The sequence below is a fragment of the Lathyrus oleraceus genome, chromosome 6, assembly GCF_024323335.1.
Source record: "Lathyrus oleraceus cultivar Zhongwan6 chromosome 6, CAAS_Psat_ZW6_1.0, whole genome shotgun sequence".
Lineage (NCBI taxonomy): Eukaryota > Viridiplantae > Streptophyta > Magnoliopsida > Fabales > Fabaceae > Lathyrus > Lathyrus oleraceus.
Genome location: NC_066584.1, coordinates 392,165,592 through 392,237,680, shown reverse-complemented (window position 1 = coordinate 392,237,680; position 72,089 = coordinate 392,165,592). Strand labels below are relative to the sequence as shown.

Genomic DNA, 72,089 nt, shown 5'->3' with positions numbered 1-72,089 from the left:
GGAAATACCTATAAAGACCTTGGTTAGGTATAACTCTTAAATGCTTGCTCACAGCTTAAAATACTTTTCACACCTCACACTTTTCAAAACATCTTTTAGAAAATCACCACTTGGTATACATTCGCACCAGAATCATCGCCGAGTTATATTTTTCTAAACATCTTTCAAAATCAAATAAGATAAACACTTTGTATACATTCGTACAAGAATCATTACAAAGTTAAACTCTCATTTCAAAATATTTTCTAAACACACCACATTTCTCAAACACTTTCTCAAACAAGGAAAACATAAGTGAGTTAAGCAATTCAGAGCCCATGGATAACCATGGATACAAAGGGTGCTAACACCTTCCCTTTGTATAATGTACCTCCCGAACTCAAAATCTAATCAAGGTCTTTCCTGTTCTTTTCCGCCTTTCCTTATTGGATAAAAGAAAATTCGGTGGCGACTCTTGCTATCCGCAACATTGCTTTTCAAAGCAAAAACACAAAGTCAGTTCACCGTATCACAGAACTGGCGACTTTGCTGGGGAGTCTTAAAAAGAGAGGTTACCTTAAAGATAAGATCACTTATGTTTTCGAATTGTTTCTTTGTCTGATTTACTTTTAAGGGATTGTTTGGGTATTCTATGCTTGAGTGAAAGATCCTACACCCAGATCTAGTGTACCTTAGGTAAGTAGCTAGAGATCATCGCGACTGTCCGGCGTATACTAGAATGGTTAAAATGATGGCTACGGTTAATGTGACACTTTGGATGTCCTGATTTTCCTCATGTTTACTTGAGGAAAAATTTGGCGTCTGCGTGGTGTCATAAAAGCATTAACCAGACCTTTAGAACCCTAATTGACTCATCCTAGCCATTAGAAAGTAGTGAGATAACTGACTTCGGTTCCGACTGGGGTTGGTTGATACTCGATACTACACTCTTTGAGATTGGACTTTAGGGAAATTTTGGTCAACTGCTTGGTGTTGCACTGAAGTGGACTTAAGGAAAGGTCAATGATTTGAGATCCTTCTAGAACCCAGTTACTATTCTAGGACAGGTTGAACCAACCAAACTTCAGTGGGGAGGGTACTTACCTATGGAACTCATGCAAGCCTTAAAACCTAGGAATGATTGTGGTGTGACTTGTTTGTGCTTGTTACTTACTTAACATCATAACATCATAACATCATGACATCATGGCATTGTACTAACCATTTCGAGGACTTAGGAATTTAACTTTGCTCTGTTTTGTAGGGCTATGGCTTCCAGGAAGACCATCCGGATCAATTTTGTAGCGACCTCTCCTCAACTCAAGGATTTAGTGTCGGAACTTCCCGATCATGCTCAGTTCATCAAGAAACATGGTTATCTCCTCAGTTTAGTTACCACCGGTTTCAAGGAAGATATGATGAGAGTTATATTCCAGTTCTTCGATCCTAAACATCATTGCTTCACCTTCCCAGATTATCAGTTGGTACCCACATTAGAAGAATTTTCCAGGTTGCTTGGGATACCTATCCTTGATCAAACACCTTTCAGTGGTTTAGAAAAGATTTCGAGGTCTGAAGAGGTTGTCGCGGCTTTACACATGACAAAGTCCGACATTGAAACTAATTGGGTAACAAGAAGTGAAGTTAAGGGTTTACTTGCCAAATTTCTGATAAATAAGGCCCGAGAATTCCTAAAAGCTATGAGTGTCCACGCTTTCGAAGATGTTCTAGCATTACTAATCTATGGTTTGGTGCTATTTCCTAATCCGGATCAATTCATAGACATGAATGCTGTTAAGATATTTCTCACTCATAACCCTGCTGCCCACCTTGCTTGGAGACATTTTGCATTCCCTTCACACTCGTACTATGAAAAGGCAAGGGACTCTCATGTGCTGCGTACCTTTATTATCTAGGTGGTTTATTTCGCACCTTCCTCAATCAGTCTTGAAGAATGAGCAAAATTTGAAATGGTCTCAAAGGATAATGTCGCTCTCCCATTCAGACATCCATTGGTGTCCCCAACCCAAAGAAAATGTTATCATCATTGACCGTTGTGGAGAATTCTCTAACGTACCACTCCTGGGGATAAGAGGAGGTATTACTTATAATCCTGCTTTAGCCCTACGTCAGTTTGGTTATGCTCGAAGAGATGGTCCACATGAAATAATTATCCAAGGCACTGTGTTTGACTATGACAATGATTCTCAAGGTCTCCGTCAAAGGTTTGTACGAGCTTGGGGCATGGTGAAAAGAAGTACTTTAGGACAGAAAAACTCTATTCCTATGGAACCTTATCTCAGATGGGTACGCGCCAGAGCTCGTGAGCTTATCATGCCATATCTTGCAATCGGACCTCTGATTGTTGAACCAAAAGTTGAAGGAGGTACCCCTCAGATCATTCCTTATCCAGATATGCCTACCAATGTTGAAGAATTGAAGAAATCTTGGATCCAGTTGAGAGAGGAAAGGGATACTTTTGAAGCTCATTTTGTGCTGAAAGGAAGAAAGTATTAGAGCTCACCAGCCAGCTTAATGAGGAACGAAGTCTCAATGCATATCTCCGCCCAAAAAGAAGCCGTCCCTGGGAGACTTGAGCTTTCATTTTTTCTTGTAATGAACATTGATTAAAGAAATTATAATAAAAGTTCCCCTTTTTGGTGGTTTACGCAAAGTTAAATTCCAAAAGTCCTTGAAAACATTTCATACATTGCATAGCATAACATAACATTGCATAACAGGTACTCTAAAGGATCAATGTTCTCACGGTCTTCCTCTCAAACAGAAAAATGGCCCTCGAACAAACTGTCAAGGATCTCCAGGCTCAGAATGCTCAATTCCAGGAGATGATCTTGAACTTATCCAAGGGGCAGGAGGAACTGAAGACTCTATTGCTCGAGAAGAAGAAGGACAAGAAATCTGTGAGTTACATTAACCCGGGAAGAAGGCTTAAAGGACAGGCTCCAGGAGTCAAGATTGGAATTCCGAAGGATAAAGAAGATGAGACAGAAAATGATTCGGAAGATGAGAATGTTGATCCCTTCAACCCTGAGGACGACTATGAAAATTATGAAAATGAACAGTACTCTCCGAAAGATGATAAGTATAAGTTGCTGGAAGAACGTATGCTAGCTATGGAGGGTCAGAAGGCGCCCGGTCTGGATTTCGAAAGCTTAGGTCTGGTCTCTGATGTGGTCATTCCTCGCAAATTCAAGGTCCCCGCTTTCACTAAGTATGATGGTGCGTCTTGTCCTCAGATGCATCTGAGAGCTTATGTGAGAAAGATCCAGCCGTATACCACTGATAGGAAGCTATGGATCCATTTCTTCCAAGAGAGTCTGTCTGGCACACAGTTAGAGTGGTATTATCAGCTCGAGAGCTCTAACATCCGCACCTGGACTGATTTAGCGACAACTTTCTACAAGCACTACCAGTATAATTCTGAATTAGCGCCTACTCGGCTACAGCTGCAGAATATGACTATGGGCTCTAAAGAAAGCTTCAAAGAATATGCTCAAAAATGGAGAGACTTGGCTGGCAGAGTCAAACCCCCTATGACTGATCGAGAATTAGTGGACATGTTCATGGGTACACTGACTGGCCCATTCTACAGCCATCTATTGGGAAGTTCCTCATCGGGTTTCACTGAACTTATATTGACGGGTGAAATGTTGAAAGCGGCATTCGAAGTGGAAAGATACAGGCGGCTACCTCTGCAAGCACCAAAAAGTCCTATCAGGGAAAATGAATCAAATGCTGTGTACGGTCAAAGGGGTCATAACAAGAAAAATCGTGACCATACTGTTGGAGCAGTTACGATTGCAGCACCGCCATCTCAAAACTTCCAACACAGACAAGACAGGCCAAGAAGGCAGTTTACCAAGATCAATATGACTTTAGCACAAGCACTGCAGGGTATGCTAAAAGCAAATTTAATTACCCTCAGAGATCCTCCTGCAAATCCCAACACTACTTCTCCTCGTTATAATCCCAATTCCAGGTGTGCCTATCACTCCGATAGCCCCGGACATGATACAAACGATTGTTGGTTGTTGAAGAATAAGATTCAGGATATGATCGACGCTGGAGAAATTGAATTTGATCCTCCGGAGACTCCTAATGTCATCACTGCTCCTATGCCTAATCATGACAAGACTGTTAATGCTGTGGATGACAATTCTCACATTACTAATGTAAATGACTTAGCATCTTCTCTCCTGATCATCAAGAAGAATTTATTGCAAGCTGGTTTATTTCCAGGTTGTGCTGAAAATTGCGATCTCTGTATACTCCGACCCAATGATTGCTTGAAGTTGAGGAATGGTATTCAACGGCTGATGGATGATCGTACAATTCTCTTTGAAAAGATTCCTAAGGTGGAAAACCCTATTGAAGAAATATCTGTGATTGCTAGGTCCAAAGTTCCAGTGAAGATTACCGCTACTAGAGTGCCTGTGAAGATTACTGCTGAGCCCAAGGTAGCTCCCCTAATTATTACTGCACCTGGCCCAGTACCGTATTCCTCAAGCAAAGCCATTCCGTGGAATTATGGAGGTGATGTTTACATCCACGGCATAAAGCAAGATGATGATTCTGCTAATCCTAATGACGTTGACATTGTTGGGACTAGTAAAATTACTCGAAGTGGAAGGATCTTCTCTCCAGAAATCTCACCTCCCGCCCTGAAACTCGAGGAAAGGGACCAGTAATCAATCCTTCTCAGTCAAAGACACCAGTCGAAGTTACTACCGAAGATGTTGCCAAGCAGGAAATGGAAGAAATGCTGAAAATCATCCGTAAGAGTGATTTTGATGTGGTAGAACAGCTGGGGCATACTCCGTCTAAAATTTCGATGTTATCCTTGTTGTTATCTTCTGAATCTCATGCCAATGCGTTGATAAAATTCTTGAAGACCGCTCATGTACCTCAGGAGACATCTGTCGATCAGTTAGAAAATTATGTTGCTAACTTGGCTGTTGATAATGGCATAGGCTTTTCTGATGCTGACCTGACACCAGCAGGAAAGAATCACAATAAAGCTCTGCATATCTCCATTGAGTGTAAGGGGATCACCTTGTCTCATGTGTTGATCGACAATGGCTCTTCTTTGAATGTGCTACCGAAAGCTGTGCTCGATAAGCTTGACTGTAAAGCATTGAACTGAAACCTAGTGACGTTGTGGTGCGTGCTTACGATGGTGCGAAGAGTGTTGTCCATGGTGAAGTGGTTCTCCCTATCAAGATAGGACCTCAAGTCTTCAACACTACCTGTTACGTAATGAACATTCGTCCTGCCTATTCCTGCTTGCTGGGACGCCCTTGGATCCATGGGGCAAGTGTTGTAGCTTCGTCTCTCCATCAAAAGCTGAGGTATCCAATAGAGGGCAAGATTGTCACTGTGTGTGGAGAAGAAGAGTATATTGTCAGTAGTGTGCATACCTTCAGATACGTCGAGATGGATGGTGAATTCTTTGAGACTCCTTCTCAGTCATTTGAAGTAGTTCCTCCGACCAGTCCTGTCCTTAAGCCAACTTCCCGTGTGCCCAAGGTTATTCGTGCTCCTCCTGCTATGATTTCTCTGAAAGATGCTCAAGCCGTGGTTGAAGATGGTGGTCGTACTGGCTGGGGTCAACTGATCGATGTACCGTACAAGTCTGATAAATTTGGCCTGGGGTTTAGCTCTGAAAAGATAGTCAAAGATCAGATTAATGCTGTAGAAGATGCTGATAGCGATTGCGACTTGGATAGCTGGATTTTCCCAACAATTGGTGACGAACTCAATAATTGGAAGGCTGAAGACACTATCCCGATTTCCTTTAGTCAGGAGTAATTGTTTTGCTTATTTTAGTGTTTCAAATTTGTAATTTTTATTATGAACAATTGAACTTCTTAAAGCATTGTGTCTATGCCCGGGGCACAATAGCTAATTTGTTAAGGGTTTTGTCATTTTCATAAGCATATTCACATTCAATAAATCAATGGACTTTTTGCATTCAAATATTGCGCTCTTTATCTTTCCTGTCATCTTTCAAATAAGCTATGTTTTCTTACACACACTCACGTAACAAATTGCAGATCCATATCCACTCTGGATCCTGTTGATAATAATTCTGCTACTGTTAATTATGGCTTTAAAAATCCGATCTACCAAGCCGAGGATGGAAGTGAGGAGATTGCGAAGTGCCTGGAGAGCTTGCCAGACTGTTACTGCAAGAAGAAAAGACTATACAGCCGCATGAGGAATCAATTGAAATTGTAAATCTGGGTACTGAAGTAGACAAGAAAGAAGTCAAAATAGGAGCAGGCTTGGAAAACAGTGTCAAAGAAAGATTGATTCAGATGTTACATGACTATGTAGAGATTTTTGCTTGGTCTTATGAAGACATGCCAGGACTGGATACTGATATAGTAGTACATCGTTTGCCGATGAAGGAAGATTGTCATCCTGTTAAGCAAAAGGTTCGTCGCATGCGTCCTGAAATGTCTGAGAAAATCAAAGCCGAGGTTATGAAACAATTTAATGCAGGTTTTCTAGCTGTTACTTCTTATCCTCAATGGGTTGCTAATGTGGTACCAGTGCCAAAGAAGGATGGTAAGGTGCGAATGTGTGTAGATTACAGAGATTTGAATAAAGCAAGTCCCAAAGATGACTTTCCACTTCCGCACATTGATGTTCTGGTAGATAACACCGCTCAACACAAGGTATTCTCATTCATGGATGGATTCTCAGGTTATAACCAGATTAAGATGGCACCTGAAGACATGGAGAAAACTACGTTTGTGACGCAATGGGGCACTTTCTGTTACAAAGTAATGCCATTCGGTTTAAAGAATGCAGGGGCAACATACCAGCGTGCTATGGTGGTTTTGTTCCATGATATGATCCATCATGAAATAGAGGTATATGTGGATGACATGATAGCCAGATCTCATACTGAAGAAGAACATCTCGATCATTTATACAAACTGTTTGAGAGGTTGAAGAAATACAAGTTGAGATTGAACCCGAACAAATGCACCTTTGGAGTAAGATCCGGTAAACTCTTGGGCTTTATTGTCAGTGGTAAAGGAATTGAGGTTGACCCGGCTAAGGTGAGAGCTATTCAAGAAATGCCAGTTCCCCGTACAGATAAAGAAGTCAGAGGTTTCTTGGGACGCTTGAATTACATTGCCCGATTTATCTCCCATTTGACTGCTACTTGCAAACCCATCTTCAAATTACTGAGGAAAAATCAAGAGATAATATGGAATGATGAATGTCAAGAAGCTTTTGACAAAATCAAGAAGTATCTCCAAGAACCTCCAATTCTGATGCCACCAGTTGAAGGAAGACCTCTAATCATGTATTTGACCGTGTTAGAAAATTCAATGGGTGTGTGTTGGGGCAACATGACGAGTCTGGTCGAAAAGAGCATGCAATATACTACCTTAGCAAAAAGTTTACCGACTGTGAAACAAGATACTCACTGCTTGAGAAAACTTGTTGTGCTTTGGCTTGGGCTGCTCGCCGACTAAGACAGTATATGTTGAATCATACCACTTTATTGATTTCTAAGATGGATCCTATCAAATATATATTTGAGAAACCTGCTCTCTCCCGAAGAATAGCAAGATGGCAGATGATTTTAACAGAGTATGATATCCAGTATACTACCCAGAAAGCAATCAAAGGAAGCGTGTTAGCTGATCATTTGGCTCATCAAGCAGTTGATGATTACCAATCTATGAATTTTGAGTTCCCTGATGAGGATGTTATGCTTGTTACTGATTATGAAGAACCTGGACCGGATGAAGGACCCGAACTGGGATCCCGATGGACTATGGTTTTTGATGGATCTTCTAATGCATTGGGCAATGGTGTTGGTGTTGTAATTATTTCTCCCAAGGGTTGCCATACGCCTTTCACTGCTAGACTATGTTTTGATTGTACCAATAATATGGCTGAGTATGAAGCATGTATTTTGGGACTCAGAGCTGCTATAGACCTGAGAATCAAGTTTTTGAGTGTGTACGGAGACTCAGCCTTAGTAATCAGTCAGATCAAAGGAGAATGGGACACTAAACATCCGAATCTCATCCCTTATCGAGAGCGGGTGTTGACATTAATCCCATACTTTGAAGAGATTACATTCGAACATATTCCACGAGAAGAGAATCAGTTGGCAGACGCATTGGCTACCATGTCATCTATGTTCAGAGTCAGATGGGACAATGAAGCTCCCATGATCACCATTGAACGATTAGATGAACCAGCATATTGTTATGAACTTAATGCTGATGAAGTAGAAGAGAAACCTTGGTTCCACGAAGTAAAAGATATTTAGAAACTCAGGAATACCCTGAAGGGGCATCCATCAATGACAGAAAATTTCTGAGGAAGTTCTCCGCTAAATTCTTTTTGAGTAATGGAGTATTATACAAACGTAATCATGATTCGACTTTGCTTCGCTGTGTGGATAAAAAGGAAGCAGAAAAGATTATGGAAGACATGCATGACGGTATTTTTGGGACTCATTCTAGTGGACATACGATGGCCAAGAAGATTCTGAGATCAGGGTATTATTGGTCTACCATGGAAGCTGATTGCCACCATCACTCCAGAACTTGTCACAAGTGCCAGATCTATGCGGACAAAGTACATGTACCTCCTGCTCCATTGAACGTGTTGACAGCCCCTTGGCCCTTTGCAATGTGGGGCATTGATATGATTGGAGAGATTAAACCTACTGCTTCTAATGGACATCGTTTCATTCTTGTTGCTATTGATTACTTTACGAAGTGGGTAGAGAAGCCTCATTTGCTTCTGTCACCAAGAATGTGGTGGCACGGTTCATCAAGAATAGTCTTATTTGTCGGTATGGCATCCCTGAAAGAGTTATCACTGATAATGGTACTAATTTGAACAACAAGATGATTACTGAACTCTGCACGCAGTTCAAAATAAAACACCATAACTCTTCTCCGTACCGGCCAAAGATGAATGGCGCCGTAGAAGCTGCTAATAAGAATATTAAGAAGATTATACAAAAGATGACAGTAACATACAAAGACTGGCATGAGATGTTACCATTTGCTCTTCATGGTTATCGCACTTCAGTACGCACTTCGACAGGGGCAACTCCTTTCTCTTTAGTCTACGGAATGGAAGCCGTTTTACCAGTGGAAGTTCAGATTCCCTCTCTAAGAATTATGAAAGATGCAGGCTTAGATGAAGATGAATGGATTCAGACTCGACTCGATCAGATAAATTTGATTGATGAAAAGAGACTTGCGGCTGTTTGTCATGGACAGATATATCAGAAGCGCATGACCCAGGCATTTAATAAAAAAGTCAAGAGACAGGTGTATCAAATTGGCGACTTGGTGATAAAGCGTATCATTCTACCACAAGGTGATCCTAGAGGCAAATGGACTCCCACATACGAAGGGCCATTTGTAGTTAAGAAGGTATTCTCTGGTGGAGCCATGATGCTTGCTACAATGGATGGCGAAGATTTCCCGCATCCCGTGAACGCGGACATAGTTAAAAAATACTACGCATAAAAGAGACCCGCTAGGTCGACATATCTAGGCAAAAGTAAGGGCATCCCGGCGAACCAAAAGGGTTCGGGCAAAAATTAGGGATAAACATATAAAAATGTACACCCGGCAAGTCGAAAACCTGAAAGGCGGCTTGGGCAAAAAGGGTATCCTGGTGGACTGAAAACCTGAAAAGGCGGTCCAGGCAAAAATTAGGGATTAAAGCGTATGACTATGTCCCGTTCTCGGTCAGCTTCACCAAAGTCAAAGAGACTGAACAAGCCAATCACTTCTATCCGACAACAAGAGATGAGATGCTTGAAGACATAATAGCAGTAGTAGAATTAAAATCAATAGGACTTTTTTTCATAGCTGTTTTTTCTTTGCTTTCTTGACAATTTCCTCTTACTAGGATTTCTGTCTCCTTGTATTAAAATTGCTTGTTTATAGGCCCTCTTTCAAAATCAATACAATTTTATTTCCAAAAAGATACTTTTGTTTTACTTTCTCCGTTTGTTTGCATAAACGTCCATTGATTTAATTCGAATTAATATATGCATTTGAATATGATTGATGTTTACCGAAAATACATGCATAAAATAGAAATAGCAATTACTAAAAGACTTTAGGATCAAGGATAAGGTTTAACCATGCGTTCTAACAAATCCGGTTGCAAATCCTATTCCCCAGCAAAACCAGTTATTCCCAGAAGAAATTGGCACTACTAGACAGACTGGTCATCTCTTTTATCCCCAGTCAGGTTCTGTTGAATATTTCTACCATCAGACAGAAATCAAATATCCCCAGCTAAGAAAGAGTCATCAATACAAATATCTCCAACCAGAATATCGGGATTTATTTTCCCATGGCAAAAAATTCAGACGCATAATTCATTCATGCATCATTTCACAGCATATACATGCATGCAATGTTCGAATTTATTTTCAAGAGCATACAACATCTCATGCATCATGGCATGAGGCTAACTCTTTTTTTTCCAGGTTAATTATCCTCCTGATACAGTCAAAATAAAGATTCATTCAGACGGATATCTTTATCGATTACATTCAAGATTCAGATACATCTTTCAGATATAAGCCATATGAATATTCATTCTGACAAGCATTCTGGTATCCTCCTAATGATGGCATCTTTAAGCCCATCTCAGACATTTATTGCAAATATAACATATACAAATATTATCAAATATAGCCTAACGTACGGCTCATTCTGATTCAGCCTAACGTGTGGTTCCTTCAACTGTTCCAATACGGTCTAGTGTACGACCCATTTGGATATTCATCCCCTCAGATACTACCTAGCGTACGGTACATTCTGAAATATAGTCTAGCGTATGACTACCCCTTTTATCATCAGATACAGCCTAATGGATGGCTCATTCTGCTACTCAGATACGATCTAGCGTATGATCCATTCTGATCTTTTATCCTCAGATACAGCCTAATGGACGGCTCATTCTGCAACTCAAATACGGTCTAGTGTACGACCCGGTCTGGCTCTTCTCATCAGATACTACCTAGTGTACGGTACATTCTGAAATGTAGTCTAGCATGCGACTACTTTTTATCGCCAGATACAGCCTAACGGACGGCTCATTCTACTACTCAGATACGATCTAGCGTACGATCCATTCTGATCTTTATTTCTCCAGATACAGCCTAACGGACGGCTCACTCTGCTACTCAGATACGGTCTAGCGTATGACCCATTCCGATCCTTATCTCATCAGGTTCAGCTCACCCTAATATCACCTAATGGATGACTCATCATACGGTCTAGCGTACGACCCAGTGTGACACCCATGTCTTCAGATATGGTCTAATGTACGACGCACTCTGAAGCTCTCATCATCAAACTTTATGGATGACATCTTTAAGCCCATCTCCATCAAGACTATCTTTTAATTAACAAGTGCAAATTTTTGGGGCATTCTAAGTGTTCAATAATCTTCCACCTCCAGATCACGAATGGCGTACATACCATTCTAATTCTCTCGGTTTAAGAATATTGAACAGGGGCAGCGGTCATACCCCAAAATTTGCCTGTTAATTTTTATGATAAATTGATTCATGCATGACATTCATTTCACATTTGCATTCATTCATTAGCATACATTCTCATATAAATCATAAATTTTAATTTGTTTATTATGTGATACAGATATAAAAAATAATAATAATTTTGGTTATCTGTATGATATAAATAAATTATATATATAAATAAAATAGTTTTAATTTAATGATAAATAAAAATAGATTTGAATTTTAATTGTATAATTAAAATTTTAAATTAATTTTATTTGTTAAAGCTCATTAAATTATAATAACTATTTTTTATTAGTGACTCATGTTCCATTTATTCATTATTTATAAATAGTATTTATTTAGTAATTCACGTTTTTTACTTAATAAACTTTATTTATAAGAGTAACTTTTTTTAAGCCCGTAAATTATAAAATAACTTTGGTTGATATAAGTAAGAATAATTTTGATTTTTTTTTAAATGATGAAAGTAAAAATAGAAATAGGTTTAAATTTTAATTCAATTATGTAACTAAAATTTAAATTAATTTTTTTTTAAATTATTCATTATTTATAATAATATTTGTATTTAATAAATATTTAACAAGGTTAAACCCTAACTCTCCTAAGGTATAGGAAGGGATCCAAATATTTAGCAAGGTTAAACCATAACTCTCCTAAAGTATAGGAAGGGATCCAAATATTTAGCAAGGTTAAACCCTAAAGTATAGGAAGGGATCCAAATATTTAACAAGGTTAAACCCTAATCCACACCATTATAAATACTTCATATGGCTGCAGCGAGAGGAGGAGGATGAAAAAGAGGAGAGATACAGCAGAAGAAGATACATAAGGCAAAGTTTGCATGATTAAAGAATTATATCTTCCATTTAATTATTATTATATGAGTGTTGTTTCTAGCATGATTATGTTTATTTCACATGCTATTATTACGTAATAATGATGATGATGATAATATAAATCCTTGGTTGTCTTTAATATGTATGTGTAAGGTTTGTTTTATCATTATCACTTGCAGTAAAGAGAACTAATACATGAGTAAAATAATATAAGCTTCTTGATTTGTGCATGGCTATTTTTATTATTGCATGATGATTACATATGATCTTATTTTATGTGTGTGGTTTGATATAAGATGAAGGTACAGGTTTGTTGTATTCACATGAAAGAAACAGCATGAGAAAAAATAAATTAGTTTGCCGTAAGAGAGAAAGCTGTAACATGCATGGTGGTGTTGTGTCAAAAATGGAAAAATCCATGTAGAATTTATATATATTTTAATGAAGGCGAATAAATAACGAATGGACCTATTTTTTAGCTTTTCAGTGTTTTTACTATGTTTACTCCCTTTCCACTATAATTAATTCACCACTATTTTTCTATTATTAAAATAAAACCCATTAATTAATTTTCTAATTAATATATTATGTTAGTTATTTAAACTAGGATATAATTTAATCTAGTTTATTAATTAAATTTTCATATATCACTTAATTAATTAAAATGGGCTATTTTGAATAATAAAAATCTAATTATATTTTTTTTTTCTCTTTTCTTTTAAAATTTCTATCAATTTAGTCTAAGTTTTTCCATAATTTCATAAAAAAAAACTTTCTATTATTATAGACTAAAAATATTTTTAATTCATTCTTAAATTTAGTTTATTTATTTCATTTGTAATGAACTTTTGTATGTAATAGATTTAATTAGGATTTTTTTTTATTTCTTTCTTTTTAGTTTAATTAGGTTTTATTATTTGGTATGCCCTTTTAATTTTGTACTCGTTAATTAAGATTTAGATATTTTATATCCCCTTTTAAATTATGTACCCCATGCCGAAGCCATGTAATAGCGTAAGCTTATTTTTCGCACTTTAATTTTTCCATACTGTGAATATAACTGTCTAGATGTATGCTAATAGGATTGCATGGAAAGATAAATAATCGAACTTAGATAAATTAATTCAAGATAATATATCTGAATCCAATCATTTCCACACTTGCACCTCTAGGGTAACCCTCTCTTTGTTGCCTTACGATATTACGGTCATGTCCCGCGAATGTGGGGATACCCTTAGCAAAGACCCTTTCGATTAAATCATCATCATCCCTAAACAGATAAGTCATAGTCCCTTCGATCAAAAGGTCAATGTCCCTACAAGATAAATCATAGTCCCTCGAACGTTGCCTTCGAATATATGACCTTGTCCCTCGAACGTTGCCTTCGAATATATGACTTTGTCCCTCGATAACCCTTCGTTGTAGCCTACGATTAAATGATGATCGTCTCTTCGAATGCTAAGGTATCCTTACAAATGTTGCCTTCAATGACCAATCGACGACCCCACGATGTCCCTTTACATCCAAAGGATAAGACTACTTACCTCTCAATAGTAAGGACAGTTTTACCCTCCTAAGGATAGGAAATACCTATAAAGACCTTGGTTAGGTATAACTCTTAAATGCTTGCTCACAACTTAAAATACTTTTCACACCTCACACTTTTCAAAATATCTTTTAGAAAATCACCACTTGGTATACATTCGCACCAGAATCATCGCCGAGTTATATTTTTCTAAACATCTTTCAAAATCAAACGAGATAAACACTTTGTATACATTCGTACAAGAATCATTACAAAGTTAAACTCTCCTTTCAAAATGTTTTCTAAACACACCACATTTCTCAAACACTTTCTCAAACAAGGAAAACATAAGTGAGTTAAGCAATTAAGAGCCCATGGATAACCATGGATACAAAGGGTGCTAACACCTTCCCTTTGTATAATGTACCTCCCGAACTCAAAATCTAATCAAGGTCTTTCCTGTTCTTTTCCGCCTTTCCTTATTGGATAAAAGAAAAGTCGGTGGCGACTCTTGCTATCCGCAAAATTGCTTTTCAAAGCAAAAACACAAAGTCAGTTCACCGTATCACAGCGGGGAAAAGTGGGAATTACAACTACAGGTTACTGGGCAGAAGACCACAAAATAGAGAAATCTGTCACTGGGTAAAGTGAACATATTAAGGATGGACTCTCTGGGGAATACAATAGGGATTATAACTACCTTTTTACTGGGTAGAAAACCACAAAAGGAGGAATATCCATCACCGGTTAGAATGAACATATCAAGGATAGACTACCTGGGGAAACGTGAAAACGAATCTGATGGGGAAAACAAAGGAAGTAGATTACATTTTACCGGGTATTGGGAAAAAGTAGTGAACTCAAACTTGAGAAGGATATTACCAGTTATTGGGTAATAAACTTTCGGGGGACCAAAATTTCTATCTAGGTAATAACTAAAAAGAAACGGTCAAACAAGGACTCCACCCAATAGGAGTGGTTCCGTCTAGATAATTAACTGGGGAGGAAACTGAAATAATAATCATCCATGAGGAAATAACTCAGTGGGGAATGAGAAAGGTTAAACTCTTTCTACTTAAGGGGTTGACACTCTACAATTGAAGGAGGACAGACACACCAAATTTGCACGGATAAACGATATTACCGAAGCAGGGGATCAGAATAAAGAAATAAAATGTGATAAAATGCATAATGAAATATCTGATGTTGTGATTTATGTATGAATACAAAACAAAACAAAGGATACAAATAAAAAATATTTGAATCACTGCAGCAACACTCGGCTAATCTCAACAAGATGGAAACACCAATTGGAGAACATGCTAGGGATGAAAACAAATCATCTAGCTCTGAATAAATCAGTTTTGGCTGGGAAAGTCATGGAGAGCATGATTCCATCAATCACGGGAAACTCCATGGGGAGAGTACTGTTGAGGATCCAAATTGTCAACATCGCGGGGAATTTTAAGTCAACATTATGTCAAATGGGAGACAACCTTGCAGGGGGTAAAAATCAAATACTTCTTAGAATCCAATACTTTCGGGAACGAGGGATCTTCATATTAGAAGATAAACTCCGCTGGGGAATACAATAGGTAAAACTCTGCACGGGGATTTAAGCAAAATAGCGGGGATGCTATGACCAAGATCGTCACATTCCTCAATACTCATCGAATTCTTCTTGGAAATCGTGAAATAAACCAACTCCAAGGAAAAGATAACTGGATCTCAGTTGGGGAATATGCATTGCAACGGGGACCGATCATCATCTCGACTCTATTGGAGATGAGACTCACTGGCCCTACTAGGGATGATGAAATATTCGGGGAGAATCTCATCAACCAAGTTGGAGATAAATGATGAACGGTTGGGAAGGAAAGAGTTACCAAACCAACTGCTTAAGGAAGACCAACAATGCTTCACACTTCGAGACTTACCTGTTCTCAAATTGTTGTTGTCATTCTTACTGAAATCGATTACTCTTAAAGTGATTGCTTTTATTATTTCAAGAAAAATAATTATCCATTAATTTATTTCAAAATTATCATCATAAAAATTCAAATTTATTTAGCAGAAGTAAATAAGAATAAAATCAATTGGATAAAATCTCAACTTTATTTAATAGAATGGTAGCCCGCAAATTACGAAACTCCATAGATTTTTACAAAGTTTGAAAATGGTAATTTACATGGAAAAGGGATACATTGAATACAATGATCACTACCCTCCCTACCAACTTCAACATCCATTTTGCTTGTCTTCAGTTGAGAATGATGAATCGGAACCAAATAATTTGCTCAAAACGACTTCCATGATTATGACTAACCGAATGCAGTTACTTGCCATTATCCCTAATTTTTGCCTAGATTTCCCCAAGGTGGGGTACTCAATCTACCGGGATAAATGTTATGTTTTATGTCTCTAATTTTTTCCTGGATCTCCCTTTCGGGTTTTTAATCCATTGAGACGCTCATTTTTGCCTAAGCCGCCCTTTCGGGTCTTCAACTTAGCGGGTTGTTCTTTTCTTTTTAGGCAATGTATTTCTTGACTGCATCGACATTCATAGGACGAGTGAACTCTTCACCACCCATAGTTGTAAGAATCAAAGCACCACCTGAAAAGGGTCTCTTAACAACATATGAGCCTTCATAATTAGCAGTCCATTTACCCCTGACATCAGGTATGAAAGATAGAATCTTCTTGTGCACGAAGTCACCTTCTCAAAACACACGATGCTTGACCTTCTTATGAAAATCTTTCTTCATCCTTTGCTAAAATAAGTGACCATGACACATGGCGGTCAATCTCTTCTCTTCAATCAAATTCAACTGATCATATTTGGTCTGACACCATTCATCTTTGGCCAACTTGGCTTACATTAGCACACGCAGTGATGGGATCTCACCTCCACGACGAGCATATCTTCCATGCCATAAACAAGAGAGAAAGGGGTTGCCCCTATTAAAGTGCGGATGGATGTACGATACCCATGCAATGCAAATGGGAGCATCTCATGCCAGTATTTATATGTCACAACCATCTTTTGAATGATCTTCTTGATATTATTATTCGTAACTTCAACAACCCCATTCATCTTAGGTTTGTAGGGAGAAGAACTATGATGTCCAATCTTGAAGTCTTTGCAATGAGAGTCCACCATACTATTGTTCAAGTTCGATCCATTATTAGTAATGATCTTACTTGGCACACCATAACAACATATAATTTGATTCTTGATAAACCTTACAACAACTTGCTTGTTTACATTTGCATACGATGCCGCTTCAACCCACTTTGTGAAGTAATCAATAGCCACCAGAATGAAACGATGTTCGTTCGAAGCTTTTGGCTCAATCATACCGATCATATCAATTCCTCACATGGAGAAGGGCCATGGAGAGGAAATGACTTTCAACAATGTCAGAGGAACATGAATCTTATTTGCATAAATTTGACATTTGTGGCCCTTCTTCACAAACTTGCAACAGTCAGATTCCATCGTCACCCAATAGTAACATGCTCTCAATACCTTCTTTTCCATAGCATGTCCATTGGAATGGGTACCAAAGGAGCCTTCATGGACTTTGTTCATCAACAGGTATGCTTCGTGTCTATCCACGCATCTGAGAAAAACCATATCGAAATTTCTCTTGTAAAGCAAATCACCATTCAGGTTGAAATTGTCGGCTAATCTTCTCAAAGTCTTCTTATCTTTCAAATATGCCCCAGGCGGGTAACTCAGACTTTGGAGGAAACATTTGATATCAAAATACCATGGCTTTTCATCTTTGATTTCTTCAACAGCAAACACATGAGCTGGCCTATCAAGACCCATCACAGTCAAATTGGGAACTTCATTCCAAAATTTCACCACAATCATTGAAGCCAACGTTGCGAGAGTATCTTCCATCCGGTTTTCATCTTGAGGGATATGATGAAACTCAACCTTTGTGAAGAAAGTTGAAATCCTCCTAGCATAGTCTCTATATGGTATTAAACCAGGTTGATTCGTCTCCCATTCACCTTTGATCTGATTCACAATCAAAGCTGAATCTCCATAAACGTCAAGATACTTAATTCTGAGATCAATGGCTTCTTCAAGCCCCATAATGCAAGCTTCATATTCAGCCATATTGTTTGTACACTTGAAGGTCAATCTAGTTGTAAACAGAAAATGAGTGCCTTGAGGAGTAATGATCACTTCCCTAATGCCATTACCATACGAATTAACATCTCCATCAAATACCATGCCCCAATGGGAACCAGGTTCTGGCCCTTCTTCAAGCAATGATTCATCACAATCTTTCATCTTCAAGTACAAAATCTCTTCATCAGGAAAGTCATACTGTACTGACTGATAATTTTCAATCGGTTGGTAAGCCAAATGGTCAGCCAAGACACTTTCTTTAATTGCTTTTTGAGATCAGTATTCAACATCAAACTCAGATAACAACATCTGCCAACAGGAAATTCTCCCAATTAAAGCAGGTTTCTCAAATATGTACTTGATTGGATCTATTTTGGATATCAACCAAGTAGTATGATTCAATATATACTGGGGCAGACGCTTAGCAGCCCAATTTAATGCACATCATGTCTTCTCGAGCATAAAATATCGAGTCTCGCAGTCAGTGAACTTCTTACTGAGGTAGTAAATTGCATATTCTTTCTTTCCAGATTCATCTTGATGACCAAGAACACAACCCATATTTTCATCAAGCACAATCAAATACATGATCAATGGTCTTCCTTTAACAGGTGGAGACAGAATCGGAGGCTCAAGCAGATACTCTTTGATACTATCAAAAGATTTTTGGCAATCTTCGGTCCAATCACAAGACTGATCTTTCTGAAGAAGCTTGAAAATAGGCGCACATGTGGCAGTCATATGCGATATAAATCTTGAGATATAGTTCAAACGACCGAGAAAACCTCTAAATTGCTTCTCCATTTTGGGCGTAGGCATTTCCTGTATTTCTTTGACCTTGGTAGGATCAACTTTGATACCCTTCTCACTGACAATGAAGCCCAACAACTTACCAGAACGAATACCAAAAGTACACTTATTGGGATTCAAGCGGAGTTTATACTTCCTCAAACGCTGGAATAACTTCAACAAATGCTCAACGTGTTCTTCTTCATCTCTTGATTTAGCAATCATATCATCAACATAAACTTCAATCTCTTTATGCATCATATCATGAAAAAGAGTGATCGTAGCTCTCTGGTATATCGCACCAGCATTCTTTAAACCGAAAGGCATCACTTTATAATAGAATGTTCCCCAGGGTGCAATGAATGTGGTATTCTCCATATCTTTAGGTGCCACTTTGATTTGATTATAGCCGGAAAATCCATCCATAAACGAAAAGACTTTGAATTTAGTTGTATTGTATACCAACATATCAATGTGTCACAGAGGAAAATCATCTTTCGGACTAGCTTTATTCAAATCTCTATAATCAAGATACATGCGGACTTTTCCATCCTTCTTAGGAACAGGCACAATATTGGCCACCCACTGCGGATACTCGGAGGTAATAAGAAAACCAGCATCAATCTGCTTCTACACTTCCTCTTTGATCTTTACTGCCATATCAGGATGAGTTCTTCTCAACTTCTGCTTGATCGGCAGGCATTCTGGCTTCAACGACAATCTATGCTCCACAATCTCAGAATCCAACCCAGACATATCTTTATAGGACCAAGCAAACACATCAGAATAATTATGAAGAAGATCAATCAACCCCTTCTTAGCTTCTGGACACAGTTGAGACCCAATCTTGACTTCCTTCACATCATCTTCGGAATCCAAGTTGACTAATTCAATCTGCTCTTCAAACGGCTGAATGGATTTTTCCTCGGCTCAAGTAAACGAGATAATTCATCAGATACTTCTTCATCATCAACCTCTTCCTCAGCTTCAAACATATGGAAATCAAAGTTTGGAGAGGGAGTAGGATCATTGTATTCAATGGGTTTGAGAACCAACCTACATAATGATTTGATATTTTGATTTTAGATAAGTGGAGTGCGAACAAATATTATGCAGATGGAAGATTATTTTTTATTTATGTTTTTTTGTGATTACCATTTTCAGAAAAAGTAAAAAGCGAAAATAAAACATCATAGATGTGGATGAATAAAATTGTATTTCATTGATGATAATAATTAAAATGCCCATACATGTTCACTTATCCCTTAGGCATAGGAGAAGGATTTTTCTTAAAAATAATAAAAACAAATTACTTAGAACGATGAATGACAACAGGAACATCAACAACAACCCAATTGTTGCAAGTATGGCCATGCGTCACAAAGTTGGCGCAAGCTTCGTCTTCATCACCACTGTCTTCAATAACGGTAGCTGAGTGTTGATCATTCTCATGAATGAACCCTTCACTATGGAAAGTCGGTTGCATAACTTTGACTTTGCCATTGAACGAACCTGGTTGAAATCCTAGTCCAACTCTGTTCTTGTTCTCGGCAACCTTTACAACACGACCCCACTTGTCAATGCTGCCAACCTGAATAGCCTTTTGCGCATCTTTTAAAGAAGACATGGGTGCCCTAGTTTTCTTTAACTCATAAGCAATAGATAAGGCTTGGAACGACGTTCTAACCTCCTCCTCAACATCAACATACCTGAAAGACTACAAATGGCTCACTAACAATGCCTTCTCTCCACCAACAACAACAAGCTTGTCGTTCTTCACAAATTTTAGATTTTTGTGAAGAGTAGACGTCACTGATCCAACTTCAAGAATCCATGGCCTTCCTAACAAGCAATTGTAGGCCGGGTGGATATCTATCACTTGAAAAGTAATTTAGAAATCACCCGGACCTATCTTAACCGGAAGGTCCACTTCTCCAATGACAGTTTTATGAGAACTATCGAACGCTTTGACAACTACGCTGTTGTACCTCATTGCGGCACCTTGATAAGAGAGTCTTGAAAAAGTTATTTTGGTAACACATTCAACGATGATCCAGTATAAACCAACATATTGGATAAAGCGCCCTCCTTGCAGTTCATAGAAATATGCAGTGCTAAATTGTGATTTCTTCCTTCCCCGGGAAGCTCTTCATCATGAAAACTCAAATTATTACAAGAAGTAATGTTGGAGACTATATGGTCAAACTGATCCACAGTAACATCATGTTCAACATAAGCTTGTTCCAACACTTTCTGCAATGCCTCCCTGTGCGCTTCAGAATTCATCAATAATGATAGCACAAAGATCTTTGATGACGTCTGAAGCAGCTGCTCTACAACATTGAATTCACTTCTTTTAATTAATCGTAACACCTCATCATCATTGTTAGTCTTCAACTTGCTGGACTCACCAGACTGACACGTTGGAGCACTAACCGGATTCACTATTCGAATTTCTGCATTCTTACTTGCTGCAATATCTTCTACTTCTTTAGGGAAAACTGGACTTAATACACGATCACTACGGGTCACCTTCGCTATATCCGCAATATTTACCACTATCTGATATTGGTAGAGGAACCTCTTGACCATTTTTGATCATTATGGCATTATACTGATATGGTACAACTTTATCGGATGAGTAGAGGACAGGGCCCGCCAACCGTATAACCAATGGCGATACCGATCTATTGCATTATTTCTCCTACGGCTATCAAACTAAATAACTACCCGCTCAGGGGTCTTGACTACTGGCACAATCACATTTACATCATCTCCCATATCCCTCGACTGTTGGATCTGGATTACATTCTCATCCATCAACTTCTGGATATCCCTCTTGACAATCATACACCCACGGGGGTTCACACTACAAATGAAACAACCAACATGGTCATGTTCACAATCACTGATTAAACACAAAGTCTTATGCATCTTCACCATATATCTTCGGATACGTCTCACATCAAAAACTCGGAAACTCCCTGGACAACCATCCACCATGTTGACAGAAGCGTTACCATGAATAGGCAACGAATTGGCTTTTACGTTCGGTGCTCTGTCCTCAAAGGACATCATACCATTCTTTATCAGCTTATAAACTTCATATTTTAGAGGATTGCAATTCTCTATATCGTGGCCAGGGGCTCCCTGGTGAAAATCACAACGAAGATCAAGCTTGAACCACCATGGCAGTGGCTCAGGAATTTGCAGAAGGTTTCTTGGCTGGATCAGATTCTTGAGGATCAATGACGGGTATAACTCTGCATAGGTTATAGGAATATGGTCAAAGGAGATCTTCTTCCTCTCAAAGTTTTGTTGATGATGATTGTTGTTGTTGTAGTTGGTTCTTTGTTGTAGTTGTTGTTGATGTTGTTGTTGAACTGGAACTGATTGATTAGAATTGTTGGAAAAAACCAGAATTACTGAGGAAACTTAATGTTGATGTTGATGAGGTTGAGAACTCTTCCTGACACGAGGCCTCCTCTGCCTCCCTACCGACATTGAATTATTTTCTCCTTCATTCCTCTTGGATAAACTCCCACCATCTTTCTTGTTGGCTGATGCTTCTTCTTTAGACAAACGTCCTTCATAAACTCCTTCTTCTAGGCTTATTCCCATGTTTACTATTTCGGTAAAATCATTAGGGGAACTCACAATCATACGTTCATAATAAAACGAACTCTATGTCTTCAAGAAGATCTTTGTCATTTCCTTCTCTTCAAGAGGTGGACTTATCTGAGCAGCCAATTCTCTCCATCTCTGGGCATATTCTTTGAATGTCTCCTTATCCTTCTGAGATAGACCTCAACTGACCTCTATCAGGCGCCATATCCATGTTGTACTTATACTTCATGACAAAGGCCTCGCCTAAGTCATTGAAAGTACGGATGCTTGCACTGTCCAAACCCATGTACCACCTCAAGGCAACTCCAGTTAAACTGTCTTGGAAATAGTGAATCAACAACTGATCATTATCAGTATGAGTAGACATTTTTCTGTCGTACATCACAAGATGGCTTAGCGGGCAAGTATTCCCTTTGTACTTTTCAAGGTATAGGACCTTGAATTTCACCGGGATCTTAACATTGGGGACCAAGCAGAGTTCAACATCACTCTTCCTAAACAAATTTTTCCCTCTCAGAGTCTTCAACTCTTTGCGCAGCTCGAGGAATTGATCTTTCATTTCATCCATTTTCTCGTATACATCTGAACCCTCAAACAGCTTAGAGTGGTAGATAGTGTCATCAACACGAGGAAGAGTGTGGACAATCGAAGGTGGCACTAACATGATTGGGCTAGATGCCGGTAGAGAAACAGATGTGGGTGCATACCCTTCTGGCATAAAATTTAGTGTCATTTCCCAAGGGAATCCAGCAGGCATAGAAGGAATCGATTGGCTGGCAGCAGTAACAGGAACGGTTGCAGAAGCAATCTCAGAAATAATGGTCCTCTGAGGAGGAGGAGATGCAGGAGTTGGTGATGACTGATTTTGGGCATCAATCACATATTCCATCAGCACCATTAATCTAGCGATCTCATCCTTCAACTCTCGGTTCTCGTGCTCTAGATGTTCCATTCTCTTTGGTTGATTAGCGCGAGTATTATAGCGGTGAGTTAGCTTGGTTGATGCACAGAAGAAGAACTGATAAGACATATGGCAGAAGAAAACATGTTATGCAAATGATGCATGCAATGCAATATTTTTGATTGTTTTTAATTTTAAGGAATATATGAAGCCTTATTTGCAAATAATAATAATAATCAACAATAATAATTCAATTGACCATAAAATATCCTTTTATTCATAAAAGTTTGGAAGGATTACACTGAGTATAATTTCGGAAACCAAAATACAAATACAAGAGAAAAGGAAACTATTATCCTAAGGATCCCTTAGTAACTGCATCAGATGGTCTGGCTATGGGTGCATACTTCCTTCGGATGCATCAAAACTCGGACTCAAAGGATGTCTTCATCTGAGCCTTCTTAAGAACTAGCTGATCAACAATCTTCTTCTAAGCACCGGAAGGCTAAGGAATGCTAGAGGAAGATAGACCCTTTGGCTCTCTCTGTCTCTTCACTGCTCGATCTTCAAGAATCTTAATAAGCGCACCCTTGTCTTTCAACTCAAGTTGCAACTCTTCATGCTTTTGGCCCAAAGCATGGAACCGCTCTTACCACATATCTTTCTCTTGCTTCATCTTGGTGAGTGCATATTCTAACTCCTCTACATCTTGGTTAGGGAGAGTTGATGGCTCATTTGTAACCAAATACATAGGTCTTTCACAAGCATACAACATCTTCAGCTCCAAAGCTCTCTTATTCACCAAAATAATGTAAGCTTCCAAAGTTATACATTTGCATGGACCAAGCTCGGATCTTCCTTTCTTATGCATATTATGCCACACGTGTATCATCCTATGCTTAAAATGTTGGGGATCTTTACCCTCCTGATAGAATAAACCTTCCAACTGAGTGTTATTAGGTTTATCTCTCAAGGGGAACCCAAGTTGATGACGAGCCAAAATAGGGTTGTAGTTGATTCCTCCTTTCATACCAATGAGAGGCACGTTAAAGAATTCACCACAATTGTCAATAATATCCAAGCTACTCAATGCAGAATCATACCAAACAATATCATCATTAGTGAGAGACATAAGTCTTTGAGACCACCGTAGACATTGCTTGTTCTCCAAAAAAAATAGGCGTATGAGGCAAGTGCGAAATGAACCACTTGTACAAAAGAGGAACATAGCACACAATAGTCCCACCACCTTTAAAATTCCTCAAATTCAAAGAGAAATACATGTCACCCAACAGAGTCAGAATAAGATTCCCAATCAAGAAGATTCTAATGGCGTTAACATCAACAAAACTGTCAATGTTAAGGAACAAAGCTAAATCATAGATGATCATAACAAAAATAGCTTCAAAAGCATCCATACTACCGACTTGAGTAAAGACAGTAGATTTACCAATGAGGAACTTAGAAGTCAACCACAGAATACCTCATTTCTTCACCAAATAAGCATCAATCTCATATTTCTTCAGATGAAGAGCTTCAACTATGATATGAGATCTGGGAATCTCCTCCAATCCACTAAAAGGTACCTTGTCAGATATGGGTATACCCAAGAAATGGGCATACTCCTCTAACATATGCACAAGCTGATAATCGGGAAAAGTGAAGCACCGGTATAGAGGATCATAGAGTTGAACCAAAACACTCAGAAGTCCTTCAACCACATCAGCATATAATACAGACAAAAGCTTCCCATGACATTGCTTGAAGTCCAAGGGATCTAATACAAAGGATGACAACTTCCTTGGCTCTTTCAAATCAGGACATCTGAAACTGTATTTCTTAGTGTTCCTTCGTCCATAATCCATGGTATGAAAATATTTGCAAACAAGACCTCAGTTTCCTTGAAATTTACTTTTCTATGATGAATGTGCGTGTATGCATGAATGTTGCAATCACACACAAGGAAATCACAAACAAAGGTCAAGGGATGGATCAAGTCATCATCAAGATCAATCATCCATTTTGGTGGATTACGGTTTTCACCTTATCAACACTCAAGTTCCATTGATATTGACAAGACTTGATCGGATCAACCGAGAATCAAAGGGTTTGTTGTGAGTCACGAGCATAGAGACGGGTTAAGAACCATCCTAAAGGAGGGTACTAAGGATAGAAACCTATAGATCATGTTCTAAAAAGTACCCAAAGTCTTGATCCCATCTATCGGATATTATAGGTTAGGATGACTGACTCATCAACCCATAATATTCTCAAGAGAAACTCGTCTGAGTGTAGCATCATGTAACAACTATTATCAAGTCTACACCTAAATAGTCTCCGCACTATGTCCTAAATAGGCCAAGTTGAGTTAAATGTTCTACGGTCCTCAGCTTCTCGGACCCCAAATTAGAGAAAGTAAGGCTTATCCACAAATAACATGTGTGACATTGGTAACTCCAAAAGGTCTCCACAGAGTATATGGGTCTCAAGACAACTTTTTAAAGACTACTCCACACAAGTTGAACATGACTATACCATCCTCATATCTTAATTGCACTCAAGTTTGGGTTAGAACTTATCTCACCACTCAGAGATCACCAAGCACAACAGACAAATTATATCATACAAACAATATACAAACATCAAATATACACATATATACACCTAAAAAAGTAGGTTAAACCCACTGAGGACTACTCCCCAACAAAGTAACCACGTATTTCTGTAGCGGTAAATTCATGACCATCAAGTTATGGATAAGCTTAACGATATCAAAACCAGAGGCGCCACCGTGCTTTTATTGTTTCCAAAGGAAAATGGAAAAGTACTAACAAAACCCACAGATAAGAAGTTTTCAAATCAAAACTAATAAAATGCCAGAGATTACACAGAGGGAAGGTTTTAGCACCCAAAGTGTCATAGGTACCCCTAGGGAGCCTTTTTTTATGTGTACATGTGTTTTTTGGTATAAAAGATGTTTGATAAAAATAGAGTGTGGGGATGAGAAAAGAATTCATTGATTATATTTGTGTTTGACAAGACCTTCGGCCTTGTGCCTACGTACCAACATAAAAATGAGGGATCAAAACCTCGTACTTCATGGTAAAAATTTCAAATAAGTTGGTGAATTGCTTTTAACTAAATTTAATAAGAAAAGGCACAAAGGGCCAAACGTTTTAATGAATTTGTTAGTTCTTTTTGTCTTTTGAAATTTTAAGTCAATATGATTAAGTTTATTTACAGATTTGGTTTAAGAGAGAGTTTGAAAATTCAATGGCATAAGGCCAAAGTTTCTAATCATTAAAACAAAGTCTAGGTTTAAAATCACAAGCAAAGAATTTTTTGAAAAGGGGGATAGATTTTGAAATTAAAGAAGTGGGAGGAGATGAAGAGGTTATCTTGAGCACAAATTAAAAGCTAAGGGTTGAAAAGGTCTGACCAATGGGATGTAATCCGACAGACAAGAATGTCATATAGAAACCCATTTTCCTTTGGACTTTTAATCAAGCAATTATCAATAAGCAATGGGAAATATCCAAACATCATGAAGATCAAAGCATCAAATAAAGATATACACATCCAAGAAAGCAACTCCAATAGCTAGCAATCTTCATTGTCTTCCAATGTATCAGATGAAACATTCCTTCATCAACTCTGAACAAAGCATCAGACACAAGATCAAAATGACAATTAAGCAAAAAGACATAGTAGCAGATGGACCCAAGAAATTCCCAAGGCTTGTATCAGATGAAGGTACAGTTCACAATAGCTCGGACTTAAAATGTTGGCATTGGCCAAGTCCTTTTTGCACAGGGAATGTTGCCTAATCCTAAGTCCAAAAGTTCAGATCAAGTTCAATAGTCCATCAGATGTTTTTTAGGGTTTTTGTCGTTATTAGGTATTTTAAGGTCCTAAGACCACAAACAAAATCAAAACACATAAACAATATATACAAACACAAGATATGGCTCAAATGAGCAAAGTGAAAATGACATAAACATAAATAAGTTATATGAAATGTAAGTGGAAATGGATGATAAATGATTTAAATTTAAATTTCATAAAGTAAATGACATGAAAGTAAAGCAATATTAACAAGAGTTAGTCAAATGCTAGTCAAAAGTTAGTCAAGTGTTAATGGTGATTTTTAATTGATTAAGTCATTCTTTGGATAACACTTAACCATTCATTCACAAGTATGAATCCTTAAACTAAGACATCTTCCATGAGAAGGGCTCCAACTTGGATAATTCAACTAGTATTCCACTAGCTCCCATGAAAGGAAAAAAGACCAAGTCTCCACACAATTCCATGAAGAATGAGAGACTTACATTCTCACTTACTAGAATGCCATGCCTTGAGGATCAAATTTAGCTCTTTACTAAGCAATCGTAATTGGACTTATGTAGAAGTCACAATTATCTGAAGCCGGGAAATACAAATTTAGGTGTTAATGCATGTTAGAGATTTGGTATGAAGAACCAAACTCCTAAAACATATCACACACAAAAAGAAAATGGGAAGGACCTATCTCAGTCACACTTGTATTGATTCATCTGACACAAGTTCGTTGGTGAATCAATTAGCCTTTAGACATTAGAGATTTCATTGGTCAAATGAGGGAATGTGAAAGAATAGGGATAAATGTGAAGAGGGAGGGAAAGATAGAAATACAAATTGATCATGGGAGGACGTTCATCAAATCAAAACCATCTATTCATTTTGGGAGATGAAATGTACATTTCATCAATCCCCTAATTTCAATGGTTTTGATCCAACAAAAGTCAAATCAACCTAGACCAAGGCCCCAACAGAAAGTTAAACATCACACGACCATAAAAATGGCTCAATATAATTTTCAGCATTTGACATTGTTATCAGAAGGTCTGATAATGGTTCAAATAGAAGGTAGGCATTTGCAACCATGAGATGCGGGAGAAGTGGCATGTATGTTCCACTGATTCAGAAGCTGAAATGTGATGACACTGGATCGAGATAATATGAGTGTCTGTTTAAATTATATGAATACTATAAGTTGAATGATACATGGAAATTTAATGTGATTTATTCTATACATAATCATGCTTTGCAAACCGAGCTATCCGACCATCCCATCATTTTTTTGCCTTAAACCATATGAGAAGGAAATTGTTTTGGACATGTCTTTAATCAGGGTGGCGGAAATAAACATACTTACAGATTTGAAACGGGAAATACCTGAAAGTGTTTCAAATATCAAATAGGTATACAATGCGTGTTATCGAAACAACATGGCGATAAGAGGTCCTAGATTCGAAATGCAACAACTTTTGGAGCTTTTGGATGATAACCGCTTTGTTTGTAGGTATAGAGTTTGCGAGGATAAAGTCATTATTCGTGAAATATTTAGGACTCATCCCGAAAGTATCAACTTGTTTAACATATTTCCCACGGTCCTTATAATTGATTTAACATAAAAAAACCAACAAGGATAGGCTTCAACTTTTTAGGACTCATCCCGAAAGTATCAACTTTTTCAGTGGGATTTGCATTTTTGGAAACCGAAAAAGAGGACAACTTTACATGGGCCTCGGAAATGTGCAAGACTTTATTGAAGGACCAAGAAAACATGTTGAATGTAATTGTCACTGATCAAGACATCACACTGATGAATTCAGTTGCAAAGGTGTTTCCTACATCCTACACATTACTTTGTCGGTATCACATAACAAAAAATGTGAGAAGTCGACTCAAACCCACGGTATGCACGAAACAACTAAAAGGTGAAGACGATAAAATGGTCAAACCTGGTATGGTGTTAGAAAAGATAATGGACGAAGTCTACAGTCATTGGAAAAGGCTCTGATTTGATGGCGATGGTGTGATGAATGATGGTAAAGCATGTACAACTCGCATGACCAAGAGGGAAATAAGACAAGATAGGGCTTCTAAAGCAGAAGACACTATGGAATTGTTACACAGTTTCTGGCATGATTCTGGTTCAGGGAGATTCCGAAATGCATATCCGAATAAATTCTACACTCAATTAAAAAAACACAATAGGGTAGTTTACGAATGCGCATATCTCTAAACACTTTACTTTGTAAAAAAAAAACAGGGTTTATTTAGAGATGCATATCTGATGTATAAATAGGGTGTCTCTCACCCCATATTTTCCAAGGTCCAAGGTGACCAAATACTTGTATAAATAGGGTGTCTCTCATCCCATATTTTCTACAAAGCACACAACTATCAGAGAATGACTACTTATTCCCATATTGCATTTGTGTATTTCAATGACACATAACCCCCACTTCAATTTTGGATCTGCAAGGACATATTTCTCGTCGATATGAAAACCAAACTATATACTCTCTTGCAAATATCCAAAAAATCAGAGAGTTGTCAAGCTCGAGTATCATTCACTCTAATTTGTGAGCGAAGGAAAGATATAATTCACCAACTTTGAAATGAAAATGAATGAATATTTTAAGGTCATGTGGAGTACGTTTTACTGTTACACATAAAAGGTGTCGCGCCGCAAAAAATACAGAGTCGCTACCAAAATTTATTTATTTCAAAGGAAAGGGAAAATATCGATAAAACCCTTAAAAGAAAAAGAATATGGTCATCGCAACCAAATTCGAGTTCGGAAGTCGATTATGCAAGGGAAAGGTATTAGCACCCCCTATATTCATCGTACTCAACGGGAACCGATTTGATTGTTGTTTATGGATGGGTGTTATTATCTAAAGGTTACTTTTGATTGGTTTTAATTAATGGGAAATTAAGTTTTTAATTAATGTGCTCGCCAAGATCTTGAAATTTTGTGCCTACGAAATCCCATAGTGCAATGAGAAAATAGAGCTTCGTAATTCGTAGGTCAGAAAATAAGTATTTGATGGTTGTTTTTATTGAACGATGTTAGTGTTTGTGTTATGGCAGTTAAATGTTGCTTGTATACTCGCGCATGGGAGGTTCAAGCATTGGTTGTATTGTGGTAGAATGGAAATTATATGTCCTTAATTAAAAGCTTTTGAATGCCCTAAGGTGAAGAAATTGAATTTGATTCGTTGTGCTTGATTTTAGTCTATTGACGAATATTCAGACAAGGAACTCTACAACAATGTCTGAAAATTCAGGGAGAGAGATTCTATATCCTCCTCCTTTTTATTACTTTTAATTATGAAATTTTTCATTGATTTGAATTGCATTAAAGTCTATGAATGAAGGTGAACACTTTGATTAACTGGGCAATTCACCCCATATCCAAAGGTATTCATAATAAGGATAGGAATACACCCTCTCATTTTTCTCCGTTTCTTAAGGCTCGTGGCGCACAATTCACAATATATTTTTTAGTATTTTTGGTTTATTTGCAAATAAATGTTAATCTTATTGTGACATAAGGAAAATAAATTAATAACACCAAGGATAAGATGAAATACCAAGATAATTGAAAGTTCATTTTATGCAATACCAAAAGGGTATTAAAATCATATAATTCCATATGAAATTAACCCTTGGATTCAAATTCTAGATAACTAACTAAAAGGATTAATCAAATCTAAACTCCTAAGGGTTCACGTAATTGTCTACCTATTTTCTAGGATTTTGATCATGTAACTAATTAGTCAAAATGATTAACTAAATAATGTCCTAAAGTAATTAATTCAACCAATTAACCAAATAGAATTTAATCAATTCATTAAATCAAGACAATGGGGGATCATAATAGATTATAGGTTAAACAATTTATCAAAAATCAAGCAAGCACTTCAAGAGGTAATTTAAATCATGACATCAAAGGGAGAAGATCAAGGTTAAAGATAAACCCTAATTTCTAGACTTAAACTAATATAACCCTAATTAAGAGTTTTAACTGACACTACATTCTAATCATGCCTAAATTTTCATTTTGATATATTAAAAAAAGATTAAAAAGATTAAAATGAATTTCCTAAGAGATAAAAAAATAAAATAATATGATACCCAGGGTGTAGAATATAAATTAGGTGTGAAGAGTAATCTGGGCGCTAGATCCAGGGATTGAGGCCCAAGTTTAATTTTTTTGCTAGCTTTTACCAGAATTGGGGGTGTATGGACCCTGAAGGGTGAATTGAGCACAAGGACAATGAGACTGGATTCTTTGGCCCATGGGGGAGGTCAGAAAGAAGGAAGGGAGAAGAACTCCCACATTCACTTCACCATTCTTAGACTGCCTCTCTTCTCCCTCTCATATCTGAAATCACTGTCGTAGTACAAGAAATCACATTAGGAGGTGGTGCAGCCTAGAATACCTCCAAACCTCCACAAAAATGATCATATCACCTACCTTTATCCCTTTATCACCTTCATCCCCTTTACTAACTCATAAATGCTTCCTAATTCCAAAACTCTAACTGAAACCCTAACTCTGGAAAAAACTTAAATTAAACCCTAAAGGTCTGTGCAATCAGCAATTGAAAGAGGGATAATGATCAACAAGCTAAACATCATAACAAGGTATCAAGAATCAAAAGAGAAGAAGAAGAAGAAATGAAGGAGATCATGTTTAACTATGGAAATGAGGAGTATTCCAGTGGTTTTGCAGAGTAAGCTGAAGATGGCGATGGAGAAACCTAGAAAACCAAGGCCAAATGCTCAGGTATTGTATTCTTACCAAATCCTTGATTTTTATTATTCAATCTCTTTCTTATTATTTCTTCTTTATCCTTATTCTGGTGTTGGGATAATGTTATTGTTGTTAGTAGGATAGGAAGATCAGAGAGTAGAATTAGAGTGTGAAGGCTAGGTTGAATTTGTAGAGATGGGGGATGATGAACAATTAGAGGTTAATGAGTGCAGGATTAGCTCGATTGCTAATAGTTTCGGGTATTGAAGCTCTTGCAATTCATGGATTTGAGATCTTTCATAAGGGTGGGTTGAGGAGTGAATTCAAAAGAGTAATCTTAGGATAAAAAAATTAGATCCTGATGATGACGAAAGTTAGGGTTCTTATAGATGAGTTTGAGGAAATTGGGGGGAAAAGTAGGCAGAACTTGGTGATTAAGGACCATTAGATAGTGATCTGTGGCAATGTCTGAAGAAGGGTGAAGATTAAATTTTTAAAATTAGTTAGGGATTGTGTTTTATAGAGTGAAAAAGTATGAATTTGTGTTAGTTTGTTTCAATTGAAAATTGTAGGGAGATTTCTAACTAATTTGGGCAGTTAGTTAGGGCACTAGAGCAATTGATTAGAAGTTTGTTAAGTTGTGTAGAAAATTGTTATGACAGTTGTAATGAATGATGAATGATGAACTTGAGTTGCATAGCATGATTAGGGTTATGTGTGTGCATTGTTTTTTATTGTATTCTTGAGATATGTATGTTTAAGTTATGTTTATTATGAGTTGCGATGATAAATTAATAGTGTTGTTCTTGACTAAATGTGTGTATGGATGATTGAAATTGAGCATGATTTTATAATGATGTATGTTGTATGGAATAAATATTATGAATTGCATAATCATTTTGAAATAATTGCATTGGTTTGTTGAATGGAACTTTATGTTTGGCCTGGATTTTGATGCAACATGCTTTTGGTTTTCTGGAACTTGTACTATGCTTGGTTTGGATGCTTTGAACTTGTACCTCAACTCGTGCTTCATGGCTATGTATGTGCTGCAACTAGATTATATGATATATGTTTTGGATATTTGTATAACTATGGATGTGCATGGCATTTGATGTATTGATATGGATATGTTTGCGTTATGCTGCATTTTGTATGTTTGGATGCAAAATACTTGTATCTAGCTCTATCTATCATGTGTCTTAGATGTACTGAGGTGTCTATTGTATTGAGTTCATGTTATGTGTTTTAATTACATGTTGCATTGATTTCTTCAGAAGTGGATTAAACTCTGCATGCTATGATGTGGATTATTGGACTTGGAGTGCTTCACCTGGATGGTATCAATTCTTATCATTTATACTGAACTCGCACCATGTTCGTGTGTGTATCTTGTCATGAAACTACATCTTGTTTGATTGCATGGATCAATTATAAGTTAATCAACTTTCCATAATGACGATGACATTGTTTGGTCTTAAGGTTGTAGGTTTAATAACTGGTATTGCAGGGACTTGTAGGCATTGATGTTTGGTGGTCCAAGTGAAGGTACCAAACCATACATGGAGACATGACCATATGAATGAAGATAAATGATCATGAAGGCAAATGGTGCAATTTGAAGAGGAAGCTATAAGATTGGCTTAGAAATATGTGTAGGGTTAAATCAGGCTCAGGGTCACACTTTGGTCAACTGTTTGACCAAAAGTCAATAGTTGACCAAAAGTTAACTATAGGTCAAAACCTATATTTTTTTCATGTATTCTTCCATTTTGTAGTGTATTCCATAGTATTTTGAATATTATAATGAGTTTTGGATTGGAACTTTGACTTATCTTGTTTTTCAAGTAATGAAACAAATTTCCCTCCATTTTTGAATTCAAAACTTGAATTTTGAATTTAAAATTCTCTTTCAATCATGTAATAATCAATAGCCAATTGAAATCATAATGTATTCAAAGGAAAGTAGTATTGAACAAATCAACATGACTTGGTCAACAAAAATTCAACCTTCCTTGGTTGACTTTGTTGACCAAAAGCCAACTCTTGTGTGAATGTCTTCAATTTCTTCCTTTTCCAAAATGTAGTCATACTCCAACTTGAATAAGAAAGTCCCAATAAATAGGTCAAAAAAAGTCATCCTTCAATATTTGACTTTGACCAAAAAGTTAACTGAAGCACACTCTTTCTTCTTTTCCAAGTAATAATCCAAATGACTTGATCCATAAGTTAGCACAATAAAACCCTAGTCCATGAGACCAATAATATCCACTTGAATCTCATAAAGTCTTGTTCCATAAGTAACAATAAGAGCACCAATAATAGTCATCTAATCAAATCATCAATATCCCAAATGTTGAGACCATCCAGTTGAAATCACAAACCTTTTAAACCAATGATGTTACCTTATGCAAATGAATGATGTTTTAATTATATGAATTTCTCCTAAGTGCATGATCCATAGGCAAATATATATACAAATGAACAAGTTCATAAGTCATATGAATAGAATGAAAGGTAGGGAAAATTTTAGGGTATGACAACTTCCCTAATTTAATCATCTTAAACCCGAATGTATGAATAGCAACGACTTTTAGGCGTTCGAGGTAGAAAAGGATTAAATACTAAGACCCTAAAATTTGTACTCCTAAGAGAAAATATAGGTAGAAGTGTTTATGATATTTTCTTTTTCCTCCACCAACGAGTTTTGGCAGGTATTGGTAGTTGAGATATTCCCGCGGGTTTTTCAAAGTAGAAGAGAAATGATTGAGTAATTTTAAAAGGTAAACATAAAAGGTATAGAGGTAATTTGCGAAGTTCAAGGTTTTCTCGTACTAAAGACGGAGACGTCTTGCAAAAGGAAAGTGAGACTTTGTTGGGGAATGACAAGATTTTATGCTACAAAAGATATAGTATACTTGCAAAAGTCAAGTAAAGGAGCACGTCATTTCCTCATGCAAAAGGCAAATAAGGATTCCTTAGAAAAAGTCCAAGATGACGAATGAAGGTGGGTGTGATTTCTCATTCAAAAGGCACTAAGAACTCCTTGGTAAAAGGCCAAGAAATAAATTGAAGATGGATATGATTTCTCATTCAAAAGGAAATGAGAAATCCTTAGCATAAGGCTAAGAAAGAGAACGGAGATGGATATGATTTCTCACACAAAAGGAAATGAGAACTCCTTGGCAAAAGGCCAAGAAGGGGAATGAATATAGATATAGTTTCTCACACAAAAAGAAATGAGAACTCCTTTGAAAAAGGAGAATGAAAATGGATATGATTTCTCGCACAAAAGGAAATGAGAACTCATTAGCAAAAGGCTAAGAAGGCGAACAAAGGTAGATATGATTTCTCACGCAAAAGGCAATGAGAACTCCTTAGTTAAAGACTAAGAAGAAAGGTGTTTTCTCATACAAAAGGTAATGAGAAATTCTTAGCAAAAGGCTAAGAAGAAGGGTGTTTCCTCATACAAAAGGTAATGAGAGTTCCTTAGCAAAAGGCTTGGAAGACTTGCAAAGGGCAAGTGAATAATAAATGTAATCTTTCACACAAAAGGAAATGAAGGACTTTTCTTGCACAAGGGAGGAGAGGGCTTGCAAAAGGCAAGTATAAGATTAAGTAATATTTCCTCTGCAAAATGCATATGAGACTTGAAAAAGGCAAAGAAAAGGAGACATACGTTCTTCTCATGCAAAAGGCGGAGAATAATTACAAAAGGTAAGCGAATGTAGAAATATATTTTCCTATGCAAAAGGCAGAGGATACTTACATAAGGTAAGAAAAAAGAAGTAAACCAAATAATATTCCCATGCAAAAGGAAAGGGGAACTTGCAAAAGTAAAGTATGTTGGAAATAGAATTCCTCGTGCAAAAGGCCGAGGGAACTTGCAAAAGGCAAGCGTAAAGAAAAAGGTGTTTCCCATGCAAAAGGAAATGGGTACTTACAAAAGGTAAGCAAAAAGATAAACTTCTCATGCAAAAGGAAAGGGGAATTTGCAAAAGGCAAGTGTAAAGTAGATGATATTTCTCATGCAAAAGGAAGAGGGACTTGTAAAAGGCAAGAGAATGACATGATATCTCTCAGGAACAACGACGGAGATGAAGTTCTCGAAGAATGGTAATTAATTGAGCTGCCAAACATACGCCGGGTGTCCAAATAATCAGGAAGAGAGAAGTCATGCATCTAGTCCCTTATTTTGCACTTAAGATGCAAAGAACAAGTACAACTAATTTTCTCGTGCAAAAGGCAGAGAGAACCTGCAAAAGGCAAGTGAGGAGACATAACTTTCTTGTGCAAAAAGAGGAGAAAACTCACAGAAGGTAAAGGGAAATAACATAATCTTTATTGTGCAAAAGGAAATGAAACTTGCAAAATGAAAGGGAACTGATATATCCCTCGTGCAAAAGGCTGAGGGGACTTAAAAAAGGTAAGTGCAAAGGGGAGATGATTATCTCTTGCAAAAGGCAGCAAGATCTTGCAAAAGACAAGTGCTTGGTATAAGAACCTGTAGATGTTTGATTGGCGGCATTTTATGTTAAAACACTAACTGTACTCTGATGTCTTGACTGATGTCATGACATGCTTGAGTAGCATGCTGCAGGATTAGCTAATACATGATTTACTTAATGTAAAACTGGATGTTATGACATTCATCCATGACAGCAGATATTGAACTATATAATAATTGGTTTTTCTGTTATAGCTCAATATTGAGTTCAGTCTGTTTTTCAGGAGAGTAGCAGACTTGGCATATAGTCTACTGTCTGAATGTCAAACTGAATGTTATGACATTCATCATTGACAACATATACTGAATAATAGGCAGGTTGGTTTTTCTGCTACAGTTCAGTATTTATTTCAGTCTGTTTTTCAGGAGAATAACAGACCTGGCATATGGCCCATTGTCTAAATGTCAAACTGGATGTTATGACATTTAGCTCTGACAGCTGATACTGAAGTATAGACTGGTTGGTCTTTTACAGTTCAACATTTAGTACAGTCTGTTTTCAGGAGAATAATAGACCTAGCATATGGTCTATGTTCTGGATGTCAAACTGAATGTTATGACATTCATTTCTGATAGCATATGCTAAAGTGTAGGCTAGTTAGTTTTTCTGTTTCAGTATTTTTCTCAGGCTATTTTTCAGGAATCCAACAGCTGAGCTAAAATCCAGGAAATTAACAACTGAGCTACAATTAATGGACCTAACAAATAGCCTATTTGTTAGCACCCTAATATGTGGAAATTAGGTTAACTTGCTTAACCTTAATTTTAGGAAATACAAGTACAAGGCCCAAGTGCTGCAATATAAAAGGATGGCAATCCTACTTTCAGCAATTCAGGGGTTTTAAGTGTGAAGCATTCATTGTACCATCATACTTAATTGCTGTATTTTTATTGTGTCGTGTATTAGGTTGTACTTGTGAGCCAAGCAATTATCACCTAGATGATTGCATTGGACTAAGGTGTTCATTGTGTTGTACTTGTTATGTCACTCTAAGCTTTTAAGTGTGAGTGATGTGTATCTTGATTAAAGCTGTTAAGCACAATCAAGAGTTGTTTGAAGTATTACTTCACCATTGACTTTAAACTTAATTAAAGGTTGTAATCACTGTGGTGATTGAGGGGGAGTGAGTAGGAACTATGGTCTTAGTTTAGATTGAAATTGCATTGGGTAGGTATTAAGTGATAGGATTAAACAGTTGGTTTAAGTCCTGAATTAATACTGCTAATAGTGGATTTCCTCCCTGGCTTGGTAGCCCCCAGACGTAGGTGTGTTTGTCACCGAACTGGGTAAACAATTGTCTGTGTTATTTACTGTCCTTTACATTTACCTGCTGTATACATTCCTGTCTGCACAGAATCGGATGTCATAACATCCCGTGTGACATCAATAGTCTGTTAACTAGAATTTCAATTGGCATCAGAGCAGGCACCCTGCCTGTTAATTTCTGGGTGAGATCTAGGGACGTTACTTTCTAGTACCATGGACAAGGATGTAGGATACTCAAATAGACCACCCATGCTGGATGGTTCTAACTATGATGACTGGAAACCTCATATGATAGCCTTCTTGAGGTCTCTAGATAGCAAGGTCTGGAGAGTTGTCAACAAAGGATGGGAACATCCAACGAAGACAGGTAAAGATGGAATCATTATGCAAATTCCTGAAGAAGAGTGGGACAAGGAGCAAGAGGCACTAGCCCTTGGAAACTCTAAGGCCTTGAATGCACTGTTCAATGGAATAAATAAGAACATTTTCATACTGGTGCATCACTCTGATCTGGCTAAAGAAGTTTGGGATACTCTCGAAACAACTCATGAAGGTACCTCCAAGGTGAGGATGTCTAAACTTCAGATGCTGACCACCAAGTTTGAAAATCTGAGGATGAGAGAGGATGAGACTATTCATGACTTCCACATGAATATTCTTGAAATTGCCAACACTTCTGGTGGCTTAGGAGAGAAAATGGCTGAAGAAAAACTTGTAAGAAAGATTCTCAGATCATTTCCAAAGAGATTTGCCATTAAGGTCACTGCTATAGAAGAGGCTCAAGATATCTGCAATATGAAGGTTGATGAGCTTATTGGTTCTCTCCAAACTTTTGAAATGGTCGTGTGTGAGAATGTTGAAAAGAAGAACAAAAGCATAGCTTTTGTATCAAATACTGAAGAGGATTCAGAAGAAGGAAGTACTAGAGGTGATGAAAGCATATCAGAAGCCATAGCCATGTTTGGGAGACAGTTCAACAAGTTCATAAAGAAGATTGATCAAAAAGGTAGACCAAATGTTAAGAACATTTCGTCTGATATCAGGAAAAGATCAACATCTGAAGAAAAGTTCAACCAAGGCAAGGGAATCCAGTGTCATGGATGTGAAGGTTTTGGACACGTTAGAGCTGAATGTCCTACTTACCTCAAGATGCAAACATGTCACTGCACTAACAAGTGTCTGTGCCTCAGATGATGACTCAAGTGGAGATGAACTGACTTTTGATGAACTTGCTGCTTCATATAAAGAGCTATGTGTCAAAAGTGCAGAAGTGTGTATACAAGGAGAAAAGCAGAAGAAACTCATCAAGGAGCTGGAGGATGAGAAAAAGAAGCATCTGACAGTCATAGATGGTCTAAATGGTGAGATAACCTTGCTGACCTCTAAGCTAGATCAAATGACAAAATCCATCAGAATGCTGAATAAAGGAACTGACACGTTGGAAGAGATTCTAAAGGTGGGACAGAAGTCAGAAACCATGTCTGGTTTAGGCTTTGTTAAGAAATCCTCAGCTGAACTCAAACGCTCAAAGGCTGAAGTTCAGAAACTCAAGCAGAAGTCACAACCAATGTCTCAACATCAGGGAACCAGGAGGAGTAACCATTAGAAGAAGAAATTTCAGAGATGGAGATGTCACTACTGTGGTAGATTTGGTCATATAAAAGCATTCTGCTACAGGTTGCATGGTTATCCTAACCAAACCCCTCACGTCCGACCTAAGCAGAAGGCATCTAAGCATAATGCCCCCATCAAGAAACGACAATGGGTTTCTAGGTTAGCTCACACAACTCTAAGGGCGTCTACCAGAGAAGATTGGTACTTTGATAGTGGCTTCTCAAGACATATGACTGGTATGGAGAATTTATTGGTGGATGTACAACCTCGCACTACCAGTTATGCTACCTTTGGTGATGGTGCTAAAGGAAAAATCAAAGGAGTTGGTAAGCTGAACAGTTCTGGAGTTCCAGAACTGAATAATATGCTGTTAGTAAAAGGACTAACTGCTAATCTCATCAGCATAAGCCAGCTGTGTGATCAAGGTTTCTATGTTCAGTTCACTAAGGAATTATGTGTTTTGACGAATGGAGATAATCAGGAAGTTATGAGAGGATCCAGATCCAAAGATAACTTCTATCTATGGGAACCTAAAGTCTCAAACTTCTCCTCAATTTTCTCCTCAGCCAAGGAAGAACAGGAGGTGAAGCTGTGGCATAGACGCCTTGGTCATCTTCATTTAAGGGGAATGAAAAAGATCATATCCAAGGAAGCAGTTAGAGGAATCCCAAAGCTGCTTATTGATGAAGGAAGAGTCTGTGGAGAATGCCAGGTTGGCAAGCAAACCAAGATGTCACATCCTAAGCTGGGACATCCTACAACATCCAAAACTCTGGAACTTTTGCACATGGACTTAATGGGACCTATGCAGGTTGAAAGTCTGGGTGGAAAGAGATATGCCTATGTGGTTATTGATGACCATTCCAGATACACATGGATAAGCTTCATCAGAGAAAAATCAGATGCATTTGATGTCTTCAAGTATCTGTGCATCAGACTTCAAAGGGAAAAGGATAGTTGTGTTTTCCGAATTAGGAGTGACCATGGGACTGAGTTTAAAAATTCCAAGTTTGATGAGTTCTGCTCATATGAAGGGATAAGTCATGAGTTTTCCTCACCTATTACTCCTCAGCAAAATGGGATAGTTGAAAGGAAAAACAGAACTATTCAAGAATCTACCAGAGTTATGATTCATGCAAAGAAGCTTCCTATGCACTTTTGGGTTGAAGCTATGAATACAACTTGCTATGTTCACAATAGAGTTACCTTGAGAAAAGGAACCTCTTCCACTCTGTATGAAATATGGAAAGGCAGAAAACCTATTGTGAACTACTTTCATATCTTTGGAAGCAAATGTTACATTCTTACAGATCGTGAACAGAGACGGAAAATGGACCCCAAAAGTGATGAAGGTATATTCCTAGGATACTCGACTAACAACAGAGCCTACAGAGTGTTCAACTCCAGAACCAATATTCTGATGGAATCCATAAATGTGATTGTGGATGATAAAGAGGAAGGAGCCAATGCCATAGAGGATGTTGGAACATTCCTTGAGACTTCAACAGACATACCAGTCAAGACTGAAGAGGTATAGGAAACTCCTCCTGAATGTGAGGTAGATGCATCCAACAAGGTGCCTTCTATCAGAATTCAGAAAGACCACCCTAAGGATCTTATCATAGGGGATCCCAATAGTGGTGTGACTACCAGATCAAGGGAGAATAGCTCAAATTCCTGTTTTGTATCCAAGGTTGAACCAAAAAATGTGAAAGAAGCCCTGACTGATGAATATTGGATCAATGCCATGCAAGATGAATTGGAGCAGTTTAAAAGGAATTAAGTTTGGGAGTTAGTTCCACGACCTGAAGGGACTAACATCATTGGTACCAAGTGGATCTACAAGAACAAGTATGATGAGAAAGGAGTAATCACTAGAAATAAAGCAAGACTTGTGGTACAAGGATATACTCAAGTTAAAGGGGTTGATTTTGATGAGACTTTTGCACCAGTTGCAAGACTTGAATCAATAAGATTGTTGTTAGGTGTTTCCTGCATTCTGAAGTTTAAATTGTTCCAAATGGGTGTGAAGAGTGCCTTTTTAAATGGCTACTTGAATGAAGAAGTCTATGTGGAGCAACCTAAAGGGTTTTGTGATCCTAACCTGCCAAAACATGTGTACAAGTTGAGGAAAGCTTTGTATGGGTTGAAGCAAGCTCCTAGAGCTTGGTATGAAAGGTTGACTGAATTTCTGACCTCTAATGGGTACAGAAAAGGAGGGATAGATAAGACCTTGTTTGTGAAGGATGAAGATGGAAAAATCATGATTGCCCAAATTTATGTGGATGATATTGTCTTTGGTGGAATGTCAGAGCAAATGGTGAAACATTTTATTCACCAGATGCAACCTGAGTTTGAAATGAGTCTGGTTGGGGAATTGACTTATTTTCTTGGACTGCAAGTTAACCGAATGGAGGATTCTATGTTTCTCTCCCAAAGCAAATATGCCAAGAACATAGTTAAGAAGTTTGGTATGGATAATGCTAGTCACAAAAGAACTCCTGCACCTACTCATTTAAAATTAACCAAAGATGAAGGAGGTCCCAGTGTTGATCAATGCTTGTATAGAAGCATGATAGGTAGTCTACTATATCTAACTGCCAGTAGACCTGATATTGCCTATGCAGTTGGTGTGTGTGCTAGATACCAAGCAGAACCCAAAGTGAGTCACTTAAATCAAGTCAAGAGAATTCTCAAGTATATCAATGGGACTTGTGACTATGGTATGCTTTACTCTCATGGCTCTGAGCCTGTCTTATCTGGGTATTGTGATGCTGATTGGGCTGGGAGTGCTGATGATAGAAAAAGCACATCATGAGGATGTTTCTTTTTGGGAAACAATCTCATATCATGGTTCAGCAAGAAACAGAACTCTGTATCACTGTCCACTGCAGAGGCTGAGTACATAGCAGCTGGAAGCAGTTGTTCCGAACTGGTATGGGTGAAACAGATGCTGATTGAGTACAATGTCTCTCAGAATGTCATGACATTGTTCTGTGACAATCTCAGTGCCATCAATATTTCAAAGAATCCCATCCAACACAGCAGGACCAAACATATTGACATTAGACATCACTTCATCAGAGATCTGGTGGAAGACAAAGTGATTACCTTGGAACATGTAGCTACTGAACTACAACTTGCTGACATATTCACAAAGGCTTTGGATGCTACTCAGTTTGAACATTTAGGGGGCAAATTGGGAATATGCCTTTCTGAGGATTTATAGCAACCAAGGATGTTAGGAATGTATTGTTTAATATTTCTAACTATTAAACAATTGAAAGTGTGCTCTGATTGGTCAATAGATCATAGCTATTTCACTCGCAGCAAGAGTGTTAACAAGATGTTAAGGGGATATCCTAACATGAGACAGCCTATGTACCTGCTGGAGTTCAAGAACATGTTCATGCAGGAGTGGTTCAAGATGTCAGACTCAAAGTCATGGCATCTGATATGGGTGTACCTGCTGTGAAGCAAGAGTGTATGTCTACTTGATCAAAGCTATGAAGCAAGATCAAGTGGGTGGTATCTTGATCAAAGTTGTAAAGCACGATCAAGAGGGGGTATTCTTGATTAAAATTGTGAAGTAAAATCAAGATTGTGTTTCTGACAATTCTGTGTAATTTTATTTTGTTTTGCTTTGGCAACATTTTTGACAAAAAGGGGGAGTAACACATGTGCCCCAGGACAACAGATATGTTATGTTCTTGAACAGATATTGAAGATCCTCTAATCCAGAGGTTGTGCTGCAGCTTGATGTTCAAATTCTATGTATGATGAGTGTATGTGTGCTGATGTTTGAAGTTTTTATTTAACTTTTGTGTGTGCTGCTGTTTGAAGTTTTTATTTAACTTCTATGTGTGCTGCTGGTTGAAGTTTTTATTTAACTTCTGTGGGTGCTGAGTGTGGTGCTATTCTGAGTGTATTAGCTATGTTAATTTCTCTGCTTAGATGTGTGTTTTCCGCTGCTATGAACTCTGTTGTGATGCCAAGTTGTTTTAGCCAAAAAAATTCCAAAGGGGGAGTTTGTAGATGTTTGATTGGCTGCATTTTATGTTAAAACACTAACTGTACTCTGATGTCTTGACTGATGTCATGATATGCTTGAGTAGCATGCTGCAGGATTAGCTAATACAGGATTTACTGAATGTCAAACTGGATGTTATGACATTCATCCATGACAACAGATATTGAACTATAGAATAGTTGGTTTTTCTGTTATAGCTCAGTATTGAGTTCAGTCTGTTTTTTAAGAGAGTAGCAGACCTGGCACATAGCCTATTGTCTAAATGTCAAACTGAATGTTATGACATTCATCATTGACAACATATACTGAATAATAGGCAGGTTGGTTTTTCTGCTACAATTCAGTATTTATTTCAGTCTGTTTTTCAGGAGAATAACAGACCTGTCATATGGCCTATTGTCTAAATGTCAAACTGGATGTTATGACATTTAGCTCTGACAGCTGATACTGAAGTATAGACTGGTTGGTCTTTTACAGTTCAGCATTTAGTACAGTCTGTTTTCAGGAGAATAACAGACCTAGCATATGGTCTATGTTCTGGACGTCAAACTAAATGTTATGACATTCATTCCTGACAGCATATGCTAAAGTGTAGGCTAGTTAGTTTTTCTGTTTCAGTATTTTTCTCAGGCTATTTTTCAGGAATCCAACAGCTGAGCTAAAAACCAGGAAACTAACAACTGAGCTACAATTAATGGACCTAACAAATAGCCTATTTGTTAGCACCCTAATATGTGGAAATTAGGTTAACTTGCTTAACCTTAATTTTAGGAAATACAAGTACAAGGCCCAAGTGCTACAATATAAAAGGATGGCAATCCTACTTTCAGCAATTCAGGGGTTTTAAGCGTGAAGCATTCATTGTACCATCATACTTCACTACTGTATTTTTATTGTGTCGTGTATTAGGTTGTACTTGTGAGCCAAGCAATTATCACCTAGATGATTGCATTGGACTAGGGTGTTCATTGTGTTGTACTTATTGTGTCACTCTAAGCTTTTAAGCGTGAGTGTTGTGTATCTTGATTAAAGCTGTTAAGCACAATCAAGAGTTGTTTGAAGTATTACTTCACCATTGACTTTAAACTTAATTAAAGGTTGTAATCACTGTGGTGATTGAGGGGGAGTGAGTAGGAACTCTGGTCTTAGTTTAGATTGAAATTGCATTGGGTAGGTATTAAGTGGTAGGATTAAACAGTTGGTTTAAGGCCTGAATTAATATTGCTAATAGTGGATTTCCTCCCTGGCTTGATAGCCCCCAGACGTAGGTGTGTTTGTCACCGAACTGGGTAAACAATTGTCTGTGTTATTTACTGTCCTTTACATTTACCTCCTGTATACATTCCTGTCTGCACAGAATCAGATGTCATAACATCCCGTGTGACATCATTAGTCTGTTAACTAGAATTTCATAACCTCTTTATAAAATACTGACAAAAGGCAAATAAAGAAGGAACACTTTAAGGGAAACCTAATGGGGGTATCAAATGGAAAGCAGACTCGGTGGGGATGAATGAGGTAAGATATTATGAATTTCCAGATATTTTCTGAAAAGGTTTGCGACGAGCAAACATGGTGGTAAATTGGTGGATACTTGTAACATGGTGTAGCACCTCAAATTTGCACCTATCATTGTACATACATTCTCATATTAGGTCATAGCATAACATGGTCCACTGCATAGCATTGCATTGTCCCATCTGCCTCAAGTACAAGATCATCAGGAGAATTAGGTCAAACTGGTCAGGAGATCAGTCAGTCAAGCAAGCAAGTGCAATTTTCATTGAAACAAGGCCCTAGGATTGGTCCAACATGTTCACATGACCTAGGGTTCCTTTGGAAGTGTTTTGGTCAAGGATTGGATGTTCAGAAATCATCAGTCAATGCACAGTTTGCCAGAAACCCTAAAAAGTCAAACTTGGTCAACTGTGATTGATTTTATGGTTTTGATGGTGGGATTTGGTTTGAGAGAGCTTATTCATGTCCAAATAGGCCTCATATATCATGTCAAACACCATCATGGAAGAATTTGAAGCCAGATCAGAAATTTCCAAAAATAGAAACTGGACCTGTAATTTTAACTGCCAAAAATGGAAACTTCTTGATCCCAAACTTACATCATGATACAAGCTTCAAATGGATTTTTGCCTAACATGAAAGTTGAAGATCTTGTTCTCCCATTTCCAAAAAGTCCAAGAACTCTCAATTCCCATGTATGGTTGGCAAGATATGATCAATTCATTTTCAAAAATTCTTGAACTTCAAAAGGCCATATCTCTCAAACCATTTGGCCAAATTTGGTGAGGTTTTTTCCAACAAGCCACATTTGACCTCCTCTTTCCAAAAATGTAACCCTCATGCACCAAAACCTCATGGATCAAAATGGCCTTTTTGAACTTGCTTGAATTAATTTCAAGTGAGGTTGAAAAATGAGTTTCAAAATTAACCACTTCCAACCAATTCTACCAATCAAATATGTTCAGAAATCATATTTTGGACATGTTCAAGGCCCATTTTCGTGCAGTACACACACCCATCACCAACTTGCTTGAAAATTGGCAAAAGGACACTTTTCACCAACTCCATTCCACTTTTTCATGAACCTTGATTAAGTACCATTGAACAGAGTATATATTCATCATTTTCTCTCTGAAGGAAACCCTAGCAGCCACTTTGAAAAACAGAAAAAGTTGCATTCTCTCAAGAACCCTCATTTTGCATTTTGGATTTTTCTTGACAAAACCTCAAAACCCTCGAGCCAACCTTAGTTGCTGCATCATATGCTACTGTTTTTGAACCCTTTGAAGGCTGGATATCTCAACTGTGAAGCTTGTTTCTCTACTGTTCTAAAGAAGCTCTCCCATGGCAGAATTTGTTTGGAGCTAGAAGCAAGGCATATGAGCATTCCATACTCGACCATTCATCAATACCAACACCATAGTACATCTGTTTCAACAATACACAAGGAAACAACCACTGTTCCAGCTCTGTGCTCCAAGATTGGTCAGGTATCAAATCTCTCCATTTCTAAAATCATGAACTACGTCTTGTAGATCTTTTTGCCATGAGCTTACTGAGCTTTGAATCGAAGGAAACGGTTAGGAATTGAGAGAGAAATTTGAAATCCAAATTTGATGTTCATTTACATTTTTACATGATTTGTCCATTTTAGCATGAGTTGAGATTAATGGAAGTTGATTTACGTTTGAGCATGTTTAGATGAACATTTTGGTATATTTGTTTTTGATTTTGGTTGCAATTTTTTTTTTCTGCTGGAGATTACAAGAGGAACGCGTGTTACTGTGTTATTTTCTTTTCTGCTGCCAAGCCATTAGATCCATAAGGGTTCGTGTGTTTGTTGTGCATGGTGTTTCTTGAAGAAACACTCTAATTGGCCCAACGCGTTACCTTGCTTGCGCGCTATTGGCCCATGGTTTTGCTTACCGGGCATTGCCCCCACTAACCCAATAAAGCGCTGAAACTCTGTACTCAGCAGGCGCCTTTCCCTTTTTGATGCCTGCTTTACTGCGATGCATTGCCGTGCCTTTGTTTCATTGGCTAGTATTTCCTGTTGACTGGGCGTTGAAGTCCCATTTAAGTGGAACGGCAGCGTTCCATTGCTCCTCAAATGCCATTCCAATTTAAATAATTACTCAATAATTATTAAATAGCATTTCCATTCATTTCTTTTTTTTTATTTCATTTTATTTACAATCTTCAAAAATTCATAAATAATTAAAGGATGATCCAATTGAGATGGGATTTGTTGCATTGATCTCCTTTTTTCATCTAGTTTTTTATGAGCATTTTTATTCAAATTGTGAACATGTGAAAAATTAAATGTACTATGGTTTTGTTCATGTGGCCTATTTTATGTATGTCTCACCAAATCATTTGTGAAATAGTCATGATTCAACCTTTGACCTTGAAACTTTTTGTGCACAAACTAGACCTCTCTATGGTGGTTTTGGTGTAAAGATCATGAATTTATCTTATCTGGTTTGTGAGCTATGAATTTTTGAAGTAGGGTGTGACAATTTGTGTCACACCATCGATGTGCAACTTGTTGATTTTTATAGCCATGCCTATTGACCTCCAAATGGATTGATTTTTTGTATGATTGAGCTTGAATATGTCTTGTTTGCATATGATTTTTTGTGGATTTGTTTATGGCATTTTCCATTTGTTTGAGATTTTCTCCCCTGTTTGACCAAAATGTTGACCTTATGTGATGCATGTGCCCATTTGTTTTGTGAAATGCTCATACTTTATTAGATGGACATGAAATTTTACATGAGATTACTAGACATCTTAATCTTTGACATGGTTTTAGTCCCATTCATTTATCATATGCCATTCCTGATTTATGATTTTTTCAAGTTGATGCATGTTTGGTTGACCTCTTTGAGCATGTTCAAAATTGCATTGCCTTTCTGATTTTCATTGACTATCTTCTACTTGTCCAAATGAGATGAAATTTGACATGCATACCATGCTATGGGTTGTGATTGACCATGATTTATTTGGTGATTTTTGGAAATGTTTAAGATTGCTTTTGAGTTAAGTCTTGCTGTTGACTTCTATGAGCTTCTATATGCCATGTCTTGACCTAATTTGTTCATGAAATGATGATGATGATTGATATGAATGTGAAACCAATTGGTTTTGTTTCTTGATTGTTTGAACATGATTTTGGATACTTGCCTTTTGCTGTTTTAACTTTTTCATTCTCTTTTGACCCTAGGCTTGCCCTAGTGGTCCTGTTACTCACCTTTGAGCTCATGTTTTCAGGTTGACCAACAAATGACCAATGAGACCAATTCTTTTTGATTGAGCTTGCTTGAATATCATTGATTAACTTGTTTGTTTTGTAGGTGGCTTGGCTCACATGCCTTGAGCCTTGTGCCTTGCACATTCACTTGCTTACGATTAACTGTTAATGTCTGTTTCCTTTTGCTTTGTTTTGAAGTTGTATACTAATGTCTGCTTGACTATTTCAAGTGCTTTTAGTTGCTCAGTTCCTTGTGAACTTCTGCTTTGCTTTGCTTGTATAAGGAATTTGCATTGAGGTATATTTCTATCTTCATGTAGTCTGGAAGACCTGGCCTGTTACTTGGCCAGGCACCTGTCTGAAGTCCTCCTTAAGAGGCAATGTTTGTGACTGTTTACATTTGTCCTTGTATAGAGTCAAAGACCTCCTAAGTGAAGAGGCAATTGGCAGAACCCAAGGGATATGCAATCCATCCCCTGCTATTCTGTGTGTCATCTGCTTTGCTCACACCACTGTGTTGATGCATTGCAGATACAAACCCAAGATCTTGTACAATTGTACAGTTGAGTCAGTTTCAAATGTGTAGAAGGGTTCCCACCTTTCTGAACCCACACATTCTTGTCTTAAGCTCTCCCAGGCCAGGGATAAGAGCTGTGAAGTCTGATCTTCACTCACCTTTCATCTGCTTCACCTTAGCCCCTCAATGGCAAGGTTAAGAGCTAACTCTACCCAGTTCCAGAGGTTTGTTTGTTGAGGTTGAGATGACCCCTCGACTAAAACCTAACCTTGTTTGAGCCCATTGCTTGCATATAATGTGTGTTACTTGTGCTTGTGTGTTTGCTTTAGCTTGCTTCCTGTGCAAGTTAGGTTTAGTTTGACTTGCTTCCCGTGCAAGTTAGGTTTAGTTTGACTTGCTTCCTGTGCAAGTTAGGTGTGGCTTGCTTCCTGTGCAAGTCATGATTAGGATAGGCTGGCTCCCTGTGCCAGTTAGCTAGAAACCTTAACTTAGGGATGATTTCCATGATAACATCTAGGCTCGAGTCGTAGTCTCCCTAGTTGTGTCTCCCTCTGTTATCTGGTTAGGCTAGTCCTTTATCCCCCCGTAGGGGAACTACATCGCCCTGATCCTCATACCAGATGAGGTACGTAGGCAGGAGATGAGCAGATCTCTCCGGGCGCCTGTGTCTTTGTTTTGTGTTGTCGTGTGCTTGGAAGCTGATGTAAGTCCATCGAGTGGCATTCGGGTTCTAGTGTGAGTTTGTCTGGTTCGGATGCTGATGTAAGCCCAGTGATTGGCAGTCAGGCTCCACGTTTGCCTCTTTGTGTGTGTTTTGGTTCGGATGCTGATGTAAGTCCAGTGATTGGCGTTCAGGCTCCACGTTTGCCTCTTTGTGTGTGTTTTGGTTCGGATGCTGATGTAAGTCCAGTGATTGGCATTCAGGCTCCACGTTTGCCTTTGCCAGTGTTTGTTTGTGTGCGTGTCAGCCGAGCTACGAATGCTCTGATTCTTCTCTCGTCCGAGGAGATACGTATGCATAGGATGGGATATCCTAGCGAGCATGTGTCGTTTCCCCAGTCCGAACTACTTCGACTCTGATGTCTATGCCTGATAGACTAAGTAGGCCCAGGATGCGATATCCTGCCGAGTCAGTTTCAGTCTCTTTTGTTTTCTTGTGTCTCTTTCAGCCAGTATGTGTGTGTGTTTGAGCAGCGTTTTAGCAACAATTTTCCTTCCTATTGTGCGTGGATCCCGTCGAGTACGACGGATGCGTAGGGGTGATAATACCTTCCCTTCGCATAACCGACTCCCGATCCCATTCTCTTTGGTCGCGAGACCATGTCTTTTCCCAGGTTTACTCTGAGCGTTTCCTTTCCCTCTTTTGGGATAAATAACGCACGGTGGCGGCTCTGTTGTTCTTGTTTTCCCGCCGGTTTTTCGCGTGATGCGACAGCTGGCGACTCTGCTGGGGATATAGAGAAGTTGACCTGTGCTGGTCCGTCTTCCCTAAGCGAGTCTCTCCTAGCGCTCTCTAGGTTAGGGTTTTGGTTGCTGTTTGCTGTTGTATTTATTGCATTCATTTGTATATATTTGCATTTACTGTTTGCATTTATTGTTTGCATTAATGTTTGCATTCATATTCATCTGTTCACCTGGCTGGTTGTCTGTTTCTCTCTGTTGGGGTGGGAGTTACATGAGGTAAAAGGCCCAATACCCAGGCCATGAGTGAAATCTAGGATACTTAGGAATAGAGTGATTCATGGGAAGCGGGTGGTATTGCGCCACTTAGCAGAACATTGATATCACGAGCAGTTCAGACCCTGGTGGGATATTATCGTTACATACTTCGGGTGTGTATATGATGATGTTCTGCGAAAGGTTATTTATGCTGCGTTTCTCTCGACCTTACCCTGGCCCAGATGACACCCGTGAGTGGGGAGGGAATGATCATTATTACAGGTACAGTTGGTGACTCGTTGGTGACTTGTTGGTGACTTGTGATCCTGTTGGTGACTATTGGTTCAGAAGTTTGGGGTCTCAGATGACTTTGGGTTTCAGATGAATTTATGGTTCCGAGTTCAAGCCGAAGCTTTGATCCTGTGTTCCGAGAGACACAGCCAACCAGTCCAGTCTGCATCATTTGCATCATAGCATATTTATTTTTCAAAAGAAACGCAATGAAAAAAATCAAAAAAAAAAAAAAGAAAAAAAGGGGGAAAAAGAAAGGAAAAAAAACTAATCCCTGCATGCATATCATTTCTCAGGTACATTCCAGAGCTTGTTCGCTGATAGAGATGGCAACAGTCCCAGAGTTGAAGCGGAAGACTTGTTCCTACAGCTTTCACCGTGAACCTTTGACGTCTCTGATTGAGTTGAGCAACCTTATGACCAGTGGCAACCAGAAGGGGTTTGTTGACCAGTATGGACATATTCTGACACTGTTGAAGATGGTAGTCGATCCGGTGCCGTTGCAGACTCTTCTACAGTTCTACGACCCAGAGCTTCATTGTTTCACCTTTCAAGATTATCAGTTGGCGCCTACTCTTGAGGAGTACTCCACTCTGCTGAGTGTCCCGGTCCGGTATCAGGTTCCTTTCTTGGATGTGCCCAAGGAGGTTGATTTCAGAGTTGTTGCCAGAGCTCTCCATTTGGGTATCAAGGAAGTCAGTGATAGTTGGAAGTCCAGTGGGGATGTCGTAGGATTGCCTTTGAAGTTTCTTTTGAGGGTAGCTAGAGAAGAAGCAGAGAAGGGAAGTTGGGAAGCCTTTCATGCTCAGTTGGCCGTCATGATCTATGGGATCGTCCTATTTCCGAGTATGCCCAATTTTGTTGACTATGCTGCAGTCAGTATTTTCATTGAAGGAAATCCAGTTCCTACTCTGTTAGCTGACACTTACTATGCTATTCACAGTAGGCATGGTAAGGGTGGGGCTATCAGGTGTTGTCTCCCGCTTTTGCTCAGATGGTTCTTGTCTCTCCTGCCAGTCAGTGGACCTTTTGTGGATGCTCAGGGCACGCATAAGTGGACTCAGAGGGTTATGTCTCTTACCTCCTATGATATCAGGTGGCAATCTTACCGGATGGATGTGCGTAACGTCATTATGAGCTGTGGAGGATTCCGTAATGTGCCACTCGTAGGGACTAGGGGTTGCATCAATTACAACCCGGTTCTTTCTCTTCGCCAGTTGGGGTTTGTGATGAAGGGAAGACCACTTGAGGCTGAGGTAGCTGAAAGTCTGTATTTTGAGAAGCAGAGTGACCCGGCCAGATTGGAGCAGATAGGAAGAGCTTGGAAGTCTATTGGTATGAAGGATGGATCTGTCTTAGGGAAGAAGTTTGCCGTTGCTATGCCCGATTACACTGATTGGGTCAAGGAGAGAGTAGAAACTTTGTTGTTACCCTACGATAGGATGGAGCCGTTGCAGGAGCAACCACCTTTGATCCTTGCTGAGAGTGTGCCTGCGGAGCACTACAAGCAAGCCCTGATGGAGAATCGCCGTTTGAGAGGGAAGGAGCAAGATACCCAGATGGAGCTGTACAAAGCCAAAGCTGATAGTTTGAACTTGGCTCATCAACTCAGAGGAGTGCGAGAAGAAGATGCTAGCAGACTGAGAAGCAAGAAGAGATCCTACGAGGAGATGGAGAGCATGTTAGATGCAGAACACCGGGAGTGCTTGAGGTTGCAGAGAGTTGAGACCAGCTATCAGAAGAAGATCAGAGACTTGGAGAAGCAACTCAGAGATAAAGACATCCAGTTGAAGAAGGAAGTAGACTTGAGACAGGCATCAGAGAACCACCTTGGAGGAGAAGTGGTAGAGCTTAGACGACAACTGAAGGAGAAGATCACTCTTTTGCCAGAATGTTCAGAATGTGACCTGTTGATAGACCAGTGTCAGTACTTGAAGACTCTCATTCCGGGAGGCCGTTTGTCTTAGCTTGTATCTTTGATGTGTATGTTGAGAATCACCTCCAGGCTTGTTGGATGGGATTCATTGTTGTACTCCGATTGTTTGGATTTTCTTTGTCGACTTTGTTGTATGATCCTGTTACTCATATAGATGAGGTTTTTCGTTTCACCTTGTACTCATCACTCTTGTGTATGTTGTTTCTGTGCTTCTATGTTGTTCTTGCTGCAGGTTGCCATCTTTTGAGGATGACTCAGGCTCTTTGAATGCCTGAGGAATGAACATATCATGTGCATCATACGCATCATTAGCACCATACTCATATCATTTTGCATAACAGGTGTTCTTGGTCGTGGCTTCTCACTCTTGGTTCCTGTTCAGGCAGGATAGCTGATCAACGTCCGCACCGCTACTCAACAAGACTGAATCAACAGAGAGGTATGGATCAAGTTCAAGCTGAGTTGGCTGAGATGAAGGCTAACATGGCCCAGTTTATGAATATGATGCAAGGGGTTGCACAAGGTCAAGAAGAACTTCGAGCCATGGTTCAGAGACAAGAGGCTGCAATTCCACCGGTCAACCATGCTCCGCCAGAGGGAGGCCCGGTCAATGATAATAATGTTGCTGCTGCTGTACCCATCAACAACTATGCTGTAGGTGATGAGTTGGGGGGTATTCGAATCAACGGTCAACCTATTGCTCCAGATGCCGCTAATGCCAGAGCAGTCCGTGCCCCGGCCCGTAATCCTGCTCCGATTATTGACAGACAAGAGGATATGTTCACTCTGCTCAGTGAAGACGAAGACGTTCTGGGAAGGGTTGATGAGAGGGATCGTAAAGTTGATGCCCTTGCTGAGAAAATTAGAGCTATGGAATGTCAGAATTCTCTCGGTTTTGATGTTACCAATATGGGGTTGGTGGAAGGTTTGAGAATCCCTTACAAGTTCAAAGCACCGTCCTTCGATAAATACAACGGTACTTCTTGCCCTCGCACCCATGTGCAGGCTTATTATCGAAAAATCTCTGCGTATACCGATGATGAAAAGATGTGGATGTATTTTTTCCAAGATAGTCTATCTGGGGCTTCTTTGGACTGGTACATGGAATTAAAGAGAGATTCGATCCGATGCTGGAGGGATCTGGGTGAGGCCTTATTGAGGCAATATAAACATAACATGGACATGGCGCCTAGCCGGACTCAGCTGCAGAGTCTATGTCAGAAATCCGGAGAGAGCTTCAAGGAGTACGCCCAGAGGTGGCGTGAACTGGCTGCTAGAGTTCAACCCCCTATGCTGGAGAGGGAGTTAACAGATATGTTTATCGGTACTCTTCAGGGTGTGTTTATGGACCGGATGGGGAGCTGCCCATTCGGTAGTTTTTCTGATGTTGTCATTTGTGGAGAGAGGACTGAGAGCTTGATTAAAACTGGGAAGATCCAAGATGCTGGTTCCTCTTCTTCTAAGAAGCTGTTTGCTGGGGCACCTCGTCGAAGAGAGGGTGAAACTAATGCTGTTCAATACCGCAGAGATCAGAGCAGAAGTCAACGCTGTCAGGTTGCTGCAGTGACCATTCCGGCACCTCAACCTCGTCAACAACAACAACAAAGAGTTCAACAACCGCAACAACAACAACAGCAACGTCCGTATCAGCCCAGACAAAGGATGCCTGATCGACGTTTTGATTCGCTACCCATGTCGTACGCCGAACTGCTGCCCGAACTACTCAGGTTGGGGTTGGTTGAGTTGCGTACAATGGCTCCGCCTACAGTATTGCCTCCTGGGTACGACGCCAACGTCCGTTGTGACTTTCACTCTGGAGCACCAGGGCATCATACTGAGAAGTGTCGGGCTCTCCAGCACAAGGTCCAAGATTTGATCGATGCCAAGGCGATCAACTTTGCTCCAGTGCCTAACGTCGTAAACAACCCTATGCCCCAGCATGGTGGGCATAGAGTGAACAATATTGAGGGGAAAGAAGCTGAAGATCTGGTTGTTAATGTTGATGATGTTCAGACTTCTCTGCTAGTTGTGAAGGGCCGTCTGCTGAATGGGGGTGTCTACTCGGGCTGTGATGAGGATTGTTTGGGCTGTGCAGAATCTGAGAATGGTTGCGACCAGTTAAGGGCCGGTATCCAGGGTATGATGGATGAGGGTTGTTTGCAATTCAGTAGGGCTGTAAAAGATCGTGGGACAGTGTCAACTATCACCATTTACTTTAAACCAACTGAAGGACGTGGACAAAGGGTCGTTAGTGCACCTGCAACGAATGGTACCCCAGTTACCATTTCCGTGCCTGTAACCATCCGTGCTCCAACTACTATCGTTGCGTCTGGAAGAAGGGCTGTTGAGAATAGTAGAGTCGTGCCGTGGAAGTATGATAATGCTTACCGCAGTAACAGAAGGGCTGAAAGTCAGACGAGACCAGTGAATCAAGCTCCAGTGACAATTGGTTTACCGAATAGAGTTCCTGCAACTGTTGGTCCGGCTGTGGATAATGTAGGGGGTCCAGGAGGTTTTACCAGAAGCGGTCGTCTGTTCGCACCGCAGCCTTTGAGGGACAATAATGCTGAGGCTCTCGCCAAAGCAAAGGGTAAGCAAGCTGTGGTTGAGGAAGAACCTGTCCAGAAGGAAGCGCCCGAGGGGTCGTTTGAGAAGGACGTGGAGGAGTTTATGAAGATAATCAAGAAGAGTGACTACAAGATTGTAGATCAGTTGAACCAAACTCCGTCCAAGATTTCTATACTTCCACTGTTGTTGTGCTCTGAGGCACACCGTAATGCCTTGCTGAAGATGTTAAATTTGGCTTACGTGCCTCAGGAGATTTCTGTCAATCAACTGGAGGGTGTGATGGCCAATGTGAGCACCAGGCATGGTGTAGGATTCACCAACCTGGACTTACCGCCTGAAGGGCGAAACCATAACAAAGCCTTGCACACCACCATGGAGTGCAAGGGGGCAGTGTTGTCTCACGTATTGGTAGACACCGGGTCGTCGCTGAATGTGCTGCCTAAGCAGATTCTGAAGAAGATTGATGTGGAAGGGTTTGTGCTTACTCCCAGTGACCTGATCGTTCGTGCTTTCGACGGCTCCAAACGTTCTGTGTGTGGGGAAGTTACCTTGCCTGTGAAGATAGGTCCTGAGGTATTCGATATCATCTTCTATGTTATGGACATCCAGCCCGCCTATAGTTGTTTATTGGGGCGTCCATGGATTCATGCAGCAGGGGCAGTCTCGTCGACTCTCCATCAAAAGCTCAAGTATGTCTGGAACGGTCAGATTGTGACCGTGTGCGGTGAAGAAGAGATTCTGGTGAGTCATCTATCCTCGTTCAAATATGTTGAGGTGGATGGCGAGATCCACGAAACCTTATGCCAGGCGTTTGAGACTGTGGCTCTTGAGAAAGTGGCGTACGCTGAGCAGAGGAAGCCAGGTGCTTCAATTACTTCTTACAAGCAGGCTAAGGAGGTTGTTGATTCTGGCAAAGCTGAAGGCTGGGGCAAGATGGTGGACTTGCCTGTCAAAGATACAAATTTGGCGTTGGTTACGAGCCTCTCCAAGCAGAGCAGAATGGTCAAGCGGGTCCGAGTACCTTTACCAGCGCTGGGCTGATGAATCATGGCGACGTCTCTGCAACCGGTAGTGAAGACTGTGACAGTGATTGTGATTTGGACAACTGGGTTCGCTCGTGTGCACCAGGGGAGTCTATCAACAACTGGACGGCTGAAGAAGTGGTTCAAGTTACTCTTCTGACAGAGTAATTTTCTGTTGTTTTTTCATTTTGCATGAAAATCCTACGATCTGCCCAAGGCGTAGTGATTCATTGTAGGGCCTCATCATGTTTTAATGATTATCATTAATGAAGGACATTTTTTGCAATCAAACTTTGTGATCCCTGTCTTTCTTTTTTTTGTTTTCATCTTTTTTCAAAAAACAATAAAAATGGCAATGTTTTTGTTTTTTGTGACTTTATTGAACTCTTTTTCTAAAACAAAGCATTAAACATGCAGAAGCGATCTTATGGCATTCACTATGAACAGTTCTGTTATGGCTCAGTATGATTTCGACAATCCCATCTACCAAGCTGAAGAGGAGAGTGAGGAAGACTGTGAACTTCCTGCAGAATTGGTCAGATTGCTGAAGCAGGAGGAAAGGGTCATCCAACCTCATCAGGAGGAGTTGGAGGTTGTTAATTTGGGTACTGAGGACGCCAAAAGAGACATCAAGATTGGGGCTGCTCTAGAGGACTCTGTCAAGAGGAGGCTGATTGAGATGCTGAGAGAATATGTGGAGATATTCGCCTGGTCATATCAAGATATGCCTGGGTTGGATACAGACATTGTGGTGCATCGATTACCTCTTAGAGAAGGATGTCCTTCGGTCAAGCAGAAGCTTCGTAGAACGAGTCCTGATATGGCAGCTAAGATCAAGGAAGAGGTTCAGAAGCAGTGGGATGCGGGTTTTTTGGCTGTTACAAGTTATCCCCCATGGGTGGCCAACATCGTTCCCGTGCCAAAGAAAGATGGCAAAGTCAGAATGTGTGTCGATTACCGGGATTTGAATAGAGCGAGTCCGAAAGATGATTTCCCATTACCTCACATTGATGTATTGGTTGATAATACGGCTCAATCCTCGGTATTCTCTTTCATGGATGGTTTCTCTGGATATAATCAGATCAAGATGGCGCCAGAGGACATGGAAAAGACGACATTCATTACACCTTGGGGCACGTTCTGCTATAAGGTGATGCCATTTGGGCTAAAGAATGCTGGTGCTACCTATCAGAGGGCAATGACGACTCTTTTTCATGACATGATGCACAAAGAAATTGAAGTGTACGTAGATGATATGATTGCGAAGTCGCAGACAGAAGAGGAGCACCTGGTTAATTTGCAGAAGCTGTTTGACCGGTTGAGAAAGTTCAAGCTGAGGTTGAATCCGAACAAGTGTACGTTTGGGGTGAGATCAGGGAAGCTGTTAGGCTTCATTGTCAGTGAGAAAGGGATTGAGGTTGATCCAGCAAAAGTCAAAGCTATTCAAGAGATGCCTGAACCGAAAACGGAGAAGCAAGTCCGTGGGTTTTTAGGGAGATTGAACTACATTGCAAGGTTCATATCTCACCTAACTGCCACGTGTGAACCAATTTTCAAACTGCTTAGAAAGAATCAGGCGATCAAGTGGAATGATGATTGTCAGAAAGCTTTTGACAAGATTAAAGAGTACTTACAGAAACCTCCAATCCTTATACCTCCAGTTCCAGGGAGACCTCTGATAATGTACCTGTCAGTGACTGAGAACTCGATGGGGTGTGTATTGGGACATCATGACGAGTCTGGTCGAAAAGAGCATGCCATATACTACCTTAGCAAAAAGTTTACCGACTGTGAAACAAGATATTCACTGCTCGAGAAAACTTGCTGTGCTTTGGCCTAGGCTGCTCGCCGACTGAGGCAGTATATGTTGAACCATACTACCTTATTGATTTCTAAGATGGATCCAGTGAAGTACATCTTTGAGAAACCGGCTCTCACCGGACGCGTTGCTCGTTGGCAGATGATTCTAACAGAATATGATATTCAGTACACGTCACAAAAGGCCATCAAAGGTAGTATTCTGTCAGACTACCTCGCCGAGCAACCGATTGAAGATTATCAGCCTATGATGTTTGAGTTCCCTGACGAAGACATCATGTATCTTAAGATGAAAGATTGCGAAGAGCCTCTTGTCGAGGAAGGACCGGATCCGGATGACAAATGGACACTGATGTTTGATGGGGCTGTGAATATGAATGGTAACGGTGTTGGGGCAGTATTGATCAATCCTAAAGGTGCTCATATACCTTTTTCTGCCAGATTGACGTTTGACGTCACCAACAACGAAGCTGAGTATGAGGCTTGTATCATGGGGATAGAAGAAGCCATTGATCTAAGGATCAAAACTCTTGACATATTTGGAGATTCCGCTCTAGTGATCAATCAAGTCAATGGAGATTGGAATACGAATCAGCCGCATTTGATTCCGTATAGAGATTACACCAGAAGAATACTGACGTTCTTCAAGAAGGTGAAGTTGTACCATGTCCCCCGGGATGAGAATCAAATGGCTGATGCTTTGGCAACTTTGTCGTCTATGATCAAAGTTCATTGGTGGAATCATGTGCCACATGTTGCGGTAAATCGACTCGAGAGGCCTGCGTATGTGTTTGCAGCCGAGTCTGTTGTGATTGATGAGAAGCCGTGGTATTATGACATCAAGAACTTCCTCAAGACTCAGGAGTATCCTGAAGGTGCGTCGAAGAATGACAAGAAAACCCTGAGAAGGCTAGCTGGAAGCTTCTATTTGAATCAGGATGATGTGCTGTATAGGAGAAACTTTGACATGGTCTTGCTCAGATGCGTGGACAGACCCGAGGCAGACATGTTAATGCAGGAAGTTCATGAAGGTTCCTTTGGTACTCATGCAGGCGGACATGCAATGGCTAAGAAATTGTTGAGAGCGGGTTATTACTGGATGACTATGGAATCCGATTGTTTCAAGTATGCTCGGAAGTGCCATAAGTGTCAAATTTATGCTGATAAGGTGCATGTACCACCAAGCCCTCTGAATGTCATGAATTCGCCTTGGCCGTTTGCCATGTGGGGCATTGATATGATTGGAAAGATTGAGCCTACTGCTTCGAATGGACATCGCTTCATCTTGGTTGCGATTGACTATTTCACCAAGTGGGTGGAAGCAGCTTCCTATGCTAACGTTACCAAACAAGTGGTTACCCGGTTCATCAAGAAAGAAATCATCTGTCGTTATGGAGTTCCTGAGATAATCATCACTGACAATGGTTCGAATCTCAATAACAAGATGATGAAAGAGCTTTGTAAAGATTTCAAGATTGAACATCACAATTCTTCTCCTTACAGACCGAAGATGAATGGTGTTGTAGAAGCGGCGAACAAGAATATCAAGAAGATTGTGCAGAAGATGGTCGTTACGTACAAGGATTGGCATGAGATGCTGCCTTTCGCTTTGCATGGGTACCGTACCTCAGTACGTACGTCGACCGGGGCAACCCCTTACTCCCCTGTGTATGGTATGGAAGCTGTCCTACCTGTTGAAGTGGAGATTCCTTCTCTGAGAGTTTTATTGGATGTCAAGCTGGACGAAGCCGAGTGGATTCGAACAAGGTTTAACGAGTTGAGCCTTATCGAAGAGAGACGGCTAGCAGCTGTATGCAATGGACAGTTGTATCAGCGAAGGATGAAGCGAGCCTTTGATCAGAAAGTGCGTCCTCGAAGCTATCAGATCGGTGATCTAGTTTTGAAGAGGATCCTCCCTCCCGGTGCAGATAACAGGGGCAAGTGGACTCCTAATTATGAGGGTCCATATGTTGTGAAAAAGGTATTCTCCGGTGGAGCCTTGATGCTTACAACTATGGATGGTGAAGATTTTCCGTCTCCTGTTAACTCAGATGTAGTCAAAAAATACTTCGCATAAATTGACCCGCTGGACAAAAAGAATAAAAGAGTCCAGGCAAAAAATGGGCATCCCGGCGAACCAAAAAACAGAAAGGAAAGGTTCGGGCAAAAATTAGGGATAAAATGAAAAGAATCTGTACACCCGGTAAGTCGAAAACCCGCAAGGGCGGCTTAGGCAAAAATGGGTATCCCGGTGGATTGAAAACCCGAAAGGGCGATCCAGCCAAAAGAGGGATTAAGGCGAAGACTACAGTCTGAGTTGTCTGTACTTCATCAAGCTTTGTCGTCTGCCATCTCGAAAGATGTGATCCGTCCAGTCATTCTTCTCAGAAAGCAAGGAGTTGGGAGGAAAACTGATGATCTGTGAGTTATAACAGAATTGGGAAATAGTGGATGCCGTGTTCACATTGCCATTAGGATAGATCTTTCCTTTTGTGCGCAATTACCTCTTTCTAGGAATTGCCTCCCAATGTATTTGCCTTTTCAGGCGCATTTTCAATCAATAAAAGTCGTTATTCAGATAAATGGCTCTTTTGTTTTTATTTTTACTGTTTTGTTTGCAAAAATGTCCGAATTTTTGATAAGCATTGCATATAAGAACATGAAGGCTACACAATAATGTGCAAAAAGATAAAACATTTGAAAATCATTTTGAATGTTGAGGACACTTGAGCGTATCTTGTCCATGTATCCCCTGGGGCATTTTGTTGTGCTGTTTTTCAGGTTGGCATCTGTGAGGACGTTTCCTCAGCAGATATTTTCCCCAAGCAAGTTTGGAAGCTATCAGAGCTATGTTCCCCTGCGGAGACGTCTGTGGATAGTGCCTTCTATTCCCCAACAGATCTAAGGATTGCCTATCCCCCAGCAGGCCTGTATTTGCCGATTTCCTCCCCGAGTGAGGCAGGTTCATTGAAATTTATCTCCAGCATTTATCCTATCTGTGGACTGAAGGATATCCCCAGCGGAGTTTACCTTCCCCCAGCAGCAGTGCTATTCTCCAACATGAGTGAGAAGTCGTTGCTCTCCCTGCAGAGTTGGAGTACCCGATCATTTTTGGCTCCCCAGCCGGAGTTTTTCATCATTTTTGCATCTTGCATGTAGTGATCATTGCATCCTCAAACTGCGTAGCATTCCCATTCAATATGGAGCATTACGCCATAGAAAAATTCAAACATATGCATTCATGTGTTAACCCAATCAGACAATATCCCCGGCAGAGGCGGATCATTTTGTTCAACATCGGTGCAACACGCCTGCTACAGTGGCTCCTGACAGCACTCAGGATTGATATTCCCCAGAGAGGTTTATTTCCTCACCCGTCCGAGGACGGAAAGTTTGTTTCTCCCCAGTGAGATCCCCAGCAAGTGGTCAACCTTGCCTTGACATATCTAAGATGACGTTCTTGTGATACCGGTAAGTGTCATGCCAGCACCCGCGTGTGTTTCTTTGTTTGGTGTCGGTAAACACCATTGTTTTTTTTTCGGTGTCTGTAAACATCGGGTATTCTCCCCAGTCATCGGTAAATGTCTGGTCATCATTTTTTTGGTGTCGGTAAACACCATTGTTTCGGTGTCTGTAAACATCGGGTTTTCTCCCCAGTCATCGGTAAATGTCTGGTCATTTTTTGATGTCGGTAAACATCATCTTTCGATGTCGGTAAACATCGAGTCTTTTCTGCAGTCATCGGTAAATGTCTGATAATCCCCAGCTAGAGATCCCCAGTAGAGTCATCGGTAAATGTCCTATCTGGTTTCCAGTTGCAAATATTTGTTTTTTCCCTTAGTGAAGTGTTCCCCAGTCATCGGTAAATGACTGGTCGTTTTTGGATGTCGGTAAACATCATCTTTCGATGTCGGTAAACGTCGAGTCTCATCCCAGTCATCGGTAAATGTCTGGTCATGCTTTGTTTCCTTGTTGATAAAATCAAGATCCCCAGAAGTCGTCGGTAAATGTCTTGTCTGATTACACCACAAAGATTTTGTTCCTCCCCAAGTGGAGACGCCATCGGTAAATGGCCCTGTATGCTTCGATATCGGTAAATATTGAATGCCCAGTTTTATCCGCCATCGATAAATGGCCCCATTTTCTTCGATATCGGTAAATATCGGATCCCCAGTTTGCAGTAGCCATCGGTAAATGGTCAAGTTGAAGTTGATATCGGTAAATGTCAAGTTTTCTTTGAAGCCGCCATCGGTAAATGGTCTTGCTTCCTTTTACATCAGAGTTGTTTCCCAGCAGCCGTCGGTAAATGGTCGAGCTGAAGTTGATATCGGTAAATATCAAGTTTCCAGTTTCTAACCATCGGTAAATGGTTTCGCTCTTCTGAAATTGTCAATGGCAGGCGTCATCAGTAAATGACGTGGTTCTTCTTGTATCATATCCGGCAGAGTGCAAATTTCTACGGTTCTTGGTATTCAATCCTTGTTTACCCTGGAAGTCTGACAGCCGTTGCTATCATCCATTCGGGTTCCCAGCTGATTGAATAGGGGCAGCTGTAGCACCTCAAATTTGCACCTATCATTGTACATACATTCTCATATTAGGTCATAGCATAACATGGTCCACTGCATAGCATTGCATTGTCCCATCTGCCTCAAGTACAAGATCATCAGGAGAATTAGGTCAAACTGGTCAGGAGATCAGTCAGTCAAGCAAGCAAGTGCAATTTTCATTGAAACAAGGCCCTAGGATTGGTCCAACATGTTCACATGACCTAGGGGTCCTTTGGAAGTGTTTTGGTCAAGGATTGGATGTTCAGAAATCATCAGTCAATGCACAGTTTGCCAGAAACCCTAAAAAGTCAAACTTGGTCAACTGTGATTGATTTTATGGTTTTGATGGTGGGATTTGGTTTGAGAGAGCTTATTCATGTCCAAATAGGCCTCATATATCATGTCAAACACCATCATGGAAGAATTTGAAGCCAGATCAGAAATTTCCAAAAATAGAAACTGGACCTGTAATTTTAACTGCCAAAAATGGAAACTTCTTGATCCCAAACTTACATCATGATACAAGCTTCAAATGGATTTTTGCCTAACATGAAAGTTGAAGATCTTGTTCTCCCATTTCCAAAAAGTCCAAGAACTCTCAATTCCCATGTATGGTTGGCAAGATATGATCAATTCATTTTCAAAAATTCTTGAACTTCAAAAGGCCATATCTCTCAAACCATTTGGCCAAATTCGGTGAGGTTTTTTCCAACAAGCCACATTTGACCTCCTTTTTCCAAAAATGTAACCCTCATGCACCAAAACCTCATGGATCAAAATGGCCTTTTTGAACTTGCTTGAATTAATTTCAAGTGAGGTTGAAAAATGAGTTTCAAAATTAACCACTTCCAACCAATTCTACCAATCAAATATGTTCAGAAATCATATTTTGGACATGTTCAAGGCCCATTTTCGTGCAGTACACACACCCATTACCAACTTGCTTGAAAATTGGCAAAAGGACACTTTTCACCAACTCCATTCCACTTTTTCATGAACCTTGATTAAGTACCATTGAACAGAGTATATATTCATCATTTTCTCTCTGAAGGAAACCCTAGCAGCCACTTTGAAAAACAGAAAAAGTTGCATTCTCTCAAGAACCCTCATTTTGCATTTTGGATTTTTCTTGACAAAACCTCAAAACCCTCGAGCCAACCTTAGTTGCTGCATCATATGCTACTGTTTTTGAACCCTTTGAAGGCTGGATATCTCAACTGTGAAGCTTGTTTCTCTACTGTTCTAAAGAAGCTCTCCCATGGCAGAATTTGTTTGGAGCTAGAAGCAAGGCATATGAGCATTCCATACTCGACCATTCATCAATACCAACACCATAGTACATCTGTTTCAACAATACACAAGGAAACAACCACTGTTCCAGCTCTGTGCTCCAAGATTGGTCAGGTATCAAATCTCTCCATTTCTAAAATCATGAACTACGTCTTGTAGATCTTTTTGCCATGAGCTTACTGAGCTTTGAATCGAAGGAAACGATTAGGAATTGAGAGAGAAATTTGAAATCCAAATTTGATGTTCATTTACATTTTTACATGATTTGTCCATTTTAGCATGAGTTGAGATTAATGGAAGTTGATTTACGTTTGAGCATGTTTAGATGAACATTTTGGTATATTTGTTTTTGATTTTGGTTGCAATTTTTTTTTTCTGCTGGAGATTACAAGAGGAACGCGTGTTACTGTGTTATTTTCTTTTCTGTTGCCAAGCCATTAGATCCATAAGGGTTCGTGTGTTTGCTGTGCATGGTGTTTCTTGAAGAAACACTCTGATTGGCCCAGCGCGTTACCTTGCTTGCGCGCTATTGGCCCATGGTTTTGCTGACCGGGCATTGCCCCCACTAACCCAATAAAGCGCTGAAACTCTATACTCAGCAGGCGCCTTTCCCTTTTTGATGCCTGCTTTACTGCGATGCATTGCCGTGCCTTTGTTTCATTGGCTAGTATTTCCTGTTGACTGGGCGTTGAAGTCCCATTTAAGTGGAACGGCAGCGTTCCATTGCTCCTCAAATGCCATTCCAATTTAAATAATTACTCAATAATTATTAAATAGCACTTCCATTCATTTCTTTTTTTTTATTTCATTTTATTTACAATCTTCAAAAATTCATAAATAATTAAAGGATGCTCCAATTGAGATGGGATTTGTTGCATTGATCTCCTTTTTTCATCTAGTTTTTTATGAGCATTTTTATTCAAATTGTGAACATGTGAAAAATTAAATGTACTATGGTTTTGTTCATGTGGCCTATTTTATGTATGTCTCACCAAATCATTTGTGAAATAGTCATGATTCAACCTTTGACCTTGAAACTTTTTGTGCACAAACTAGACCTCTCTATGGTGGTTTTGGTGTAAAGATCATGAATTTATCTTATCTGGTTTGTGAGCTATGAATTTTTGAAGTAGGGTGTGACAATTTGTGTCACACCATCGATGTGCAACTTGTTGATTTTTATAGCCATGCCTATTGACCTCCAAATGGATTGATTTTTTGTATGATTGAGCTTGAATATGTCTAGTTTGCATATGATTTTTGTGGATTTGTTTATGGCATTTTCCATTTGTTTGAGATTTTCTCCCCTGTTTGACCAAAATGTTGACCTTATGTGATGCATGTGCCCATTTGTTTTGTGAAATGCTCATACTTTATTAGATGGACATGAAATTTTACATGAGATTACTAGACATCTTAATCTTTGACATGGTTTTAGTCCCATTCATTTATCATATGCCATTCCTGATTTATGATTTTTTCAAGTTGATGCATGTTTGGTTGACCTCTTTGAGCATGTTCAAAATTGCATTGCCTTTCTGATTTTCATTGACTATCTTCTACTTGTCCAAATGAGATGAAATTTGACATGCATACCATGCTATGGGTTGTGATTGACCATGATTTATTTGGTGATTTTTGGAAATGTTTAAGATTGCTTTTGAGTTAAGTCTTGCTGTTGACTTCTATGAGCTTCTATATGCCATGTCTTGACCTAATTTGTTCATGAAATGATGATGATGATTGATATGAATGTGAAACCAATTGGTTTTGTTTCTTGATTGTTTGAACATGATTTTGGATACTTGCCTTTTGCTGTTTTAACTTTTTCATTCTCTTTTGACCCTAGGCTTGCCCTAGTGGTCCTGTTACTCACCTTTGAGCTCATGTTTTCAGGTTGACCAACAAATGACCAATGAGACCAATTCTTTTTGATTGAGCTTGCTTGAATATCATTGATTAACTTGTTTGTTTTGTAGGTGGCTTGGCTCACATGCCTTGAGCCTTGTGCCTTGCACACTCACTTGCTTACGATTAACTGTTAATGTCTGTTTCCTTTTGCTTTGTTTTGAAGTTGTATACTAATGTCTGCTTGACTATTTCAGGTGCTTTTAGTTGCTCAGTTCCTTGTGAACTTCTGCTTTGCTTTGCTTGTATAAGGAATTTTCATTGAGGTATATTTCTATCTTCATGTAGTCTGGAAGACCTGGCCTGTTACTTGGCCAGGCACCTGTCTGAAGTCCTCCTTAAGAGGCAATGTTTGTGACTGTTTACATTTGTCCTTGTATAGAGTCAAAGACCTCCTAAGTGAAGAGGCAATTGGCAGAACCCAAGGGATATGCAATCCATCCCCTGCTATTCTGTGTGTCATCTGCTTTGCTCACACCACTGTGTTGATGCATTGCAGATACAAACCCAAGATCTTGTACAATTGTACAGTTGAGTCAGTTTCAAATGTGTAGAAGGGTTCCCACCTTTCTGAACCCACACATTCTTGTCTTAAGCTCTCCCAGGCCAGGGATAAGAGCTGTGAAGTCTGATCTTCACTCACCTTTCATCTGCTTCACCTTAGCCCCTCAATGGCAAGGTTAAGAGCTAACTCTACCCAGTTCCAGAGGTTTGTTTGTTGAGGTTGAGATGACCCCTCGACTAAAACCTAACCTTGTTTGAGCCCATTGCTTGCATATAGTGTGTGCTACTTGTGCTTGTGTGTTTGCTTTAGCTTGCTTCCTGTGCAAGTTAGGTTTAGTTTGACTTGCTTCCCGTGCAAGTTAGGTTTAGTTTGACTTGCTTCCTGTGGAAGTTAGGTGTGGCTTGCTTCCTGTGCAAGTCATGATTAGGATAGGCTGGCTCCCTGTGCCAGTTAGCTAGAAACCTTAACTTAGGGATGATTTGCATGATAACATCTAGGCTCGAGTCGTAGTCTCCCTAGTTGTGTCTCCCTCTGTTATCTGGTTAGGCTAGTCCTTTATCCCCCCGTAGGGGAACTACGTCGCCCTGATCCTCATACCAGATGAGGTACGTAGGCAGGAGATGAGCAGATCTCTCCGGGCGCCTGTGTCTTTGTTTTGTGTTGTCGTGTGCTTGGAAGCTGATGTAAGTCCATCGAGTGGCATTCGGGTTCTAGTGTGAGTTTGTCTGGTTCGGATGCTGATGTAAGCCCAGTGATTGGCAGTCAGGCTCCACGTTTGCCTCTTTGTGTGTGTTTTGGTTCGGATGCTGATGTAAGTCCAGTGATTGGCGTTCAGGCTCCACGTTTGCCTCTTTGTGTGTGTTTTGGTTCGGATGCTGATGTAAGTCCAGTGATTGGCATTCAGGCTCCACGTTTGCCTTTTCCAGTGTTTGTTTGTGTGCGTGTCAGCCGAGCTACGAATGCTCTGATTCTTCTCTCGTCCGAGGAGATACGTATGCATAGGATGCGATATCCTAGCGAGCATGTGTCGTTTCCCCAGTCCGAACTACTTCGACTCTGATGTCTATGCCTGATAGACTAAGTAGGCCCAGGATGCGATATCCTGCCGAGTCAGTTTCAGTCTCTTTTGTTTTCTTGTGTCTCTTTCAGCCAGTATGTGTGTGTGTTTGAGCAGCGTTTTAGCAACCATTTTCCTTCCTATTGTGCGTGGATCCCGTCGAGTACGACGGATGCGTAGGGGTGCTAATACCTTCCCTTCGCATAACCGACTCCCGATCCCATTCTCTTTGGTCGCGAGACCATGTCTTTTCCCAGGTTTACTCTGAGCATTTCCTTTCCCTCTTTTGGGATAAATAACGCACGGTGGCGGCTCTGTTGTTCTTGTTTTCCCGCCGGTTTTTCGCGTGATGCGACACATGGCAACAGTTCCATTATAAGATATATGATCTTTTACAGAGAGAAATCATCTTCAACTCGGCAATTGGTAAAAAAATGTTTGTTGGGGGAGAAATTATTGATGTCAGTATGGTATTGGACTATCATTAATTCAGGGTTGGAAAGAAAGCATCAATAGAGACAATTATTGGATGGTAGGAAAGAAAAAGTTAACACGGACGAGCATTGGAAATCAATAAGAACGAGTATTGAAAGATGAGATCTACGCGGAAGAATTTTGGGGATAAAAAATTAGTCAAAACAGGCGAGTGATAGGAAAACAAAATCAATAAGGATGAGTATTGAAAAGGTAAGATTAACACCGACGAGTGTTGGAAATCAAAGATCAACACAGACGAGTGTTGGAAATCAATACGAACGAGTATTGAGAAGGTAATATCAACACGAACGAGTGTTGGAAATCAAAGATTAACACGGACGAGTGTTGGAAATCAATACGGGAGGGTAATAAAAAGGTAAGATTAACAGAGAAGGGTGTTGAAAATCAATTCAAACGAGTATTGAAAAGGTAAGATCAACACAAACGAGTGTTGGAAATCAAAGATCAACACGGACGAGTGTTGGATATCAATACAAACGGGTATTGAAAAGGTATGATTAACATTGATAAGTGTTGGAAATCAAAGATCAAAACGAACGAGTGTCATACCCCAATTTTGGACCTGAAAATTTTTCCCCATCATCACTCGTTTGCATTCTTTCTTCATGACCATTCCACCTGGTCATGATACTATCCAAAAGAAAAACGTTTGTTGTTAGACTCGCTACCATGACCAGTCCATGTTTGTCTTTTGGACTTTGTTTCTTGATTTTTGGTATAAGATGATTAATCTCCTTGGCCATGCGAGATTTGAAAACTCTTTCATTTGTTAGAATCAAGTGAACCTCATGTTTCATCTTCCATTCCAATTTCATCGAAGTGATTATTCATCCCGCCTTGTCACATTACCAGTTCTCACTTTTCTTTCAAATAAATTATGTGTCAAGTGCAAAATATTTTATTTTTGGGTCATCATGCATATTCATTTTCTCATTCATTCATAATTCAAAGAAATTCCAAACATATCTCTTCATACACATTTATATTCTCCATTTTACATTCAAGATTCTACATTTCATGTTCAAAATTTTCATTACATTGGAAATTTTTTCATTAATATTCAAGAATTTCCACATACTCATTCATAGTTAGATCGCTTCATTCATTCATTCAATCATAATCACCCATGTACATGGCATATGAATAACTTATAATCAAAAAGCATCTCATCACATGAATACTTGAATTTTTCTAAGATGCAAAGAGAGGTCTTTGTCTTGCTACAAGAAACACTAGTTTTCATTCATTTCAAATCATAAGATTATCCAAAAAAACACATAATTTACAAAGAACACGGTTTGCATCAACGATAAGTTGAAAGGATAAAGCGTCGGAAGTCACAAGCGAGAAGAGACGACGATGTTGGGCCTCAAGTTCAGCCCGAATTTCTAGTTGCCATTTCAAAATTCCATGGTTCTCATTTTGCTTTAGCCAACACCTTCACCGTTTCAACATTTGACACTTCTTTCAAATGATATTAGAACAGGGATAGTTAGCTCTTTGATCGCTGAAAATCCTTAAACCTGATACTGAGCTTGCTGATTTTATTCAAAATGAGTGTAGTAAGAGTTCTTGGCAGGGGATTATTACTAGGTTGTGGCCTAATACTAAGTATGTGGATGTTATCGTGACAGGAACAATATCACAGTATATTCCTATTTTTGGGTCATTATAGCAATTGTTTACCACTTGTTTGCACTATGTATGCTTCCAGTGAATGTTACTTTGGTGTCAATCTCAACCGTCTTTGTAAACCTAGTGAAGTTTCTTATACACTTATTCCCACCATGTGTTACTATGAGTTTTTGCCCGTTAATAAAACCGATGGTGTCGTTGGTTCTCTTCACACACCTAGATCCCATAACAAGAAAGAACAGAAAGAGCTCGTTGAACTTGTTGATGTCAAACTCGGTCAAGAGCATGAACTTGTTGTCACTACTTATGCCGGACTATACCGTTATAGAGTTGGTGATGTGCTGAAGGTAGCTGGATTCAAGAGCAAAGCACCACAATTCAACTTTGTATGCAGAAAACGTATTGAGCATTGACACAGACGAAACCGACAAGGTTGAGCTTCAGAATGTGATGGCAAATGCTGTGACACATTTAGTACCATTCGGCGCAACGGTGTTGGAATACACAAACTACAGCAGCAACAACAAATGATGGTGCATAACCTGAATGGAGATCAAGATCCAGTGCAAGTTGCTGCCATGCGAATTGCATCCAGCAACTGTATGTTTTTATTTGATACACAAGAATCCTGTAACAAATCCATAACAAAATCACAGCAACATCAACCAAATCATGATCGAAAAAGGCTTTGTAATAATTGATGTTTTATTTGAAACTCTTACCAAATTTCACTGCTGGAACTAGATGGGCAATTGTTATGTCTTGTGGAGTTGGATTCTCAAACCAGTTTGAGGGAACAAATTTTGGTTTTAATACAAATTGTAAGGTGAGTTCTCAACTCCTCAATAGTGTCAGCACCAGACAGCCCTCCATTTTGTGATACCAAAGGTTTTGATAGCCGCTGTAGCAACCACTCAATGTTGTGAAATCTGCAAGTGCAATTACAGAAAAAAAGTGATTTGAAAAGAAGACTTGGAAGTGGACATCAAAGAGTTTCCTCCATACCGGCTAGCTTAAATAAGAAGATTAAGTGAAGACTACAAAAAGAAAGAGAACAACAACAAAATACAGTATCGCTTCAATTTCGCAGTTTCATAGTAATTCTCGCCAAAAAATCCAAACTGTCACCTCAAAACTTTTGTATACTCTTCTCAATTTCACACTTCCAGGAACGGCATGTGTCTCAGTTGCTTGGTACAGAATCTTGTGAATGCGTGTGCATCAATATTCCGAAGAGGCGAAGCACTTTCAACTTCTTCATCTCTTCACAAAACAACATCCATGACATCTGCATCATCACTTGATAATTCTCTATCGGACATGTTCCGTTCTCCTCCAAGGCCCTTACCATATGATGCGGAGCCTCTAAACTCAGCAGACAAATGGAATGAATGTGCTCGAGAAGATGAATTGAAGATATACCGTTCTAAGTCTGCATCAAGAGCTTCCATCAGCAAAACATACACCTGGAGTTGGGCTTGTTTACACGTCATCATCAGAAGAAGAGGATATATGTCCAACTTGCCTTGAAGAATACACTGAAGAGAATCCCAAGATAATGATAAAATGCTCTCATCATTTTCACCTTAGCTGCATCTATGAATGGATGGAGAGAAGTGACAACCGTCCAGTTTGTGGAAAGGAGATGGAATTCGATGAGACAATATACTCTTGATAATCTGGAGGTGGATAAAGGCAACATCTGAAGATAGTAGTCAGGCTGCAGTGAAAAGAAAAATCTCTAAGAATCAGAGAGAATTTGAATTTGAAGTCAGTATTCTAGGAATAATTCAACACAAAAATATCGTGTATCCCGTGCTTGGGATGAATCTACTGATCTGGAAACTATTAACACGCAGCAAGTTCATTCAAGCACTTCTGAAAATGCCATGAATTTGTCTTCGGATGTTCATGGTTTGCCCGAAGCTTCGGTATCGAATGTTGAGATCAAGCCAAACAATTCACCTTATCATAATGGTGTTGAACATGTCCATGCTGCATACCTAAAACCTGCGGGTTTTGTCTCCAAACAAGAAAAATAAAATGCGCGTCAGTTCAATAATAATAATCAGACCACGCTACGAAACCGTTACTATCAAGCTACTGTTAGAAAGTTCTTTGAATAAAACAAAGACAGAAAGAAAGGTTCTCACTTTGTTTCCAACTGGAGATGATTGAGTTTGGATAACAATTATACATATTGATCTGGTTTGTCTCATTAGTTGCATCGGGCCTTCAATTGTCTTGAGTTAATGTTAGGTCATTGCTGGTGTATTTAATGTTTGGTCAGGTTCTTAGTTGTTAATTTGTGTTAGGCTCATTGGTTATCTCGGTGTTAATGATACTAATTGGTATTGGAGTCTATATTCAAAGTTAAACTATGCATATCCAAAAGCTCTTCCGGTCTTTTATGAAGTCCTATAAAATAGAAAATTCCTTCTACAATTACCCTGTTCGTGGCAGTCTATGTATTCTGCATCGGCTTCTGGTGACTGACATTCATCATGGTGTCACTTATGGGAGAGGTTATGCTTCTGCCTGTCTTTGAATTAGTAGTTGTGTTGTATTTAAGGCCTCCTCTATGTTGTTTTATCCCATGGATGTCTGGTAGTTCGGCTGCACCACGATTGTAATTCAGAGTATTACGGTTTGGGAAATTTTGAAT

The 72,089-nt window shown here is 39.4% G+C and overlaps 2 pseudogenes; both read left to right on the top strand.

The window, feature by feature from the left end:
* Positions 1 to 31,927: 31,927 nt before the first annotated feature.
* LOC127095815 (indole-3-acetic acid-amido synthetase GH3.6-like) lies at positions 31,928 to 69,955 on the top strand (annotated as a pseudogene).
* LOC127095814 (E3 ubiquitin-protein ligase At3g02290-like) lies at positions 69,955 to 71,099 on the top strand (annotated as a pseudogene).
* Positions 71,100 to 72,089: the final 990 nt, after the last annotated feature.